The sequence below is a fragment of the Scleropages formosus genome, chromosome 7 (genome assembly GCF_900964775.1).
Source record: "Scleropages formosus chromosome 7, fSclFor1.1, whole genome shotgun sequence".
NCBI classification, from domain to species: Eukaryota; Metazoa; Chordata; class Actinopteri; order Osteoglossiformes; family Osteoglossidae; genus Scleropages; species Scleropages formosus.
Genome location: NC_041812.1, coordinates 25,505,608 through 25,577,696, shown reverse-complemented (window position 1 = coordinate 25,577,696; position 72,089 = coordinate 25,505,608). Strand labels below are relative to the sequence as shown.

General features: G+C 38.9%; 1 protein-coding gene across 1 annotated transcript; it reads right to left on the bottom strand.

The window, feature by feature from the left end:
- Positions 1-36,263: 36,263 nt before the first annotated feature.
- Positions 36,264-71,877, bottom strand: LOC108926270 (TOX high mobility group box family member 3-like). Its single transcript, XM_018738857.2, has 7 exons — positions 71,076-71,877; positions 51,909-51,974; positions 45,224-45,478; positions 39,458-39,721; positions 38,722-38,949; positions 38,514-38,594; positions 36,264-38,346 (listed from the first exon to the last, which is right to left on the bottom strand). The coding sequence occupies exons 1-7, from the start codon at positions 71,175-71,177 to the stop codon at positions 37,657-37,659; spliced, it is 1,686 nt and encodes a 561-aa protein (XP_018594373.1). The 5' UTR covers positions 71,178-71,877; the 3' UTR covers positions 36,264-37,656.
- Between the last annotated feature and the right edge of the window lie 212 nt (positions 71,878-72,089).

The window sequence follows — 72,089 nt, the reverse complement described above, 5'->3', positions numbered from 1 at the left end:
GAAACTCAAGCGATACCGGCAACCACAAAAAATATTTATGGGGCAACTATGACACTGCTGCATTAGTACTGAAGTTTTGTCGCAAACAAAGTTGACCCTGATGCTTTTCTCCTACGGTAATTTACAATTACTTAGCTATTTGGACAGCAAGATCATTTCACTGGAGGAAATTCAGGGTAAGTACTTTGCTCAAGGGTACCACAGCAAGACATAGGATTCAAACCTACAACCTTCGGATCTAAAGGCAACAGCTCTAACTACTGTGCAACCACCCATCCCAAGAAATCATGTGATTTCTATGTTTCCCCTGATTAAAACACTTGTAAGAGGCGCATCAGAGTTCTACTATATAAATAAATTCATCCGCACGTACATACTGTAAATGCATGGAGGGAAAAACTAAAATCTTTCCAATCACTGTTCAGTGTTGTAAGCCACAAGGTTGCGCAATTCACGTGGTTTACAATTTGCGTTACACTAAAATGACCACTTGGTGGCGCTCTGTATTAATTCTAAGTGACACGAACGAGAACAACTTCATACAGAAAACAGCAGTCAGTCAGTGCCCCAATAGTGCTGACAGGATTGCAGAAAGAAGAATGAAAGAAGCAGTGTGTAATCTGTATACACAATATTACGCCCACCTTCAGTGAGAAGGTTATAAAAGTACGACGCTATACACACACACACACATTTTCAGAACCGCTTGTCCCTTACGGGGTCACGGGGAACCGGAGCCTACCCGGCAACACAGGGCGTAAGGCCGGAGGGGGAGGGGACACACCCAGGACGGGGGTACGACGCTATACTAGTTGTGAAATACACACACACACACAGACACACACGCACCACACATTTTCAGAACCGCTCGTCCCATACGGGGTTGCGGGGAACCGGAGCCTACCCGGCAACACAGGGCGTAAGGCCGGAGGGGGAGGGGACACACCCAGGACGGGACACCAGTCCATCACAAGGCACCCCAAGCGGGACTCAAACCCCAGACCCACTGGAGAGCAGGACCCCGTCCAACCCACTGCACCACTGCACCCCCTAGTTGTGAAATATTTAATATGAAAATGTACTGTCCAAGTTACATTTACTTATTTAGCAGACACTTTTCTCCAAAGCGAATTCCAAAAAACTCTATGTAGTGTTACCAGCCCACACATACACCTTATTCACCGCAGTGACTTACACCGGTAGATACACTACTTACACTGGGTCACTCATCCATACATCAGTGGAACACACACATTATGGGTGAACCTGAACAGCATGTCTTTGGAGTGTGGGAGGAAACCAGAGCACCCAAAGACTCACATTGCTAGATACACTACTTACACTGGGTCACTCATCCATACATCAGTGGAACACACACACTCTCTCCGTCACTCGCACACTATGGGGAACCTGAATAGCATGTCTTTGGAGTGTGGGAGGAAACCAGAGCACCCAGAAGAAACCCACACAGACAGAGGGAGAACATGCAAACTCCACACAGACCGAGCGGGGATTGAATCCGCATCCTCTCGCACCACCCAGGAGCTCTGACATCAGCACTACTCGCCGTGCCACCACGCCATAACATCATAACAAAATTGACTGGTGTCTTTTTTCACCGGAAACACGACGCATTTGTGTTAACTCATCGGGCCGCGCTCCTCTTCACGGAGCACGCAGGACAGCGACACACGCACAAAAACAAAAAAACTGGAACGAACACGGCACGATCACCGTCTTGTTCAATCTGGAAACGGACTCTCAAGGGGGCGTCAGACAGGGTTGAAATTCCTGCTGTACTCTAGGTGGCACAAGCATCGCAGCGGTTCGGGGAGCACTTGATCAGCAAAACCAACAGCGATAGAGTCGTAACCCACAGATGTGCTCTCCAACAGCGCAGCAGAGGCTCCAGCTATCGTTAACAGAACAGAAGGTGCGGAAATGAACTGGAAACTGAGCAGCGACCAGACGTTCTCATAGCACAATATGTAACCATACTGGGAGGATCTTAGATGCCCCGACTTGGGAAGTGTCACCCAGTGGGTCACGCACTTATTCGGTATGATGTACCAGAGAAGAGCAGACGCCGTTTACGCATAAAGTAAGAAACAGGGAATGAAAATTGAGTTTGTTCTCGGCCGGCACGGCAAGAGCTCTACTCTAAACAGCGGAAATGGACCAAAAGGAGAAAGGAATCCCGGCTGCTGTAAGAAACTAAAAACAAAACATTAGTTTAGAACATACAGTAACCCCTTATTCCCAGTTACAGATGTCATTTGTTGAGCAACGAAAAGGAAAATTAATTATCGAAATCCTTTTTAACATGAAATTCATCAGGCCTTGTTTATCCTCATAAACTCACATTTATACTTTTACAGACCGTTAAGTGCGCTGTAATCTCGGATATTTCGCTAGTATTTCAAAGCCACGCGGCAACACGGTAACAGCTCCGTTCTGTTCGCGCCGCGGTAACCTACCGCACGAGTATGTGGATATGTGGATTGTAGAGAAAGATGTAGAGCTTCATTAAATTTGGCGATAAAATATTTGTCATACCTCATTACCTCTTGATGTCTATAATAAGCAGTATGACTGGATCCAATCAGTGGGCATTATGTTTAATTTGCTTGGCATTTCACAGACAGGAATGCATTCATGGCAGAGAACGGTCCACATCGGCAATCTCAAAAGCAGGGCGAAGGAAAGCCTCCCCCATTACAACGAGCCTCCTGTTACCGCACGGCACCTTTCATTCCAGCATCCGGCAAGAGCGACAATCTCAGATCGCCTCCGCAGAACATCCACGATTCCGCGCCGCGATTTTAGCGCTTCCTCGGCGAATCATTTCAGCGTCACATTATGTTCCGCGGGGTTAATTTTACTCTGGGGCAGGTTTTTAGGTGGCCGGAGCTCTCCGAGCAAGGATTGGATGTGCTGAGAGACGCAAAACGCGTAATTTCGAAATATGTGTACTAAAGAAACATTTACAATTGTGAAAAATTATCATTTCCAGGAATAGATATTGTCCCACAGGCTATTCAAGCTAAAAGAAACACACACACGCTTTCTGAACCGCTTGTCCCATAGGGGGTCGCAGGGAATCGGAGCCTACCCGGCAAATCAGGACGTGAGGCCGGAGGGGACACACCCAGGACAGGACGCCAGTCCACTGCAAGGCACCCCAAGCGGGGCTCGAATCCCAGACCCACCAGAGAGGAGGACCCGGTACAACCCACTGCGCCACCCGGCCCCATGAAAGAAAAGAAAAACAATCTTAACTTAATGAAAACCTGCTATAATAAGAGCTGATGAGCCGCAACGACAGCACGGTCGTTCGGCCTTTTCAGCCAGTCCGTATTTACATGCACGTTTACCTGCTTTCGCTTTGGTACAATTTACATTTTAAACCGAGAAGAGAACAGTAACATTAACGACAGGAATGCAGAAACTCTCTGAAGTCAGTTGCGAACCAAAGGTATGTTTGTTTCGGCATTCTTATAACTCCGGACTACAACTCCGGCTCGCTATGACCGCAGGTGACGCACGTAATGCTCCTGCAAACGGAGGAATAAACACAAACAGTGATTCAATTTAAATGCTCAGCCAGTTGAAACCTTAACAGGCTACAAAGTCTACATTGCCTGTCCGTGATAAATTGGTTGCGACCTACACGCGACCCTGGCTGATGTTCGCAAGACTACCAAACCTATCACCGCTGGTGGGGGGTGTTGGGATGGGGGGGGGCTGGTTGCTCAGCCCCGAACAAAGATACACCCTGAGCACACACTGCTGGTTCACAATGTTTGTTCCTCCACCTATTCCACCGAGTAAAAAGCAACAGAAAGAAAAACTACGTTCAGTGGCGGTCTCAAAAAAGGAGGGAAAATTCAGACTCGGAGGCTGACCCCATTAGCCGAACCAGCCAGCCCTTGACAGCATCATTAAGATGATTATTTTATGTAATACAGCCAGGGAACAGTGTTAAATATACCATGTAAGGCCCCAGGCTCTGATCTGGCCTCTTAACAGCCCAGACCCACTGGTCTCCAGTAAAGTCCCCTTGAGTGACCCTACCTCCAACCCCTGCACCCTCTGCGAGGATGTGGAAGGCTGTAGCCCAGGTGAATTTCTCTCATTGTTATCCATTAGCAGACACAGCTAAATGTGCTCCCTCCAGTAAGGATACTGCATGTAATTAGGATCCTATCCCCTCCTCCCCCCGGCATGCATTTTATGCATTCCCACCCCTCACAGGCAGGAATCAGCATTCTAATTATAATCATGTCCTTTTTCAGTTTCATCACTAGCACAAACGCAAGACAGTTTACATCCACAGTTAAATAGACTGCGGTAATAACCTAGGGAAAAATGTTCACATCTATAATTCATATTCAGTAATACGCAGAGCAGGTTTGAAGCATCTGATATCCTCATTACAGTCAAAGAACAAGAAGGGGGGGGCGGCATCTGAAGCAAAAAAAAAAAAAAAATTCAAAAATCTGCTTTGTAGCCGTTTCACGATTCAACTGAAATCCTGATAGACACCGTACATCATTAGGGTATCGGATACGACACGCTGAAAGAGGTTCGAAACCACAGAAAAGACTTTCTCTTGTTCGCGGCAGCGAATCTCAGCTCGACAATGGTAAAGGGGTCAATTCTATCAACGTGTTGCTGCTTCCGCTGTGAATATGCCAAACTGCTCGAAGCAGTAATGTCACTCTCAGCTGACATTTGCATCTCTGACTGCTTTTTACCATTTTCCAAACGCTTTGCTTCCGAGATCGTCGCTTTAGTATTTATTGGACTCGCGGAATGAGACAGAGATGTGACAAAAATGCTTTGCAAAAATACTCGTAATACTTGTCTAATAAAGCCCTAATAGATAAGATGAACAACACCGCATTTATTGTATAGTAAGACTGGCCTAAGGAATAAAATAAATGTATCTTGTTACTGATCCGCAAACGATAAAGGAAATCATGTGGTGACTGAATGTCGTTGATTCGACAGTTAATTAATATTGGAGAGGTGGGTAAATTGTAAATCTTGCTGTTAATGTATTCTGAACAAACTCCATCTATGGATTCAACTTCTGACATATCCTAAGCAAATATAAATTCTCTCTATAACAATGTAAAATTACAATCTGCTTTATATTTACAGTTTTATCTATACGTCTGTGCTGAGCCCCAGAGCAGGAATGTGAAAGTCTCAATGCTGAAAACATGCTGAAAGAAAAAAATAAAAGGCATTACTTAAATCTTTAATTGTGAATGATACAATTTAAGGGTAAGAAGTGTTCCTACGCAGGAGAGAAAATATGACAAAATTAAAAATATTACATGGAAAATTATAAACACATAGGCTGAAACTGCTTGTCCCATACGGGGTCGTGGTGAACCAGAGCCTACCCCGGTAACACAGGGCACAGGGCTGGAGGGGGAGGGGACACACCCAGGACGGGACGCCAGTCCACAGCAAGGCACCCCAAGCAGGACTCGAACCCCAGACCCACCACACCCGCTGCTCCACCGCTGCCCCAATGACATGAAAATCTTTCAGAAAATAGTTTACCCAGCAGGTCAGGAATATGCCTATTTTAGCTCTCTGGTGGTCATCACCAACTCTCCTCAAATATCAATAAATTTATGAGAATCTTAAAGAATTGACTTTGGTAATTATAAATAAACAGAAGGCATCAAATAGCAATATGGCGAGTATAATCATAGATGATGTCCAGCCACCATGAAGCGATCACGACAATAAGGCTGGGAATTCTGCTCGCCTGGCCTGCCGGCCGTCCCACTCTGCCACACCAGTGCCAGCTATACGTCCAAAAGGGTGTTCTGCCGATACACCCACTGGGAAAGTCAAGAGCCACCGAAGGAGTTCACAGAAGAGTTTGCTGTTTTAAAACATGGATTTTACATACAAAATTACGAAGATTTACCAGTAAGTGGACAACCGAAACACATACTGCAAACAACACGAGGACTAAGCAGTGACAGCAAGGCTAGAATGTAATTAAATTTCACAAATCACACAGTGACGCTCATGGGAAATCAGCGCTCCATCTGTGAAAAGAATGAAGATTTCCCTGCTCATAACTGTATCTGGGATCCGTTTTAGTTTGGCCTGACTACTCTTCAACTATTTTGACTGATGTATTGAGATTTATGCCTTACTCATACCTCACCAGTATTAATCAGGTGCCGCAAATAGTAACAATGCACTTAGAGCTAACAAAACAAAACGCAGAATGAGATATTCAGCACGTCATATTAACTCATCATTATTCATTATCCTGTCACGACTTGTAACAGAGGTGACAGGTTTACCTTCATTTGCTCGACTCAGATTTGAACAGCAAATTATATGACTCAGATTATAGTGGATCTGTTGTCACACAGCGGGTTTAACACGCTGATTTCATGATTTCATATAACGAACAAGTCATGATGAGCAGAAATTAGATGCTGAAAATATGACTAATTCGTTTTCCTAAATTTGCCGACACACACACGTTGACTAAGGAAGGCGTGAGTCTGCCTGCTCAAGCAACTACCAGCGACCTTCAGCAGGACCAGCAGAAGGTAAGTGATTTATTTTTATGAAGGCAGTTTACTGATCAAAGTCAAACACTGCAAAGCCGAAAATATGAACTTGTTTCAGGTCAAAATAACGTTAACGTTTTTTTGAAGAAGTTATCCCTTATCCCAGCCTTGCTTTTCTTCAGTAGAAATGTCACTTTTTGATTAAATGTACAGGGAAAGTAAGAATAGGCCTCTGCCAGCACAGATATAAAAAGAATCCTTCAGGAACAGAGAACGTCACTGAAGAAGATTCTTGACACTGGCAGGCCATGACAAGGAAAATCCCAGTACTGATTGCGCTCCCAACAAAGCGGCGCTACAAGTGACTTACTGCACTATTGCTAGCTATTCGTAAAATGATTTTCTTCGAGTCCATCCGCGGACATCCCTGTGAGAAGCGATGCCATTTTTTTCCACGACGAGACATTTTTCTGACAAGCTTTCCGTTTTTAATCGCCCATGGTGCCATATGTCCCTATGAATATTCATTAAATACGACAGTGGGAGAGCTGGTGTAGCGAACAGAGTCACGCTTTCCGTTGGAACGGAACAAAGCAGTGATTCACCAACTGTCTATTCCCAATGAAGAGTGACACGAAGGGCAAAGGGAGCACAGTGCTTAAGAAGGATGTATGTCTTCTGATGAAAGAAGCTCAAACCCTGATGATACGTGTCACTCTGGTCCCATTTTGGTAACACGTCATTACATATATTGTTGCCATAACAAATTCGCTGTTTAGCAGATGCTTCTCTCCCAGGCAACTAGCACGACTCCCATTCAAAGATAGAGGCTCAAATGAAGTCGATGCCTAAAACTCATGCTAAAATTTGAGTCATTGTTTTAGTTTGCACAGCCGTGCCCGGACACGCCCACGCGAGTTGAGAATGGCTCAGTGAGGAATTTCGTGAATACGCTTAATTTCTCTCGTGAAGCATTTCTTCACGTTTATGAGGAACGCATTAGGACTTGGTGCAATCCCCAACAGCTGAACAGCACGAGACATTTAGATTTATTCCTTTAGCAGATTCTTCTATCCACAGCAATGTATAATAATTATCCAGTAGAATTTAGCCAACACCCTTATGCGATATGAATTAAAACACTGGATTTACCAGACAGTCATTCATACACCAGAGAAACGTAACATACACACAGATGCATCCACACATACATACTACAGGCAAATCTAGAGTCGCTCGCTCATGTGAAACCCGCCGTGCAACAGCTGTGTAATGTGGAAGGAAACCAGGGCGCCTGGAAAAAGTTTGCACTTTAAGCTCACAGCCGCGAATGAGCTGAACAATCACGGGTAGACAGTTGTACAGTCTTGGAGAAATTAATAATGGTAAACTGCTCTCTGTTTTTTAAAATAATTTCTTACTAAAATAAAGGGAGTTACATGTTTGATCTTCGAGAATTCACCCGACTTTAGGAACGCATTAGACAGAGGATGTTTGTTCAGAATTTATAACACTGTGTCATAATGAGACATCAAAGCATTTAAAAAAAAAAAAAAAAAAAAGAACCACACTAAATCAGCAGCTTTTGTGCAAACTACCAATAAAAAGGTATCATATGCAGGTTAATTATACTTTTTGTTCGCTAGTGAAGTGCGGTCACTTCTTACATGCATTTAATTTACGCAGTGTGGTCAGATGTGGGCCAGATGCAGCTAGACGCGGCACCACAGCACCCAACAGCAGTGTTTCACACACAATAAGGCTTTATTCCTGAAAGCAAACCGAATCAAAACAGGTAAACTGAAAGAAGAAGCAAAAAAGCCAAAAAAAAAAAACAACCCATTTCAGTGAGGCCACCTGCTTCATGCCAAAACTCCTCAAAACCTTCCCTCAGTCCTCAGACAAGCTGCTAAAAATCCTTCTCTAATTACCTTTCCATTTCCAGCAGCTGGTGGTCATTACACCGGTAAGGCAGGGGTGGGCGGTGGGTAGCTGTCCATCAACACAAATCCCACCCCCTGCCTTAGCTGCACTGCTCACTGCAATCTCAATCTCAGATTTATTTATTTATTTTTGCAGAAAAGCACAAAAAAAAAAAAAAAAAAACAGATTTCTGGATGTGAATTAAATTTCTGTAGATATGTCACTAGAGAGCTAGCAAGTCTACAGTAACCCCATTGGAGATACATGCTTCGAAGAGCTGATAGAGGTTGTGGTTACAGCTATTGCCTATGGATCCAGAGGTCATAGGTTCAATCCCCACCTCTGGCTGTAGTACCCTTGAGCAAAGTGCTTACGCTAAATTGCTCCAGTAAAATTACCCAGTTGTATAAATGAGTAAATAATTGTAAGTAGATTAACATGGTAAGCTGTTTTGGAGAAAAGTGTCAGCTAAATGAATAAATGTAATAGAAAACCTCAGTAACATTGTTCTTTCTCATGTGGGTTCTCTCATTTTCGCAGTTCGTTGTTGTCTATTAGTGTTTCCTTTATATTTCATTGTTTCTTATTTATTTTCATGAGTAAATACAATTTGTTGTCACAAATATGTTTTTTTTTTTGTAATTCCGTGCTTATCGTAGCATATCTTATCAAGTCATGGAAAACCGGTTCATTAGCGATTTTTGGTTCACATGCCACGTCAGTCCTTCGCCGCTCGTGTTACAAACCCAAAAGAAATGTTTTCAAAAGTGCTCTGATGCGATGCCGTGTACGTATCATTACCGAACGTATTTCAAAAGGGAAAAACAATGCTGAAAATGAAAAAGCATTGCTATGACGAGTGAAAATCATCTTATGGTCACGTATTTCATGTTTTACATCTTCACGGAATTGTTGTTTTTTTGCTTTTAAGTGCAAATGTACCGAAATTAAGTTTTTTCCCCAGAAATCTTGTCGTGACTGTGGATCTGTACTGCAGTCAAGAATTTGGTTTGTGCACGCCGTGGTGCGCTTGCAAGCTGTAATTCTTTGTATTCACGTTGCGAGATTTCAGGACTGCCTCGGCAATTCTCAAACTTACAAAGAGAGGCAAGAAAAGGTGAAAGTGCCGGCTTTTCAAGAGAGATTAACTCAGCAGCGCGAGTTAACAGCTTCTACAGGGAGAAAATTATTTCCCAATGTGCATAAAATTTAAAAGCACCAGAAGTTTAAATAAAAAACGACTGCGAATAAAAAAGTAAATAACTTATTTTCTACAGATCCTCTACTGTGCTGGATAGGTCTATAAAATACTGAAAGAAAAGTAGGTTACAAAAATGCACTTAATTTGGCATGATAGACTGACTCCATGCTTCAGTGGCTGTAATTGAATCTGTGACCTATTTCTCTAGAAGAAAATAGATTCTTGGGATTTTTCCACTATACATTTTAATGGAATTCGGTACACAGTCACCAGATTTATCTATTTTCCACTGCTTACGAGCGTAATTTCCATTTACTGCATACTGCTAAAATGTTTGCTCTAGGCATTAAGTATAAGCGGCTTGTTTATCTGCGGGGACATAAATACTTGCAATACTAGATAAATATAAAGATAGCCGATGTTCAAAACTTTTTGACCTTAACGACAAAACCAAGAAGCTCTGAACTAACTTGGCATTTATGACAAAACACTGCCTAGAAGCGCAGCATCTTATGAAGGAAAAAAATGCTGACTCAGTGAGAGGATACCAAGCTAACATTTTTCCCATCCATCATCAGAGAATGTCTGAGGCTGACAGTGCCTGTCAAAGGTGAAAATAAAAGAAGAAAAGAGGCCATATCAGGATGTGCCTGCAGCTGGGATCATCTACGTCACCCTCATCTACACATACAACACCGGCAACATTCAGTGCAACTGTGACCGATAGTTCTTTCTATTAAACCATCATACAAAGTCCCACTTTTGTTTTCTTCTGACTTTTTTCAATTAAAAAAAAAAAAAAGATGCAACACTAAACCTTTGTATTTGGAAAGGTCTTGGGATTAACATTAACTTTTGTGTGGGATGCCGGCCAAGACACTGCATCAAAAAAGCATAAAATTACCATTAACCAGCCTAAAGTGACAGCCATGTCCTTCACTAAAACCTGCACTTTAGTAACTTTTAAAATATTTAAATCATTAAATTCTTATTTTTGTGAAAATATTTTTTACATCTCGACAAGCCGATCTAAATCAGAATGCCTAGAGAAATCGCGAGGAGTTCATATTCAGGGTACTACAACACAGGCACTATTCATTAAAATTAGTGCAGCTCCATTTCTTTACTGCTGTTTGATGACATAAATATTGAGATTTGCATTTGCTATGACATGGGAATAAGGATTTAACAAAAATCAAGATCTGCATAAAATTGATCAATTTAAACGCTTGCCAGTTCCTTTATCTGTGTCTGGCTTCAAGGCTTTTCCATGCAATTTCCCCAGCATTGCGATAGGCTTTTAATAAAGAGCAAGACATAATTAAAGAGAATGAAAAAATAAGGCAGAACGGCCTGAGAAAGAAATTGCAACGACTCATAACTAACGGTGTTTGCTTTGATTTCACCGCTGAACATATGAAAAAAGTTTTCTGGCCATAATCTGCCTCTTAAAAAAAAAAAAAAAAAAATCAGAAAAAGTTGTTCACTACACGAGGCTCGTCAGCCCAGAGAAACCTATTTATTTCTTTAATAGAAAAGAAAAATTGTCATGATGAGTGACATCAGAGCAACAAGCTGGGTGGTTCTGAAGCTGTGATCACAGCCATGTAGACTGTCAGCGCTCCCTTCGCGTGGCAATGTTATTTTTTGTACAAAATCTAAACGAAAAACAGAGTTGACTCAAAATTTGCCATCTGAGAAATATACCAGCAAATTGTAGTTAATCAGCGAACTGGAATACCGTCGTTGAAAGCCGCAGATAACCTGCTATGTTTGAAAAATGTGATCTGAACTATTGAGGGTTCATCTGAAGAACATAAAAGGAAGGAGCAATATTTGGGATAAGCAAAAAACTATTTTAACGTGCCCTTTTAAAAATCCATATGTGCTGCATGGTTGTTTTGTACGTGCTACAGTGTACCTATACGACACGTCAGAAGATTGGCAGCCTGTGTAGTTCTTAAATGCCTTTTCACATGACATTTATAAGAATAAAATAAATAAGATCAAAAAATGATGTGTATGCCCTTTCTCTTTTATCTCTGGTTTGGAACTGAAATAATGAACAATGCTGCAAAATCATGAAATACCCCTCTCGTGAACTCATGTAATATGTTTATCTCGGAAAAAAAAAAAATGTGTCAACAGTAATATGCGATCACTGTGTTTACTGACATGAAGAGCAAATGTAGACAGTGCGGGTCTAAGCGCAGAATATCACCAGGGGGTTCAGAAACACTCTGGTTTATTTGGTGAGGAAAAGATACACAGAAAGAGAGAGATGTTCCGGTGTTGTTTATCACAGGTGCTCTACAGAACATCACTGGGACCAGCTGTGCATACTGGGTGGTGCGAATCACTCTATTGTCTACAAAATGTTGCTCGATTCAGCTTCGGAGGATAATAGAACCGGTCAGCTGGTACATTCCTTTGTTATGAGTCGGAACAATTCATCGAGGCCGGGTAAGTTTCCATTCACTTTGCAACATCTCTCACCTCCTACCTTCGTACATCCGAAAATGAGAGACTGCGCACACATCTTAATGGCGTCACTGCTAAAGAAATCACTGCTGAAAATAAAATTCCGCTTTCTTCAAATTCACATGTATTTTGCATACGGAGGCCTAAAATTCTCTTTGAGATGTACGCTGCTTTGGAGAAAAGCGTCTGCTAAATGAATAAATGTAAATGTAAAGAAATGTAAAATAATGGCAACTTCAGGTCTCGACCTTTCAGCCGTTATTACACTGGCTCCCTAGCTTACAAATATAATCGACACAGTTTGTTGCGCTGTTTGCTCATAAATCTGAAATCACTGCTACTGCACTACATAGGAATAAATAAAAGCTTAACAATACAGACAACCCTCAGATGTTAGGTTCAGTGAAAATCTCAGACAAAACTATAGTTAAAAAAAAAAAACAGGTGGCAAGATTGCGCAGCGAGTAGCAGTGCCGACTCAGTGCCTGAGCTTTTTGAGCGCATGTTCAGATCCAGAATAGTCTGCATGGGACTTGCATGAGTTCTCCGTGTCTGCACAGGTTTCCTCCCAACGTGCAAAGACATGCAGTTCAGGTTGGCTGGTGATGCAAAATTACCCACGGTGTGTGAATATGGGTGAGTGTGTACACATGTGGCTACCCTATGAACCTCATCGGTACAAGTGGTTAAGGGATGGATTGGCAAGTTGGCTTTTACTTAATTATTTTTAGCAATATTTTTGTTTATTAACTTGAAACAGCATTTTATTTATTCTGCTAGCTGACACTTTTCTCCAAAGCAACTTACAATGTTAAGCTATTTACCACTATTTACCCATTTTGTAGGTGGGAACTGATCCAGTGACCTTTGGGTCCAATGGTAGTAGCTCTAATCACTGTACTAATAGATGTCTCCCATGAAGATGAAAATATAATTTGAAAAATATATATATATATTTAACATGAACATTTTACACACACACTTTCTGAAACCGCTTGTCCCATATGGGGTCACGAGGAGCCAGAGCGTAACCGAGCAACACAGGGAGTAAGGCTGGAGGGGGAGGGGACACACCCAGGATGGGATGCCAGTCCGTCACAAGGCACCCCAAGCAGGACTAGAACCCAAGACCCACCAGAGAGCAGGACCCGGTCAAAGCCACCACACCAATGGGCCACCGCAACCCCCAACACGAACATGAAAATGAAAATATGTTTTACTTACATTTTACTAAAAATAAAACGTTCAGCCTCCTTCTTAATCACCATTGTTGATCGAATCATCCCACAAACATGCAAAGTTAATCTGCTATGGCCACTTTTAACCTTCTTTATAATCTATAAAATCAATAAAAGGTTAATGGTACAGACATACCTAGATTTATTTAAGGATTAGGTTCTGTACACTTTTAGATGTAGTCATAATAATTAAAAAATAGACAGTTTTTCACATTTTTTTTTTAAAACTGTACAATTAAAACTAATTTAAATAATTGAAAATATAAGCACCTTGTCTCCACAAACTCCAGCGCAGATTGTAGATCGATTCCCCCCATAAACAAATGCACCATTCCTCATGTTGTTACTGTTCACCAACACCTGACCTGAAGTGTAAACATTATGGATGTGATTTGCATTCAGACAATCCCTCACTCCTATTCTGTCTGAGTGAGAGTTGTTACTAGCAGCAAATAGCTGGATGTAAAAATGCAGGTCACTTCATCATGCAACAGCCAGCAATCTTTGAAAATCAGCAGCAGAAAAAAAAAAAATACCACTTAAAAAAACATTCACAAAAATATTGTATCTTCAAAAACTCATGTCTGAAACATTCGTCACACCAGGAGCCAATGCAAATACTTTGCAGACATGGAAAAAAAGCTTTCACCTGAAGATACCAAACTTGATATATGAAAGGGCAAGTTATATCCCTAGTTTTCAATTTTACCATCACTCTTAGTTACACTTCACGCTGAACCGTTTCCACAGTACAGTTAAATGATCATTTTTTTTGTCGTAAATCAAAAAAAAAACAATACGTCAAGGGAATTATTCTTAAATATACACATGAGGTTGAGAAAATAAATATGTGAAAAAAAGTACTATTTAAACCATTTAAAACAGGTGAATTTTTGGAGAAACGCAGCTGCCCTGCATGGACTTTGAAACACCTGCTGCCAAGCTGTTGGCCAAGGGCTTGAGTACATTACATTTACAGAAAGAATTGTGTGTTTCACAATGTGAGTACATGTTTAGTCATATACAGATAACTACTTGAATAACAGCATTAAAAAGAAAGTGGGTGATGTTAGAAAATGATGGACTCGGAAAGCTGATTCTGATGAGAAATATAAATGACTGAGCATCAACATGTAAATGATTCACTTCAACAGTTCATGGATCTGTGTTTTTTCTTTAGTGTTACTGCCAGGGAGAATTAAAGAGCAATTCTGCACACAGAGATTGAAGCTTCAGGATGAGTGTCCCTCTTGGCCTACTTAAATCGCATATCTAATGCATTGCTGCTGTAGTTATCACTTATTAAGTTCTCTTGCAATTATAAACATACAGCTGCTCAACCAGATGGCAGAACCCCTGCTGAAGACATCTTGCTGAATTATATCCAACACAAATGTTCTTTCTACTTTATTTCCTTGCCAATCAGCTAGAATGACTTTCTCCGGCAATCCGTGGTGAATGAAGAAGGCTTCTGTTTGATAATAAAATACGATCCCCTTTTATTTATTTATGAGGGACTCAACAAAGGGAGTAGTAGAAGGACAGTGTAATTGCCCACATGACTATTACCATTTCGTTGCTGATACTTCTCCAGAGTAAGCTACAATGCTGCTTCTGTATACAAAAGCTACTTAAAATTATTAGCTCATTTATACAGCGGGGTAATTTTTACACAAGTAACTCCTCGAAGATACCACAATAGGAGTTGGGATGCAAACACGGTTCGGTAGATTACAGTCCAACAGCTCTTACCACTACATCACCTGTGCCCTTTTGTCAAAAAACAACTGCAAGCATTTTATTTGATTGGCATTTTTAGTCCCCTTCATGCCTTAAATCAAAATACATTATGGATAGCCTTTGGATGAATACTCTTCTGCATATGCAAGTAGAATTTTGAAGCCTCTGGCTCAGAGACCAGTGGAACTGTAATATTAATTTCACAGCAGTCTTTTTCCAGCATTCTCTAGCTACAGTGAGGTTTCAATTTCTTTTATTAGCATAACCATGTACATTTTCTTTCCCAACACTTTCCTTTCTTTCAAAATGAATCACTGCTCAAAAAAGTCAGCTACGCATTACTTTAGACTGGTCATCAGTTTAAGGGTATTTGTGTTTCAGCACCATTCTGACACAAATAAATGATGAATCTAAAATTGACACATGTACCAGTATACAATATGAATTTAATAGTGTTACAAACCTAGACACAGACAAACCTGGAACAAAATCTGTCATCCATATGCAATAAACATTTTTGATCCTAAAACGTTGTTTCCTAGACATTTTGTACAATCTGTAATTCCAAGAAGGGAAAACAGAAAAAAAAAAAAACTTGGGTATCCATTCTTTAACTTAGTCCTTTTAAATGTAATTATATAGTACCTAGAGCCAGGATAGGGAGGAAGTACATCTCTTAAGAATGGGCCCCTGTATGAATTTTGTCAGTTTCTTTCACACAGTGCTGGCAGTTGCACTGATACTCACTGTTACTGGGAAGCAGTTCTGCCTGTCAAGTGTGGTTTCATGGTACTTTAAGTGACTCAAAAGTGGGTTTAGCAGTTTAAATAAGCTGTGCATGGAGAGGCAAGAAACTTAACCATCAGGATTCTCACAGGCACCTCAGAACCCTGAAAAAGTCATCGCTTGCATGCTATACGTGGTTTACTTATTAACCTCCTTTAATACATTTTGCAGGTCTAACTACAGTTTCTAACGAAAAATATGCTGCTGAGCTCATATTTTTGCGCTGCAGCGATTTTAGCAGGAACACCGAAAACGTATACCGTCAAGGCAATATTTAACAGTGAAATGTAAAATAGTTAGTGTCATAATTATGAAAATTGTACATTAAAACTGTAACAGAGTGCAAAATGTTTATTCGGTTATGGATTTGAAGTGAGCACGAGAGTCTTAGGAAACCATGTCGGACTTTAGACAGCGCTCATCTTTAGAGATATATTATAAAGCCCACGGGGGGCACGGTGACGGAGTGGGTTGGACCGGGTCCTGCTCTCCAGTGGGTCTGGGGTTCGAGTCCCGCTTGGGGTGCCTTGCGACGGACTGGCTTCCCGTCCTGGGTGTGTCCCCTCCCCCTCTGGCCTTACGCCCTGGGTTGCCGGGTAGGCTCCGGTTCCCCGCGACCCCGTATGGGACAAGCGGTTCAGAAACTGTGTGTGTATAAAGCCCACCTAATGGTACGGAAATAACCAGTCTTTTTAAAAAGAAGCAATGTAGTCGGACATCTTCGCAACACCCTAAAATCAGTCCTGAATTAAAACTGTAGTATAAAACCTTATTCGTAGGACTTTTGTGTTTTTGTCGGTGCTCTGCGGGTGTGCCGTATGGCTCAAGTTCACAGCTGTAGAAAGACCTAGGTGAAGAAGGTGAGCCACCTGTTGCCAGAGTGAAAAAACAGCAGGGACCCACCAGGCGAACCCAACGCTCCTCGTCAGGTACTCCGGCTCTACATGTCGCAGTACAACGATCAAGCGTGACACTGCAAGGACTGAAAAGCATTAATAATACATAATGGCGCATAACAGCGTTCCAACAACATCCCGATCAAATGACTGTACAGTGGTCTATTCCGGGTGCTCCTCAATAATTACAGCAACCGGCTTTAACATTAAAGCAAATTAGTCAAAGTAAATGTATTAGACAGAGCCTCTTGAGGGCACTGCCCTTCTTTTCAGTCCAGTTTACAAAAACAAGAAGAGACAAGGGGAGAGATGACAAGTTGCTATTCTGAGAAATGTCTGCCGTAGTCACTGATGAGCTGACAGCACAGATTCCCCTGTCCCTATATCCCCTCGTTGAGGCGCTGGATCCCGAGCTCTGGGAATCGTAGAGTTGCCCGTTACGCTGGGGAATCATCTGAACCTTCTGTCTATGCAGCCGATGAAAAGTTCACTGTTGCAAGGACGTAGAGTAACCGAGCACATCCTAAAAACCTGGAATTGTTTTGGGCTGATTTGTATGTTTTAAACTCAATGCAAACTGACAGAACCATACCTGCGACATTACTTGTTAGTCCAGATTTATTTCTCTTCCTCAATGGTGGAAAAAGCAATGCAAACTTACAATTACAGATACAAGCGCAAACACATATTACAGGAAATGGGCTTGCTGCCAAGCGTATTATTAACCTAATCGGACTCTGTAACTAGAGACGGGAAACATCTAAATATAAATCATTTAAAAGAGAACTGGATACAGCAGGAATGATAATGAGACCATGTTCAAGATCATCACAGTAGTCCAGCATAAACACGCTGCACCCAGCTGCCACAGGTCCCCAATAGAGGGGAGGAACAGCACAAAAATCTGTTTTCTATGAGACCCAACAAATATAGACCCAATCTCTCACATACCAGTGCGCTAATTAGATATAAACCAACAAGACAATCCTAGGAAAGAATCACGTAGGTTAAATGATTACTTTCATTATAGGGTCCTTTAAGGTGACACACGTCCGAATTCACAACCTACTGGCAATTCAGAGTCAACAATCCACAGGAAACACATGTCTTTAGACCGTGGGAGGTAACTCACACTTTGTTTGCTCTGTGATAGGTAATAGTTACAAAGGAGCTCAATGAGCAGTAGTAGGCAGACTTATAGAATTATAAATAATAAATGGATACTGCCTTCCTTTAGCGACTGAAGCCGCTTGTCCTAGGTGGGGTTGTGATGGGCTGGGGCCTGGCCTGGCGGTGTGGGGGGACACACCTAGGGCAGGACACCGGTCCATCACAGGGCACCCCAAGACGGACTTGAACCAAAGACCTACCAGAGCAGGCACAGGCTAAATGCTCTGCACCACCACAGACCCCCCCCCCCCCCCACATCCTTCCTTCGGTGTGTTATGATAATTAATGTGTACTATTGCAGCAATTGCGCCCATTGTAATGGGGTTTGGTGGTAATTTACCAGAAATGAGTGTCAAAGCATCTTTTGTGCACCATAGCTCCTCTAGTCCCCACATCGTTCGGTTACAGTGCACAATAGGGTGCTTTTGGGGGACCTTCTTCCCAACAGCCATCTGCCCCCACAATGCCTGTCATGGACCACTTAGTTTCTCAATGCAGTGACGCAGGAATGGCACCGAGTATACTTATTACATTGTTCTCTATCATTGTTCACTACCAGTCTGCAAGTACGCTCCATATAGTCACTAAGTGAGCTTTACAAAGACTAAAAATTAAGTTCATTTCTCCAAATCCCAACCAAAAAGTCTTCCACCATGTGGACTTTGTCATTTCTCCTAATTTCACTAATAAGTGTAACAAGTTTTAAATTTAGTGGACATGCCCTAAAAAAGGGGAAAAACATGTAAATGGGGAAAATTACTTTTGAAAAACTGAAAGAAATGGGCTTACATTGAACAATGAACCAAAGGCAACATGAAACCTGTGATGCACACCATTGCCACTCCTTTACAATTACCTACAGCATGTGGCCCAGGCACTGCTCTTTGGTCAGTATGAAAGTACGCCACATCCCCTGCTCATCGGGAACTCCTTTACCCCATATTAAGGAAAAAAAGCATACTGAAAAGTTGGCAGGACTTTGGGAATGATACTAGGCATCATGTTCAAGCATCCAACACATTTTTCTATCCTGGGATTTGAAACCTCAAACTTTTAGTCAGCAGTCCAGTCCCTTAAGTATGATTTCAATATATTGATTTATTTTTGAAGATTAGATGAACATATTTTTCTTTTGTTTAACAGGATGCAGCTTTAAAGAGAAGAATAATGAATTAATCTTTTCATCCTGTTCAAGTGCCAGTAGCGGAGCTGGCATCTTCCTACGTCAGCTCTCAGTATGTTCAAAGAACGCTTTCCCCCCAGAGATGGACAGAAAATCACATTTGATAGAACATGCCAAGTGCATACAAATTTTGCTTAGAAATCAGTATTTTCCATTAAGTCTTCTTAATTGCTAATTTCAGCAACAGTATTTGTACATGAAATAAAGATTAAAAACGCACGTCGAAAGGTCTGAGCCCTGGTTACGGTGAAAGTGTTGGTAAGTTTTCTCTCCTCGCCAGATCTTATACAAATGTCACTTTGGAGTAGTTTCTGGGTGTGTCAATAATGAAACAAATCTGACGTAACTGACTGATGTGACATCTTTTGAGAATCATAAGATAGACAAAGAACTTTACAAACAAAACAGACAATCAGTTTCATTTGAGTAATCGGCCAGGGGAAACCTCAGGAGACGTCTTGCAAGAGTGAACATGGAAATCCGATCAGTAATGAAGACTAATGGAGAACGCTTTATTCAAATTCATATAATGGACTCTCCATTTTCATAGATTCATACAGAAGTTTTGGTATTTTGTGAACTTCAAAAATCCAATCATACAATGCCTTTTGTCACATGCGAGACTTAAAGCTTGTTGCTAAAAACGATCAAATGTTAAGAAAATATAATAAATTGATCAGAGGCCCAACAAACTGTATCTTCACTTAATGAATATGAAAATATTTGCCATTACAAAATTATGGTATAACATTTTTGTTTTTTTTTTTTTTCCAACAAACCAGAAATTTTATTTGGACTCCACGGGGGATAGGCCAAAGGCACTAACTTTACCCTCAGTTCCAACAGGCTAAGGCTTCTTATCAAGGCTTCTAGCACCCATATAACCCTATAATATTATATTAAATATTTTTTCCCAAATATAGGGCCACCATTTTACCAATAATAATTATTTACAGATGTGTTGAAACCGTAGCGAAGCTTCATTGTTTAATGTTACACAGCAAAACTAACATAGCAATATTTGTTGACATAGCTCCACATAAGCAAAAACATCAGAACATTTGCAGTATTTTGTTATATACAATGTCACATTAAATCACTGTATAATAATATAGCTTGCAGTTTCAAAGGATGAAAGACAATTTACACTGTGTGTTTTGCTGATGTATGGCTAAGCGACCCATGGTAAGTGGTGCATTTAGCAGCGTAAGTCACCCTGGGTGAATAAGGTGTGTTCATTGGAAGTCGTTTTGGAGAAAAGCATCTGCTAAATGAAGTAACGTAAGCAGAAATGTAATTTTGGTAGAAAAAAAAATGGCAATTGTGTGATTATTTTGTCTTATAATGTTGCGAAGTTAGCAAAACTACAGGAAAAACTGTGTTCACCCCTGTGTGTCCATGAGCATTGTTTTATCCTGGCAGGGAGATATGTGAAGTTGACATTGTTCTTGACTAAAAAAGCATCATCATGATCTTATATTTTTCCCCTCAACTAATACCAGATTTTTTTTATTAATACAAAAATCTATTTAACATGTGAAAGGTATTTGAAATGGTTTCCAGTATATTTTTTTTAGAAATGCAGGCTTTTTTCTTTTTAAAAATTCATCTAAAACCTTCATGTCTGATTTCTTTTTACCATTTGGAACTACTCTGCCATTTTAATAGTACTCCACCAGCTTCTCAAGTACACTGGGTACTCAGACTTATGAAAACAACATGGACCAGCAGTCTGTTCGTATCTCAGTTTGTAAATGCAACCACTGTGTTAAAATAAAAGGGATAGGCAGTACTTTAATGGCCATGAAAGTCTGCACATACAAGGATTTTTACATGGTGAATACTATTCATACACCTTCAACATAACAGAATTTGACCGCTATTATGGCTGCCAAGACATGCTAATCCTAAGCATTATTTCTGCGAAGACAAACAAGACCATCTTTTCAACAGGCAACACTCTTGAGACACATAGCCATTTTGAATGTTCTGATTAGAGGCACCGCGGCTTTATTTCACAAAAAAAATGAAAGCTGGATAATGCAGACAACCAAAAAACTGTAATAAAGCGATAATGAATAAAAATTTTGCTACTGGACTTTCTTTACGCTATTTTCATCAATTATTCATACTGTGGAGGGTTGGTGTGTTCCACAATCTATCTTAAAACAAGACAAGGTAGAGTGCAGAAGGGACACCGTCTATTGCAGGACTTTTATTATACAGCCGGTTCCTGATTTACAAACTTAATTCAGAGGTGGGACAGGGGGTCATTATCAATTCTATTATTCTATTCTACTTTTAAACGCAGCTGCTTGAATAATGTGCGTTGGCAAATATGGTGATTTTGGACTAAGTGACTACTTTGAGAATCATGTGTCTCAATCTGAATCTCTTTGTGTTTTGGTGAAATGCACATTGTGTTTAGATGTAGTTTTTGACTTAGAACCTATGTAACTTATAACTCAGCCTTTTTACGTGACTGCTATTCACTACTATCTGTCGGTAAATCAAGTAAAGCTTTGCTGCATGGTTTGATTTGCTAGCTCTATTTATGAAAAAAACTAAATACTTCTCAAAAAGTCTGAAATAGCAAAAAAGGTTGATCGAACATTTCAAAACAAGGAACCCACTGTATTACTATGTATTAACCTGAAGAAACATTGAAACTGTACTTTAAAATTTCAAAGAATTGTCATCTCCATAAGCTCCTTGCCTCTTGCTATAAGCATGTACAACTCTCATCAGCAATTGCCCATTTTGTCAGCTTTATCAGTTCAATTAATGTAGTGTAATAATTGGCACAGACCTTGATTTATATATAGCGGGTAGCTATTTCTGCAGGTTTCTGTAAAAGTGTTGATTAAAGCTAAAATGAATAAAAAATATGTTGAAAAACAACATTTTTATTAAATGAGCTATATTAAAATTAAATCTAATTTAATATATCTGAAAATAAGAAACTATCCCATGGAAGATTTCCAATGTCAACTGTTGCCCCTAAACACATGAGCCGCAAACACCGAGGAACTCATTCACTGTCAATAACTGGGTCACGGTGGTCTGCTGTGGAAGCCAGGTGAATTAATCTGTCCCACATTCCTAGCCTGTTTGCGGGCCCTTTGCTTTTTGCTCTTTACAAAAATGCAGGTGACATTCACTCTGCAATGAAAATTTGCAAATGCACATGAGAAAATTTAATTAGAAATAAATACATGTTTGTATCTTTGAAATCTTTATGTCTTTGTAAGTCAATTTTTTATAGAAGAAGGGCTCACTCTACAGGTGGTCCCCAATTTACGATGATTTGTCTTACGATTTTTTCGACTTTACAATGGTGAGCTGGCGATAGATATTCAGTACAAACCCTACTTCGAATTTTGAATTTAGATTTTTTCCCAGGCAAGCGATACACGGTGCAATACTCTCTCGCAATGCTGAGCAGTGGCAGTGATCCACACCTCCCAGATTAAATGCATTTTTGACTTACGATATTTTCGATTTATGATGGGTTTCGCGCAATGTAACCCCATTGTAAATCAGGGACCACCTGTATACAGTGGTAGTTCAAACTAAACTTAATTTTTCTAGACTCTGTGTTTGGCTTCTGTGAAGCAATTTGGTCACGGTAACCCAGATCAGATCACAATCCATCAAAACTCCACGAAGAGTGTCACATCTAACGTGAAACATAATTTGTACGTTTCCAATATCCCACCCTTTTGAGCCGAAGAACCGATAGACCTTCAGACTGTGCCCATCTCAGTTCTCCTTTTGACAGCCATTCCAGAATTTTGTTGAGCTGACATCTCTCTTAGTAGCAGATGTACTGTGAACTTGGGCTGAGCCACTGAAGCATGAGGGACCCGGAGCGCCAGCCGGTGTGGGATTGTGGAGAACCGTTACTCAAAGAAGGCTGCAGCACTGGGTCAACTTCAGACGATCCGAATTGTTCTTTCAACTGAAGCACGTTTTGATCCGTATATAAATGGTGCTCCATATTTTTAGACTATCCGTTTTGCAATAAAAGTTACGCTCAGCCTAAAGCAACAGAACATTTCAAACATTTCGGCATGGCTTTCATTCAGTCTTCATCTTGTGGAACCATTTTAGCAATACAGAGCATCAGCCTTTTACAGATCAAACAGATGACATTTTTCAGCTTATCTAAGTGAGGTACGTGCAGTTGTCATCTTTCTCCAGAACTCTCATTTTCTCCAGAAGGTTCTCTACCCATTGATTTGCCTGCATGAGCATATGTGCTGTTCTGACAGCCAAGTGAGGGGATGCTCAGTGACATATGAAAAAGTGCAACCCACCCACTCTTGTTCTGCATTGTCTGTCTATGAATATGAATTAATTAAATGCAACATGTTAGCTGAGCCAAAGTAAGATTTTACCACAAACTCTTCTCCAGGACAACAAAAAGCAGCAGGAGCAGCAAGGAGATGAAGAACAATCTCGGCCCTATGCTGCGTTAAATGGCAAATTATATAAAAATGCTAACAGGTAAGACGCTCCCATTTCTACAGTCTTTTCAAATGAGGCACGTTGAAATGATCTTTTTAGGACTCTCTGAAGATAAACGTGGTGTATTAATACATCTTTATCCCCAGAAACACAGTCGTGAAAAATCTGTTAACATTTTGTGAAAGCTCATGGGTGCAGCACAAGACAGGAGAAAGCAAAACCCTAAATGGTAGAACTCTGACATTATGTGGCCATGTGGTTTTACAGCAAAATTAATTTCTTTTGTTAAAAAACACAAGCTGTTGTACCAAAATACTATAACTCCACGAGCTAATCGATGCGTTCCGGATTTCTAACCTCCCGTACTCTCCAGTTTCCCCGAAAAAAACAGCTCATCGCAAGTCATAAGTCGATTCTTGTCCACTGGGCAAGATCCATGTACAGCACTATCCTAAGGAGACTCACTAATCTTGCAAAAGCTCTGTCTGCTGAAAGATGCAACACAGGTCCGCACTTGGTATATAAACCGTATATAGTTATCCAACCATGGAAAAATGTATTTTTAGAAATTTCATTATTTCTTCATTGCATAAATGTAGACATTAGCATCGATCTGTCAACTGCATTATGAACAGAACAGAGAACAAAATGAGTAAAATCATTTTCAGGGAGTCTGAATAATGCAGAATTCAGGGTCCAAGTGCTCTTGCATAATTCACAACATATGAACATTTTAGACTGTAACCTCTATTATAAGATATTGCTGCTGTGCAAATACTTCAGATATGTTTTCATTGAAAAATCAATATACAACGAATAAGCGAAACTAACAGGACACTGAAGGTTTACAGCTGTGCCGACGTGATTTTAAAACCAATTCACACATCCACACCAAATAAATGCTCGATAATTATGTAAACAGCATTCCTGATCAACCAGCTGAAAACATAATTTATTTTTTTCATTTCAGATTCCTGCCTGAGGCACACACTTTTATGAACTGCTGTTAAACAGAAATAAAATGTTGTGATTCAGAGCGAAAAGCTTGAAAAGAATTGTTGCTGTGGACATATCTGAAAAACAGAGAAATTCAGAATGATATTAATTTATAGAATCTATGACCTTTCTCTGCACGGTAAAAACATCTTGAGATTACAAAATGTGACTTGACAGTACATTTTAAAAACACATTCTCTTTTATTATCTGGTTCACTGGTTTATGGTGATTGCTGTATAAACACAGGCATTTTTAAAGAGTAGCAGTATAAGTCATCCAATCTGTGACTTATATGGAACACAAACCACACCAGACTCTCTTAGTCTGATATTTTAGTCAATATTCTTTTCTGGCCAAACAAATCCATGTGCAATTCCACCAAAATACAGTGAATTATTTTTAAATGATTAAGTGACTGTTTTATTCCTGCTTGCACAAAAAAGCAAGATGTTTGTGGCAATTGACCTATTTTTATTTCTAGAACAACTTTCTTGATATTATGCATAAATAAGACAGGTCATAAATATTTCAGCCAGGGCTGTTTGTTAAAACTTCATCCCATAAGAATTCCAAAATTAAAAAATGAATATAAATTTAATAAGTACAAATTTAAATATAAGCATTGGCAAAATGCACCTAATGGTGCTGAAGGCTCTTATACCCAAAGTGTGATAGAAAACCATCTGACTGACGAGAAGCAATACAATCTGAACGTGTTGCCCTTCACCATGGTATAAAGATGATAAATGACATTCTCAGCCATAATCAAAGAATAGTCAACATGAAAGCAATCCAGTTCAGTCATATCTTTTTTTTTTCAGTAAGTCCTCATAACATTACAATAAGGCAACTGAAAATACACTTTCCGACGCAAAAGCAGCGTCATGACAAGGAAACGGGTCAGTCAGTGATGATCGGGTCAAGCACGCAGGTAAATGGCCTTCAAACGTACAGATACATGCTCATTCCGAAACACCACAGCAGTGGACAAATCGAAATTAGCCCAAAAAGGAAGATGACAAAAAAATTGTTTACATATTTAGCAGACACTTTTCTCTGAAGCAGCTTACAGTGGATACTATGTAGTGTTACTAGCCCACACATCTTACTCACCAAGGTGATTTACACTGCTAGATACACTACTTACAATGGGCCACTCATCCATACATCAGTGGTACACACTCTCTCTGTCACTCATACACTATGAGGAAACCTGAACAGCAGGTCTTTGGACTGTGGGAGGAAACCAGAGCACCCAAAGACTTACACTGCTAGATACACTACTTACAATGGGCTACTCATCCATACATTGGTGAAACACACTCTCTCTCTGTGAGACTCGCACACTACGGGGGAACCTAAACAGCATGTCTTTGGACCGTGGGAAACCCACACAGACACGGGGAGAACATGCAAACTCCATACAGGCTGAGCAGGGATCAAACCTACGTTCTCTTGCACCACCCAGGTGCTGTAAGACAGCTGCACTACTCGCTGTGCCACCGTGCCACCCGTAATATAGTACAAACATGTTTAACAAGAATAGTACTAGTATTATAGTATTTTACTTGTTTTTTTAGAATTACTGCCTCATTTTATTTTATTAAACTTGTGTTATAAGGTGTAAGTTCCAGAGTTTGTTCCAGACACAGCCTCTGGTCTGTGTAAGACAAATTCTTAGCTGTAAAGAAACGGAACCCTTTGTGCACATGCTCAACACTTTTAGTTACTTGGTTCAGTTTTAACTACTTTCAGTTACCTGGTTAAATTATAAAAATGACAAACTTATTTTTAAATCTAATTTTGATTTGTCTTCAAGGTAAAGATACATTCTAAAGTTCATACTACTTTTTATAAATAGGTAAGTGCTGGTTGTAGAATGGAAATGATTCTACATGCATTAGTTATCTTTGGGATGCAGGCATAACCTCAGAAATGTTAATGTGGGTAATGTGTGGGTTATTGTGCCACCCATAACAATATATAATATTATATATTATATAAATAATTGAGAATGTCCATATAACAGTAGGAATTAATGTTGTAGGCAATACAGTGGTATAATGTAGAAGGCTGATTACAATTACAATTGTTTATTTGGCACGTCTTTGTTGAGTGACTACATGTGTCAGCAACATAAATAGATGTAAGAGTCAGTCATGAATGACATTATTTCCTACACATTAGGAGATTCCAGAATTTCCCAGCTATAGCAAGAAACTTCAGTTCACACACACACACACACACACACACACTCAAGTAACTTAATTTGATTTGAAAGCAGGTAGGTTAAGTGGCCGGATAGAGTTTCAGCATAACAGAGCAGAGGAGTTGGCTGAAGAGATGTGTTCTGAGCCCACTTTAAGAGTACAAGGGATTCTGTAGTCAAGCTGTGGTTAATAACTAAACGAAGAACAGTCCGTGTGTATATGGGAGACAATGTAAACACAATCCTGCACTGCACTTAGAACACTGCAACTGTCTCATGGACAACTGCCCCTGCCCACAAATTCTGAGTTACAGTGAATTATTTATTGGCTCTGGAAACAGCGCAATTTAAAAAATAAATCAGTGCAAAGTAAGGAGCATGTTTTCATTTTCAACCTGGCAGGGATCCCCATCTCCCCCATCTCCCCCATTCCCCCCACCCCCCTATGCGCACACACACATACACACACTAGTGAGAAGAAAAGGCAAATTCCAATGTACAAATTCATCTGAATTTTGGCAAGGGGTATACTGTAGGAGATGAAGGACAAGGAATGTCAGATTGCTTTCTTTTCTTTGGCACAAATTATCTGCACCGACAAGGAAATAAAAGGTGAAATTTTTTATGAAAAGTGACGTTTCTAGTGCTGCCAAATATTCTGCAGAAAAGAAATATTTAAGTTTTACTTGCGTTCGCCCATGGTCTTGGCTCACAGCACTTAAATGGTTCCATCAGGACAAGTCTGCTGGCAGTGGCTAACTGAAATGTTTTTGTTTATAGAAAAAGAAAACTATTTGCTTGGCTGCATGCTTACTATGATACAGTACTTTCCTCATGAGCTCCACAGCCGCCGAAGAGACCAGAGAAGGATGCGAACTCGCAGACAGTGTCACCATCCCACTCCCATTCCGGCGTGGCACTCTTTGTAATGGTTAACATACTGTGACTTAACATTGTGCGGAAAAAAGAAGAAAAATTATTTAAAAAAAAAAAAAAACTTGACCTTTTCATAAAGCACATCTATTTACTTTTTAATGTACTTCATCTTGCAAGGTACAGGAAAGGTACCCTGCTCTAATAGCAGCAGTAAAGGTCAAAACAAATGCTCACATTCAACTCTGGTTGAATTGGCCTAGTCACATCTCACCTCTTAAAAATGCAGACAAAGTTTTCTTCGATTCTGTTTTTTTACGGCTGCACCGCAATCCATCCTATGATCTTGAAGGTATTCGTTGCTTTTATTCTCCTCATTATTTTTTTTTAAATACCAGCATGCCTGGCTGTAAATTTTTATTAGAACTTCATACCCTCAAAATTTAATATTATCATAGAAAAAGAACATGAAATACAGATTTGTTTTTTAATTAACATTGAACTGCAATGATTTTGTCTGGGATGCTTCCAAAAATATTTCACTGCTTTTACTAATTTCAAAAAAAAGAACAGAAGAATGTGATGGCTTTTTTTTCCCATTATTTGTGTTCTTGAACTTTATACAAACCTTTTTGTTCACATTTTTGTCAGTAATTTTGCAGCTGAGAGAAAATAGAGATTTCTGCTCTCCATTCAGCAACCCTGCATAAAATTTCTCAGAACTCTGCGGTCTTTAATATACAATGAGATATTTCATTAGTTTCCAGTGTACAAGTCGGGTAGACTATGATGAAAGTTTTCAGGGATGAACATTTCCGTGACTAATCCAAATACCATTTTTAGAAATCTATTAACAGCAGTGGGAAAAGAAAAAAAATGGACAGTCACAAACAAAGCATTAAAATAAAAGGGAAGCACTCGTGCAGAATGAATGGGAAACAAAAACGGCTAACGTGGGACAATTGCGCTGTGCACAATGCAGCCTTTTAATTTAGATTCTGTAGGGGGGCGGGGGTCCACTGGGGTCTGAAGGCCATGTTTGTTTGGATGTTTCTCCACCAAGGAAAGATGTAAGTGTCTGTCAGAGTTGATGGTTTTTGGCTAGATGTTCTGTGCCTCTCTGTTTGTTTGTGTGTGTCTGGGTGTGTATGTTTGTGTTCGGGGTAAATATATAGCATCATTGAGAGCCTCAGGATTGGCCACAGGCCTGCTTGTGGGGGATGGGGGCATTCAGTCCCCCAGCACTGGGACTCTTGGCTCCCTTCCCCCAACATGGGCCCCTCTTCTCTCTGTAATGTACAAACAATGAGCGAACACAAACAATGGGTCCCTCTGAGCGCCGAATGAATTCTTGGGTCAAGCACTAAATCTCTTTTGACAGAAACACAGCCCACACTTGTTCTCCTCAAGAGGCCGCTCCTCCCGGCAAGGAAATAATGAACGCTGCTTCTGTGTGTGCGTCGATGTGTGTACGTGCGCACACACAATTGTTTTTTTTTTTTTTTTAAATCAATTTTTAACCATTAACATGAACAACACTTGATCAGCAAGTAAAGAGAAATGCAGGAAAACAAGGACTGTATACATTGAAGACTTTGGGGAAAAAAAAACAAGCACTGCGAGGAATCGCTTCTTGGAAGACTTGTTCTTTTAACCAACATCTAAATGCTCTACGGCGCAGACCGACTGGTAACTCTGCTCTCGGCCCCTCACCCTAGAGACAGCCCCCCGTGCATGTGTATTGCTGATATATTCATGCAATAATGTAACGCCAGAGAGGGATGACTGAAGGACAGCAAGGAGCAGTGCACAACATGGCGCACGTTGGAGGCGCGCAAGCCGTGGAGACGCTCAAACGGCAGACCCTCTGCCCGTGCCGTTCCGCAGCCGCACACTGCTGGCCTGTGAGGAGCCGCGTTGTGCCACAAAGCAATGGAACGAAAACACTTCATTTTTGTACATTTCCTTCCCCTCTCTTGTTCCAGGTGTTATTAAAAAGTCAAAGTAAACTAACACGAAGGACTGAAGTTAGATTTTTCCCCAGTAAGGTTTATGATACACTCTGCTTTAATTCCACTGGTAAAATCAAAACAATATAAAACCTCTATGCAGATAGGAATTGACTGTTTTTACATCAATCCACATGGTGGCACAGTGGTTAGAAACAGTGCAGCTCCTGGACTGTGAGTGCGGTTGGGGGTGCAGTCCCTGCACCGTCTCTCTAGAGTTTGCATTTGCTCTGTGTTCGCACAAGCTTCATCTGGATGCTCTGGTTTTCTCCCACAGTCCAAAGACATGTATCTCAGGTGACTTGGCTATTCTAAATTACCTGGAGTGTATGCGTGTTGCTACCCTACAATTGACAGGTATCCCATCTGGGCAGTACCCTCGCTAGCCTTAGCACCCCATGCTTCTGGGATAAGCTGAGGACCACAGTGACCCTGCATTTGATTAAGGGGCTATGGATAGTGACTATTTTTACAACATTTAGCTACACAGAGCATGTACTGTTCGTGCACAAATATATTTGCATTTGAAATCATACATCTTGAAAAGAGCTGTAAAATTGCATTCTAGATAGCAATACCTGTAGTGAAAGACCAACACCAGATGCCAAGGATTATACTACTACACAAGCACAATGTAGAGGGGAGCTGGTAGCACATTGGTTAGAGCTGCCACCTTTGGATCCAAAGTTTGCTGGTTTGAATCTTACCTACAGCTGTTGTAGCCTTTAGGAAGGTACTCACCCTGAACTGTTCCAGTAAAACTTACTCTATTCTACAAATGGGTAAACAGTTGTGAGGTGCTTACCATTGTAAGTTGCTTAGGAAAGAAGTCTGAGATAAATAAGTAAATGTAACTATTTCAATACATCAGTTACTTGAAATTAATGCTTCTGATGACAGGAATAGAAACACATTATTTGGTATCTATTAAAAATAAGTAAAGAAGTGCACTTCAGATGCCAAGCTGATATTGTGAATTCCATGAGTAAATGTTAATTTACTCATGGAATTCACAATACATTCAAAATATTGTATTAAATATTATTCAACTATTTTTGTAGCTACATGTGAAAAATGGTTTTTCTTGTAGCTGGGTATCACTCATACTCGACTGCATTGCTACACAAAGCACAGGCATGATGGTGAGACTAGAGGAAAGCAAAGCTGACTGTTGCTTCATCCATTTACATCACCGAGGCACAGAAACCAGAGGTGGCTATATGTTTGTAGCCTTATAACCACCCATCACTTATCACCTGGCCAAGCAAAGATTAAGGGTTTTCCCAAACAGGTGGATTAAATATCTAATATTTAAGCCTGCCTCCCAGCTTTGCTGTGAGATTGTTCTCAGAGGGACTGAAAAGCCTACAGTTACCAACTCTGAGCTTCTAGAATATCTTCCTGCACTGGACTTGCTCCTACCCTTTCCCTGGCCCCTTTGTTTGGCTTTTGTTTCGCAACAGCTGTTATCATGCTTTTTTTGGTCAGCTGTGATTGCTTGAGGCAAAACAGGAGCAGATGGTGTTTTGCTATGCATGAATGGAGCGTTAGAAGAGCCTGTGCTGAATAGGCCAAGTCTGAATGGTGTCAATGCAGCACCTGCCCCCTTTAGCAGTGAGAGCACATCATAGTAGCATGATCTGCCTCAGTTTCCTGCCGTCAGATGGGAAGAGAAGAGGGGGGAACCTTGTTGGATTTTGTCCATATTGATTGATCTTCCTAAGAGCACTGGCATAATGTAGCATACAGTCAATTTGAGTTAATTGGATATGACACAGCATGAACATGTAATCTATCATTCTGGTCTCCCGGTGCACTTTATCAGTTTTGTTGCCATGGGAACATGTGAGCCAAGTAATAGCTTACATAAATAGGCTAAGTAAGTTGGCATACAAAGCAATTTCGGAGATGATTTCTGTAAAGAACAAAAAGCCAATAAAACATGGATGAAGGAAATTTAACAGGAACAAGAGAACTAAATAAGCATTATCTTAAATACCCCCCCCCCCAAAAAAAACAGATGAATAAAAAAACCTCTGATGTAGGCTTGTTAGAATTTTCAGATTCGGTACAAATTCTAAAATATGGTATTCATAACTTTTCCCAGACTAAATCTAGTTTATATGTAATATATAATGTCAATATAGTACAAACTGATGTAAGGCTACATTTAAGTGTAGACATGGGAATTCTCCCTGGAAAAATATATAAAAACCCTTTGTTTATATCCCACTGAATACCAGGTCTTGGAAATACATTAAACATCTAGTAGTGTGGACACATTATTTTAGTGTAGGTCATGAGTTTGTTGAATATTAATACAGGACCATGGAAAGCTTTTTGAACTTTCATTTTTGTTAAGATATCATTCTTAAACTGGTCCAGAAAACATGGAAAAAAAACCAATGTGTTTGAACTCATCTAGTGCCTCTGATGAGGGGAGAAAACAAAAATTTGAATTCTTTCCAAAATATATTACTAGCTCACTGCACTTTGAACCATAGTTTTTTTTTTTTAATGAGGCAAAAATGAGGTTGATCAAATTCAGCTGTGATAACTGAGGGCACAATCACTGCATTCCCCCTTTTTGAAATCCAGCAGTAAATCAATGAGCAAGTAACAATACATGCCAAAAATACAGTGCAACACTGAAGCAAAAATAACTATTAAGATTGTATATCAAAGTACTGTTCAGCGTAAAGCTGCATGTGATTAAATTGCAAAATAAATAAATAAATAAATCATGTAACAACAGCAATATGAACAGCTGTGGACCACATTGTTACTCCACATACAAGAGCAGAGTTAGGGATGTTGTCCGTGGTTTGTTGCAAATGGCACTCTATATCAGAAAGAAAAAATTTATTTATGAGCTGCTCACCTCAGTAAGGGCTGGAGCTGTATAGTGCCATGCTTTGCCTGTTCATATCATGGGATGCTACAATCTCTGATGTCAAAACACAAAACACAGCTTATCGCCAATGCGAAAGCAATATAAAATGTTGTTTGCATAAAATTAAAATGAAATATTTAAGATTAAAAGCAAATACGTTACTCTTCGGTATCAACAACATTTGAAAAGAGAACAAAAGCATTAGTGCTCTTCAGTGTTAATCTGCTTTGATTTCTACATTTGACTTGTCTGAGAGCCACTAGATAAAGAAGACCTACCACAGGCATGTTGTTGTAGAGCAGTCCTTACAAATGACACACCGTACATTGGTTTATCATCACACCAAACACTTGCTGAAATACCAGTGACAATTGTCTTCTTTCTCCATGGGTAAACCAAACATCTGAACTAAAATAAATCACCCCTGACATTATGCACAAACGCAAGAGACATGTTCAAAAACAAAATGTCAGCCACCCCCCCCGCCCGCACTGAAAGAGCAACGAGACACTTGGCTAAATGATGCACGAAAATGAGGGTGCTCTTTGCAGTGATATTTGACAATGCTGGGACTTTGAGAACAGAGACAACATTCTATTTAAAAGCGAAGCTTAAAGACACAGCCCAGCTGCTGTGCTGAACCAACCAGAATACTGCTTGCGATACAGACGGTTGAGAAACTTAACCTGCGTGCCATGTGAACAAGTTATACAACAAAGCACCTGTTCGTGTGTCTTGTTGTGCACTGGTAAAAGGCACTAAGCAATTCATTTACCACATTCAGGAACTCACTCCAAGTCAGCAATGACTTGGCCCTTAGCCACACTCAGCACTTAAGATGGTCACGTAGCTAGAACACAGCAGATCTACACACTTAGGCTGCTAATTAAGTATATAATGTGATCAGTGGACACTAAAATTTGGGTCACTTTGAAGACCAGGGTCTTATGATCAGCCCCATTAAGCCTCTTTTGGTAGAAGAAAGTTAAAATTTGTGTTTAATAATAGAGATTAATAATATTTCTAGGTTTTGAAACTTAACTTTTGGTTATGGGAAATTAAAATACAATTCAAAAAAATTTTTAGAAGAAGAATGTATAATTCAAAATGGACAAGAAAAGGAATCAATATTCTATAAATATTCACAATTCACTTTGTGAGCTACAGAAACCATTAAGCCCTTACACATGACATCTGATGGTAGGCCGATATGTTTAATCTGGTGATAGACAATTGCTACTGCATTCCTCAGTGAATTAGCTTGACACACAACAATCTACAAGTCCACCTTCAGGGCACAGTGCTTCCCTCAACACCAGGCCTTTACAACAAACTGTGCATGTCACTAACCAACAAAGGGCTTGAAAAATCATTATTCACTGGGCAATAGCTTTTGAACCGGGGTCATGTGCCAGCGTTAATCGGCCGATCAAGATTTGTTGAGCACCACCATAGTCAACAGAAGGGAATGGCTCAGCAGAACTTACATAGACTGAGCACCTTTAGTGTTTATTGGAACATTTTTTAAACTGGCTATATTCGATCTCATTTTCTTTGTGCCTGCAGAAGTATTGGTTACGGTATTAGTATACAAATACCTGTAAGCACCATTCATAACTGCCATTATCACCAATGAGTGCATAGAACAAATGCTTCACAAAAAATAGCAGTCTTACAGCAGTCGTCGTTTTTAAATGAGCTTTAGTAAATTCTTGTAAGTGCATAACTCATCCAAAATGAGGCCATTGTATTAAACTGACAATCTTGAAAGGGAGAAAGCTTGGTGTTGGCATACCACGAAGTTGTATTCATTTCCCCACTAAATCCACCTAAACCGTGTTGCCATGACAACCTTCTGACCATTTCCAGGATTATTATCATCACTTCCATTAGATTGCTCTTGCTGTAACAACAAAGTGTAAACATACTCCTATTTTCTCAGATTGTGAGGCACTGGGGGAAAAGAAAAGGGAAAAAAAAAAGGCTTGTCTTGGCAATGACCCAACCAGTCAGGAGGAGCAGGTGCTGAAAGCCACGGGTTCATCTACATGTGCTTTGTAAGGGACACATGTTAATTAAAGATGGGCACTGTGGTTGGCTGGCCTCTGCAACAGCATCCCAGACGCTGGTTATGAGTATGCAGGTCAGGGCCAGAGGGGCCATTGTCTTGCTTATATTGTATCTGTGCATTGAACAGGAAAACACAGCACCAAATTTCAGCCATCAAAACTCCACTTCCTTTCCACAACTCCCTTTTGTCTTATTCAGTATTTTAGTGATTGTTTCAGCAGGGAGGTAATAAAGAAATAAGCAGCTTGTAACTGTTTCACTGAATGAAACTATTCACTCATTGACAGATTCATTAATAAAACTACAGCCAGCAAAAAAAAAAAAAAACACTCTAAAGCTGTTTTAGAGAAAACTCCCAGCGCCTAAATGTGACATTTGACAATGGGTATATAAGAAAGTGTCTGAGAAATGACATCAGATTGAGCAAGACCTTAGAGGAGAATTTCATTTTTTGAAAAGAACTGAAAAATGCTGAACACCATTTGAACTATGATCCTTAGCAATGTATATTGCAATTCAGTCAAAAATGTTAAAAAATGTCATTATAATTAGTTTAACACCTATAAAATGCTTGTCCTTTAAATAAACCATCCTCCGCTTTGGCCTGTAGGACAAGTATTATTAATATATTTTATCATAAATGTGTTCAGAATATTAACTGTAGCTTCCTAAAGCTCTAGTACTGTGGGTTTTAAAACCTTGCATTTGGTAGTCATGGACACCTACTTCACCATTCTCTCCCCACTCCTTCTTCCACCCCCCAGACACATTAAAATTCAGGTCACGCATGGCACTTGCTGTTTAAATTTTCATTTGATCATAAGCAGTTTAAGATTGTTGCCAGCTTTTATTTGTAGTTTCCTACAGACCTCATCTCAACAGCTTCTAACAGGACAGATGCTGTAATTAGGCATGAGGAATGGGAATTACTGCATCATTACTACAGCAGCTTTTCTGCCAAAAACCAACAAAAATATATCCTGGTAAAAATAAAAATTAAATAACTATTAAGATAAATAGAAAAGTATTCAATACCGATCAATGTCAATTTTCCCTCCATTCATTAAGAACTGTTCTTAAGAGAAGTCTGCAAATTTCTGACAGAAAAATACAGGTCCACGTAATTTTTATTGTGGATTTATGATAATTAGTGTTTGCTATTCTTCCTTCCTTGTTACAGTTTCCCTGGGAGAATGAAAACACCCTGAGGATGTCTTAAAATGTACTGATGCACATATAGCAGTTAAAAAAAGACAATCAGATTAGATTAGAATTATGCATGTTAAAACTACATTACAGAAACAATTTATGGAATAAAACAGTTTGTGTATTGCTCTTTATCACATTACTTTGGTTATGATCATTCAAAAGCAATGCTGATAACCAACAAAAAAATATTTGTCTCCATTCTAATGTGCTACATAAAAAGTTCAAAATAAATGTAATCTTTTCATCTGAATCATGAAATGAATTGATTCCTTAAAATAAGAGTTTGTGATTGTTACCTTTAATTACAAACCATGAGACACAAAGAAATGTAATACTCAGAACAAAAATTATGGTCGATATATTAGTAACGTCTCTTTTTACATGATAACTAAGCTAAACGGAATAGCCATTGATATTCTATACCCATTAAGAGCTCAAAACAGGTTGAGATTTGCCCCCTTCATAAATTTATTCTACAGACACTTTTGAAAGCAGTTAATTTTTTGTATGCAAAATACAAACAATTTAATTGCTGCTATTGTAACTGATAAAAAAGTATAAAACAGCAGAAGTGCACTACATCAATCCACAGGTCATGTTACCTAAAGCGTCACATATGACTTTTACAACATGTGGTATGAAAAATGCACATATTCTCTGTACTTTTCTTGTGGATTCCTTGAGAGCTGGCCTATAATACACTCGGTGCTGTTCCAATGGATTATCACCATTTAACCAAATGGTGTTGAGAAGTTTATTCATTTATTCTTTTTAACCTCATTCAATAAATTTCTGGTATCAAGGGGTTATTTTAAAAATAAAGACATTATGAATTGCCTTGAACATGTAATTTACATTTACCATAAAATATTTTTTTTTTACACAAAATTAAAAAGACTAAAAACAATTGATCAGTATTAAAACTGAGGTAAAGACAAAGCATCCTAATTCTGGAGCCATTTGGGTTTTTAGTGAATAAACTTGAATTTTTTGGGAAGAGAAGCAGGTTCAATCTGCCCTCCTTTCCAAGCATGTACAGTAGATTACTATTACAGTTTAAAGTCTTTAACAAGTTTACAGCAGTTTTTTAAATACTTAGTCTACTGGACACCACAGATACATGTCTGTTTCAGAGCTCCGAAAAATAAGAGCATCTCAGAAGGAGTCTGACTTTGTTACCTGGTGAATTTGTCTTCAGAAATGCATCTGACAGTATTCATGATTAAGACTTGTGCAGTACAACCTGAAGGAGCGCACAAGGAAATGAAAGGTAAACATTTTAGGATATGTCAGTCTTAAAAAGAGACGAGGGCACTTTCCACTGAGATATTAATGCTATTATTCAGCTGTTTCTTGAGTCATTCTCTCCAATCATTTCTCACTGTTTTTCTTTTTTTAAAAAGTTTTCCCCAAGATAAAGTACAGGACAGATTTGTCCATAAAGGTTATATATTCTTTTCACTGGTCCATGAAATCTCAAACTGCAATAATCCATCCTATAAATTAATCTTTGTTATAAATAACTGAATGTTTCTGTGATAACAATGGCATGCCTTTTCCCTTCTGCAGAATCTTCAGAATCCATGTTAATAACCAGTCCTTTTAACCCATGTGTCTTTATATCTGTCAACACCATGACAGTTCTTTGTAAAACATAACAGTACTTACACACTTCTTAAGTGCAACTTTAAAAAGCATCTTCTTCGAACGGTGCTTTTATTAGAGTCCTCTGCTTTGAATTGGTATTTGGCTTAGTAGATGCTGACCTGGGACAGGACTTGAGCATTGGCCTGTATCTGGGGCTGTTGCTTAGGGGTTGTCTGGGGACTCCCCACAGAATGAGGTACACTGGGGGAGTGCTGAGGTGGGGAACACTGAGAGTGGTGTTGCTGCTGTTGCTGCTGCTGTTGTTGCTGGAGCTGCTGCAGCTGTTGCTGGTGGAGCTGCTGCATGTGCATGTGTTGTAGCTGCATGTGTTGCTGTTGCTGCAGATGGTGCTGCTGCAACTGCTGCTGCAGATGATGCTGGAAGTGCTGTTGCTGCATCTGCTGGTGAACCTGCTGGTGGTGGAGCTGTTGGTGTTGCAGGTGTGGCGGCTGCATGGGTGGGCTCATCTGTGCTGCAGCCACATTAGGTTGTGCCCCTGGTGTCATGGGCCCGCAAGCACCCATCTGGCCCAGTAGCTGTGAAGACACAGTGGAGGGGACTATTTGGGGAGGTGTTGAAACAGAGGCTGCAATTTGGCTTCCAGGAAGGCGCAGGGGCAGTGGCTTGGGGGCAATAGCACGGGGCAGGGCCTGCTGCAGGGCCTGTGCAGCTACAGACATTGAGGGGTGCTGGGAAAGTGAGCTACTGAGCATCAACGAGGAGGACAGGTTGGTGGAGGCCAGTGTCTGCTGGACAGAGCGAATAGTTTGAGCTTCTGCAGACTCAGCAGCTGCCTGTGGTGTGGGGAAAGGAGGACACAAACAACCTCAGTCACGTCTTTATTACGTTTACAGTTTTTACTGAGAAGAAAATAACTGCTCTTATCTACAATAATGCAGAAGTTAAAGTGTATAGTGAATTTCACATAAGTGATAAATAGATGAAAAATAAAGACTTTCACCTTTGACACCAAACTGGCACGATATGCAGCAAGAGCTTTTAAATACTCCTTTTTGGCAGCTTCTGTTTTGCTTTTATACACCTGCCACAACATTAAAGGAAACATATATTACACACAAACAGCCATAATTGAAAAAAATTCTTTAATTTATTACTAAAAAGAAAAATGTTCCATGCAGGATACTGGAGACAAAGGAGACTTTTATTACCTGCTTCTGCTCCTCACCCAGGCTGTCCCACATAGAGGCCACGATTTTGGACACTTCCCCGAAGGTGGCATTGGGATTTTGGCCCTTGATAGCAGCCTGTGTATCCCGGAAGAACAAGGCATAGGCTGAGACCGGCTTCTGTGGTTCATTGGGGTCTTTCTTCTTCTTCTTCTTGGGCGTCTTGGGCTTCTTGCCAGCATCAGGGGCAGGCCGCTTTTCTCCAATTGTCTAACACAGAAAAAAGACCTGTGTCAGTGAAGTCACCATCTATGTACTCCAATCCAATCACTTCTGACGGTTCCACAGAAGTGAGCCTTATTTCTTTGTACAATTTCAAATGTACACTTTACAAAGACAAGATGTTTCTGAAGAAAGCTTCACAAAATGAATTGTTAAAATTGTTATAACAAGTTGAAGTCATATGGATATTCCAAACGGGGCCCATCATTACTGACATTAGGGGATGAGCCTAACTAACTGCAAAGAAGACTGAATGATGGCACTGGTATCTGGTCTAGACAGGACAGTGGTGTAGTGGATAACACAAGTGATTCCATGGGATTTGATCCCTGCTCAGTCCAAAGTCAAAATATTAACTAATACAAGAAAACAAACATTTGATTTGCATGCACTTAAAAAGCATTATTACAGAATAAATTAAGTTTAAAATAAGGACAAATTAAAATATATAGCGTAAGAAGATAATACGTCAGATCTGACAAACGTAGAAAATTACCCTGTTGATATCATCTGGCTCTTCTTCATTGATGGAGCTTGAAGGAGAAGGGGTGGCAGACTTGCTAGCAGGAGGTGAAGGTGAGGTGTGGGGAATATTTTGTCCACTCATGTTTAAACTCCTTTGTGCATTGAGTTGAGACTGGCCAATAGAGGTCAGCTGGTTTTGTGATATCATAGCAGAAGGGTTGCTCATGTTGATGATGGATCTCATGACCACGGATGGATCTGGATTATACTGACGAAGCTGGGATTCACCAATGCTCTGAATAAAGAGGTGGAAAGAAATTAATTAGCTTCATGGTATACGATACGCTGAACCACACCCAGTGCAGAGTGCAGAAAACCCATAGCACTTTACATATGTTATTTAAATTTCACAGAATTCTTTTGCTTTTTCACAAAGCAACTGGAAAAAAAAATTCTGTTACTTTTACTTGGATCTGAAAAACTACTCGAATTACTTGGAGAATATCTACAAAGATGTTTGCACCAAAGGAAAATATACATATTAACCCGAAATTAAGTCAGTGCAATTTTGAAATCCATAGTTTCAACTACATCCACAACAGCAACACAGAACAGTTCTCATACGTGTTTAAGACAGAAATTTCACTTGAACTCTTATACATGTACATACTTTTGTAATAGAGATTTAAAAACTGCTCTATGTAAATAAATGCATAAATGAAAGGACTAGGATGAGCTCTTAAGAGTAAATGGATATTTCTGTTATCTTCACTATGTGCATCTGTCCCATTGTCAGTAAAGGTTTCTCATAAAACATGTCAGTTCTCAAAACCTTTTATGCTAAGTGAGGTGAAATGTTTGCACTGATTGCACCAGGACTGAAATTATAGGCATGACCACCCTCTCACAAAAACTGATGAAGAGGGCATAGATTCAGTGAAAAATAACTAATTGTGACAAAAAGGTGATTTTGCACCCTCACTGTACTCACCAAGTATTGAATGCAACATATCCAAATCTTTTTAAAAATCAACACAATACTGGGAAGCATTGCACTCCTTATTTAATAAAACATACAACGCACAATTTTACAACACATAAATATGATTTTTCTGGTATGTTTCTCTTTTGTGAACCATAAACAAGTTAACAATGTCATTTAAGAGAGCCATCACAACAGCTGGTGAATTAGCCAGGCACTGACAAAAAGTCACACACAGAAAGAATTTTGTTTCTAACTAGTCTAACACCACAGATTAAAAAGCCCAGTTGCAATATACAGAAAGAGCCCCAAGGTCTGTTCCAAGAACATTCCAGCATAGAGAGGTGAATAAATAAAAAACTCAGCACCACAGTATAAGTTATAAATGAGTAAAAATAAATGTTAACAAGTTCAATTTTCATTCAATCAGTAACAGTGCTCTTGGAAATGTTTCATTGCAGGAGGGGAATAAAATCATCTATATGGTAATTATGAGGATGAATCCCCCAGTAACTTTCAGCAGCATGAAAGGTCAGTCCTATTAAAGACAGTTTATCAGTCCCCAACACATAATTCCTTTACTGTGCTTTTAAGCAGAAACACTACTTTATTTTCTCATTTACTGGTACCTGCATAATTCAGTACTTAAGTTGGAAAAATGGGGAAGAATCAATTTTTCTCAGCAATTTTTCATAAGATATAATGGCAAAAAAGAAAACATTTTCATAGTTTTCCCCTATGGCCTCTCTGGCATTTTTAAAGTCTCCTTTTTACCATTTTAGTTATTATTGTTTTTTTTTATTTTCCTTCTGTTCCACTCTCTGCCCACTTCTATTACCTCACCTTAGTCATTGAGGTGGCTACTCTCCATCCAAAACTCTCATTCCTTTACCTATTTCCCCATATGTGCTGTGGGTATTTAAAACATGTTCATTGTGATTTCATTTCATTTTAAGCACTGCCTACGAAAACTAAATTACAGAATCAATCACGGAGAAGGTCAGACTGAGAATTCATTACAAGAACTACATGCTTCATGAGTATCTTTCTGACTGACCCAATGTCAAGATAGCTGTCTAAAAAAAAGGGGGGGATGTGAAAGGGGGAAGAAAAAACAATTTTCTGAAGCAATGTCAATACCTCTCAGCCTGAAAGAGATAAAGGTCTTAAGTTTAAAAGGCAGTTTAAAAAGCCTGCAAACAACTTACGAAATTTTACATTTTCTGAGAAATGTACTATTCTGTGACTTCACACTAGAACATGATTTTCTAATCTGACAACCAATAAGGAATTACTTCTTTATTAACATGAAATGAAAAACATGGAAAAACACACACTACATTAAGATTCTCAAATGCAATTTTATTTTCATTAAAAATCTAATAAGAACCTGTCACAATGGTGGATATTATATAATGATTGCATCCACAAGGCAATATCACTCAAGAAGTCTGTTCAGAATGCATAAGCACTACCATCAAGACTGTGGTTCAGGGAAAAAATACTTACCTACTCAAGATATTGCTGTTGACAATATGAATTAATTGCAGATGCAATCTCAAAACACCACACACGGTAGTTGTACAATTTTTTCTACACTGCTATGTGCCTTACTCTCAGCAACCAGCACCACTTAAACAAATCAGGACTTTTTATTAAATGCTTTTTCAAAGAGATTGAACCTTATTAATTCATAAATATGATCATAATACTTGTCAGTACCCTCAGAAGAGGAGGACTGAAACTTCATAAAGCATCACAGAATAGGGCAGGCTTCTCAGAAATGTGTGTTTTGACATCAAGCAAAGCCTAAAAGGGGGCAAAAATCAAGACAAAGCAAAAGTGACAGGTTTACCCCCAATAGAATTTGGCACGACTGAAAGCAAATCACAAATCGGGGGACTATAACGGAGTGCAGGACGCATGCTGGGAAACTGAAATGAAAGTCAGAAGCTTGTTAGATCGGCAGATTAAATAAATAATGGCCACAGATTGTGGGCTTGCAGGAGATTTCAAAAGCAGAGAGCATCTGTGGCCAATTTAAAAAGACATACTTGGAGCACTGAGGACAGGAACTAGTGAAACACTTGGCAATTCAAATTACAATCTGAATATAGCAGAAGTGTGCAACAGCTAAGCTTAGCAGCACTGCGTGTAATAATAAATCCCCTAATTATACGATTTGATGGAGTGTCAGACACCTGAATGAGCAATGAAAACATATCAGACATACAATAAGTGCTGATTTTTCTTATTGCAGCATAGCACAAAAAGCAAGGATAAGGATAGTCTATTAATGCCTCTAATCAACCCCATTTATTTATCAAAAGCTCTGCAATATGCATTTGTGTTTAAGGTGTTTTTTTTATTACTGAAGGAGGTTGAAGTGTCTCAGTCACGTTACCAAAGGAAAATGAAGTAGGAATTCATCTATGGGTTGAAGTCTACACAGAGTGCAAAACCACAAGGCACATGTAGAATTTTAAAGCACTTGAAAATAAAATCTATGATCTGCTATGAAGTTGTCAGAACAGCTAGGTCTGTAAATGTTTTAAGTTCCCATATCCTCCAGATGTTGGAAGATTAACTGACCATGAAATGAAAATTCTTTAGGCAAAAAGCCTTGAAGCTTTATTTTTCCACTGTACAGATATTTATACTGCAATTGTTAGCCCTGCTAGCCACACAAAACAAAGTTACATCGCTCTTCATATTGAAATCCTAGTGCAATTCTCCATATGCAAGGAAATGAACATTAATTTTTAAGGTCCATCTACTCACAGTAAAAACTGTTACTTACTACAGTGATGATACATGGTGAATCATGGCTGTCCTGAAAAAAACTGTGTCAAACCACAAATAGAGCTGTGCATTTTAAAGCATGCAAAACTGATCAATGCAAAACCAAGACAACGCCCTTACCTCAAAATATGTTAATTCCGTTCTTAACGTCTTTAAAATTGGTAAGTTGGACAGGTGTTCATTTATGTTTTGTGAAATAGAAAATGCCTGGAAACAGGTTAACATTCCTCATCTGTATGCTATGCCTGCACTTATTCTAGGTACTGCTGATGATGCGCAGTTTTCCCTCTCACTTTGATGTGCTGCACTACTGTACATAACGGCTTTCTCTAAAGGTTATGCTTAATGGGAACAGAAACTCCTACAGCAATTCCAGGAGTATGATAGATGTGAAGAGCTTCTATTTACTTGGTTTGTTACAGTAACTTATGAACCAGAGTGAGTGCCAATCTACTAAAAACAGGCCCCATTATCTGCAGACACTATAGACAGCATGGCCTTGGGCAGTACACAAACTTCCTGGTAATTGGTGTTTATACAGCACCATGTAGTGATATCCACACAAGCTGGCTGCTGACTCGGCAAACACAGAATGCAAGTATTGTGTCTTGTAACAAAAAAGCTCCAAAGGTCTTTCTCAGCCTCTGACAATAGACTGCTAAACTGTGCACCCTATGGCTGAGCTGCAGCTATAGAAACATTCAGTAACAATAGAGTAAAAATGATGTCAGCATTATAAAGTGCTTCTAGAAAAACAATAAAAACATGTATTGCATGTGCCATAGCATGTAATGTCTATATACACCGTACTTAAAATCCATACACAGTACATTATAAGGGCATCGCTTCTCAACAAAGCAAATATCCAAGAACATGGACAAGCTTCACTGGCAAAAAGCAACAGTGATCGCAAATCAAAGCTCACCAACAGGTGTAGGTGACCACTTCACAGGATAGTTGTTAAATGGCACAAAAGTGGAGCCTCAAAAAATGTCCACAGAACTGAATCACCCCCGTGTGACCCAGTCTCAAGAAAAACATTTATGCCATGAGCATCACAAAGCTGGAATTTATGGCAGCACTGCTTTTTGGAAACTCCTTGTATGCAAGGCCAAAGCACAAAGACACTTACCCTGGTGAAAGAAGTACAAAACTTGGACCCTTGAGCAATGGGGAAAAGTAATATGGTCTGAATGAGTCATCTTTTACCCTATTTCTTACACCCAGATGGGTTCATGTTTGGAGAAAGTCAAAGGATGCCTTCAACAGACAATGTCTGTTGCCACCTGTTAAACATGGTGGGGGATCCGTAATGGTATGGGCAGCCATCTTGTGAGAGTCATTCGGTCCAATGATTGCTCTGAAAGGTCATATAATGTCCAAGGAACACGAGACCATTTTATATGACCAAGAGCACCCTACGGGTACTGCTCCCTCATGATGTTCACATATTGCAGGCTGAAAACAACCTGCTATACACTGTTAAAAAAATTCAGGAATGGTGCAATGAACACCAGGATGAAGTCAAACACATCATTAAATCTTTATATAAAGTTGGGGAGTGCAGACTACAAAGTAGGACTTATCCCTCAAAGAACTGGAAAATTTTCTTCTTGAAGAATGATGCAATACACCTCTACATGCAGTTCAGGACTTGTATGACAACATTCCAAGGACTGAAGCTGTTCTGAAGGAAAAGTGTTGCCCTACTCCATATTAGGTCCTTGAGGTCATTACAGAATTTGGAATTTCTTTTATTTTATTCTCCCCTGTATATACAATAATACACAAATATAGATACAGTATACTGTATACATAAGTATACATGAAAAGCTGTGGTGGTAGAATATGATGTGCATATTTATCTGAGCACAAATTGTGTTTGGATATGGCTATGTCCTTTGGAATATCACAATATCACTCTAATGTAAGAAAGAGAGTGATAGTGCATTTCTAAGGACAGCAGCTGTGCCACCCAGATACCGGTCTTTGTAATTGTGTCCCTGTACTCACCACTGGCAGGCCATTGTTGTGGACTGACCCCTCCTGCTCCAAAAGGCTGCGCGAAATGGTGATGTAGGGCAGCTCTAAGCTTTGAGGGGGGAACTGTGGGGCAAATTGGCCTCTCTGTGTCTGCGGGGGGTCTGCAAGTCCTGGGAAGGGCATGCTCGCCTCAGACGTTCCGAAGACTGGATCAGTCTCAGGAGGGGGAGTAATGGGTGGGATTTCAAACTCCTCGTCTCCCAGGCTGGGCGTGTGGAAGGTTTGCTGCAGGAAGGATAAGAATAAATTTCTCAGAATGCCACCAATGACAATACACTGTTGATTATGCCAAACTGTATACTTTAACTGGTGTCATTTGCTGCAGTTGTTCAGAAACAAGAATAAAAATTTAAATGCCCTCGAAATATTAGCCAGCAATCTATAAAAAAGGACTACAACCTGAAGATCTGGTAGATGTTTAGTTAAAAAGTGAAGAAAAAAAGACATGTCACAGTGAGATTGGTCTAAATGATATTTTCAGAGCTTATTACTCTTGGCCAGAAGTGTTTCCCTTTGTTCGCCTTGGTTCAACCCTTACATCTGCCCGTCAGACAGCTTAATCCCTCTGCCTCAGAATTAAAGCTGTTGGTCACAGTTAAATTGCTTATTTGGCCTCTTCATGATGGAATTTCTCACCTACTCTGATCATGTCTCCAGTCTGCACATTCACAGTAGGCTTTAAATTGCCCTCATGGGAAAGCTAAAATCATTGCTAGAGCTGCTGAAAAGTTAGGCCACAAATACCCCTCTGGACATTTAGACACTGTAGACATAAATTCTAGACATAGCTGGAAACTACACTATTTACTTTGACATGAGCAAAATATCTATTCAAGGACAGATATGGTGTTCTGTTGTTCATATTCTTAGCACTGAGAAATCTTCAATGGTTTCTTTTGTCTCACTCTAACTTATGTTTAACCAACCTGAGGTACATTCATTGCTTCACTCTCATTTGTACAAGTCCATCACAGAGAAGAAGACAAGCGATGACATGAGTATGCTAAAATGTCCTTCATTAAAGTACATTAACAACGCCTGTGCTACTTTCATGAACAAACACTTACCTATAATGCCTCACCTACATTGAATGCCATGTGCTTGATATGATATGTGCTTGTGCAGGCAGATAATAGCATTTTCCCTTTTCACTTCTGCAATCATGAAGTCCTTCCGATTCGTTCTATTCACCATTACAAACCTGTTTTCTGTTGTACCATGGCAGGTCTGTTCTTCGTGTTTTTTCCCTTTGCTGTGGTGTGTAAGAAATTATACCACATCTATTGCAGGGAATTGGGCTAGTGAGATTTGTTTTAACAAGCTTTTAACGTACTGTACATTTACTGTCACCGAAGGACAAGGTATGCAAACGTGAACTAATGCATCAGAATGAAATCACTAAACACAAAATTTTAAGAAACTTATAAACCAATAAAAAAAAACCTAGAAATTAGTAGGATGTGCTCAACTCAGTGTTTGATCAGAGGATATGGTAAACTTCAGAATAAAACGATGTAATTTTGCTGCTATTACTAATGACGAATTTATGTTGTTTTTTTAACAATAAATTAGAGACTATCCGGGCATCCTTCACAGCTTCTACTTTGGTCCTAGCCAGTGTAAGGGGTTCTGGCAATGATAATATGTTATCCACAACGTTTCAGTAGCTTCGACTTAATTACTATAGAGGAAATTACCATGCTAATTCACTCGATGAAATTTACTACCTGTCCTTTACACCCAATCCCCACTAAATTACTTAAAGCCGCAGTTTCCGTTCTCACAGAACCTATTGCCAATATCGTTAATACCTCATTTCTTAATGGTTGTGTTCTGAACGCTTTTAAAGTCGCCGTTATTAGACCCATAGTAAAAAAATCGGATCTTGATTGTAATAACCCAGGTGATTACAGATCTGTCTCTAATCTACCTTTTTTAATGCAAAATTTTAGAAAAGATCATAGATTCCCAAATTTTACAGTACCTTAACCATCATAATATATTCAATCAATTACACCAATCTTTACCACCAATGGTATAAGCTTCAAGCATACAGAATGTGTTAAGGACTTGGGTGCTTTTCTGGGCGGAAACCTATCATTTGTGTCTGATGTTACTACATTGACTAGGTCGTGCTTCCTTCAGTTGAGAAACATAGCTAAATTAAGGTGATTCCTATGTAGGCAAGATGCTGAGAAAGTGCTTCATACTTTTGTTTCAAGTAGCCTGGACTATTGTAATGCTTTATTATCAGGCTTCCCATACCAGACAATGTCCAGGCTACAGTTGGTACAGAATGCTGCTGCGAGAATTGTTACTAGTACTATATAACACGAGTACTTAAATCGCTGAATTGGCTCCCGGTTACGTTTAGAGATGATTATAAATTCTTTGTTCTTACTTATAAGGCAGTAAATGGCATTGCTCTGGCTTCCATTTGTGAGATTATTGATTTTTATATTCCAGCACTGTGTCTTCGTTCATTTGATGCGGGTTACTTTAAAGTACCTGTAATCAATAAGATCTCAATAGGAGGGCGTGCCTTTAGCTAAAGAGCATGTTCCAAATGGTCCGTCTATCTCAGTCTTTAAATCCTGGCTAAAGACTGATCTGTTCATTCTAGCAACCAGTGAAATTCTTGTTGGCTGTGCTTTTTTCCTATCTGGATTAACCTTTCTAAACTCATTAAGTCATTATTTACTAACATTGCCTCTCTCGTTGAGCATTCTTTCCCAATGATAAGACCTAAGGAGGACAGCTGGTCGTGATGTCAGCACCCCATGCTGATTGAAGATGACCGTCGGCCATGATGGACATGACATGCCTATGTGAACTGGGAAATCAAGTTAACATTCATCTACAATGTTATTATTAGTTGTAAATTGACTTAAAAAATTTTTTATGTTTAATGACCAGGAGGGGTGGGCAGCCACTAGCACTTGGTCCCCCAAAGGTTTTTTCTCCTCCCTTCACTTTCAGTTGGGAGTTTTTTTGTTCCTTTCCTCCGTAGCCAGTAGATATACTTACAGCTTCAATAACCATATGGATAATGTAGTAATTTAGTACACAGCAAACTACCAAACTATTTTTTGTCTTATCCCTTTGTTCAGCACTCTGTGTCACTGTGTGAGAAGAGTGCTCTATAAAAATAAATTGAATTGAATTGAATATGATCTCTGAATATAGTGCTAACTTAGTACAGACACAGAGAAGGTTTTCATTGATAATTACAGAACTTCCTTGCAAAAAATATTACTGGTTCAGTGATTATTCCCACTGCACATACACAGAGAAGTGTGGGATGAGGAAATGTTAAACAAGAGAAGAGCTGCATCCTTTAAACCACTGAGGCAAGCTGAGAACCAGCTTGGGTAGAGAAGATGTCAGCTGTCATTGCTGGTCTCTCATCTTCTAGCAATGAGGTGCCAGACTTGCATTGCCAGGCCCAACAAGGGCCTGTTTCTCGCCACACTCTCTATTTGTGTCACTTCGCATAAAGCTAGCCTAATTCTGTGCTGGGAGAAGCTTACGAGGCTCTGATCTCAGATTAGGATATGCAAAATCCACTTTCTTCACGTCAACTGCCCGATTATCCATTTAAATTGTTCTGAAGGCTCAGCAAAGCCAGCTGTAAAGCCAAATTCTGGCTCAAGATGTAGGAAGTGAGCGGTCCTTCCCTGAGGGTGAATCCTGGTAACAAGAGTCAAACAAACAGTAAGTGATCACTAAAAACCGAGCACCATTTATAATATAGCCTTCTAGTTCTACCAAACATCTACCACCAACAGCAGGAGATGTCAACATATCATTGGTGGGAGACAAACATGCCCCTCAAAAACCTCAGTTCCAGTAAGATGTTTTTCCACATGTGCTTAATATAAAATATTTACATCAGAAAACACACTGGTATTAAGGCTTCAGTCACATCCAAACTGATTTTTTTGTAGAAAATTCCACAGGCAATGGACAAATAACTGAAAATTAAATCAAAAATGGGCAGTAGAGTCTACAGTGTTCCAGTACTAGGTAATGGTGAACACCACAGAGCTGAGAACAGTCTCCAATTAATCTTTTCTTCAAAATCCAATTTGGCTATGAAACCATCACCAACAGCAGTTTGAAAAGGTGCACCATACAGTCATTCTTATCAAATCAATACCTGTCAAAATGGTGTCATCTTCAATAATTTCTGAAACACATATCATATAGAGAATCTGCTTTTTTCAACCTGGTATTAAACTAAATTACTTAATTGTTGTATTTAGAATTAGTTTGTGTAATTCAGTCTAAATATACAATTTCCTTTCTTGGAAAGTAATAAAGCTGTATTTCATTACACAAGCTTTAACAAGCTGACCAATATTGGCTCATGTGACATTGTAAAAGCAGATGGTAATTACATGCCAACCTTCCAAAAATAATCCAGTACTTACAGCTATCTGGTATATGGTTTTTCCCTTTTGAGAAAAAGCTTTTGGAACAGGGATCAAAGCTATTATGAAGCTGAGTGTTCTTTTCTTGCTACTTTTGATGTAGACCACACTCTTGTAATTTAGTTATTTGACGTTTCTTTTGACTATTCAAGACAGTATGTTTAAAAACTCATCAAGATTCTATTCCTTGGTTAGTGGACTAAAAATGTAATAAAATGATGATATAAATGAAAGAAAAATCTTTGAATACCTCTTCAATCTCTTAACAAAATAATTTAATAACCTATTTTGGTATTAAAATGATAAACCTTCCACAAAGCATAACAACAATAAACTACAGCAAATCAAGATAAAAACTACTAGTAGCATAGAAGGCAACCCTTCAACTACTGTGCATTCTTACCCTTGGGCTGACACATTAAATGGATTAATAAACCATTTCAAGGGAAACGAAAAACACATTTACTGTGAAATTAGACGTCTCTCTTCAGAGGAACATGATTTTTGAATTTTCCTCCATTTAGATTAAAAAACCTCATACCATACAATTATAATAATAATAATAATAATAATAATAATAATAATAATATGTGCTTTACAGTTTCACTTTTCTAACTGCAGAAATGCATACTTAAAAACGGAAGGCCATGTGCACCAGTAAGACTGAAAACATTTGTTTCTTTTGATAAAATGCAAATTTGCAGTGCAGCTATATCAACTCCTAACAGCCCACAGACTGACATACTATGTCTTCACAGCTGGGATTAAATTGTTTCTGAACAGCTGCTGTTGCTGGCTGAGCTCTGTGTGACCGCTGACTCCTGTGTCTCTAGATGTGGATGGAAGGGATTCCAACTGAATCAAATAAGGGAAAAAGCCCCTATCATAGAGCTTCATCATACAGCTACTCCAGGTCCAGCTTTGTGTGCAGATCAGTAGCCAAACTTTGACACAACAGACTTCCTCTGTCATTCCCCACTTGACTACCATCCATGCAAATAAGCTATCTGTGTGAGAACAATGGTGCTCTCTATACAGGATTCACATTGTGCACTCACTGAAGGCAGCCAAGATCTGTTCCACCTAATTTAGGCAGTCCTTTCTTAACCATGCTTCACAAAATCTAGCTTCAGTCTCCAAAGCTCCCTGTCATTTTTGATTTCTTGAGAACATAGTGGTTTAGAATAAAAGTGTAGAACAGTCTTCCTGAGCAGTGTAGAATGAAGGGTTCGGGTTTGTTACAGTATATAGACTTCAAGGACAAGGCAGGGGGGATTCTTGCAGTGGTGGAGCTCAGTAATAGAGGAGACTTCTAGTGTTATGTTGCTCAACTCCACATGTATCCATAGCCTATTCACTCAAATCCTGAAGAACACAATATGACAGTTACATGTGTTTTCGCAACTTTCATTTCACTATCTTCTTTCATCACTGCCTCACTGTACTACTGAAATAGCTCCACTGCTATGATGCTTTTATTGAAATTAAATTAATCTTTAGTGCTCTATACAGCCCCAACACAGTGGCTAAAGACAGACAGACAAACAAACAAACACACACATTTTCTGAACAGCTCGTCCCATACGGGGTCGCGGGGAACCGGAGCCTACCAAGCAACACAGGGCGTAAGGCCGGAGGGGGAGGGGACACATCTAGGATGGGACGCCAGTCCATTGCAAGGCACCCCAAGCGGAACTTGAACCCCAGACCCACCGGAGAGCAGGACGAGGTCCAACCCACTGCGCCACTGCACCCCCCATTAACGAACAAACAAACAAACAAACAAACAAACAAATAAATAAATAAATAAATAAACTAAAAAAAAAAAAAAAAAAAAAAAACGCATCTTAGGAAAACATGTCAGATGGTTTTTTTTCTTTCATAGGAAGTATCCTATATAACAGCCAGTGCTCTAGGGACACTTTTGTGCATTATGGTAGTATACAGTTTCCAGCTCTTGGTCCAACCAGCCTCAATCTTCCAGGCACGTGCTGCCAGCAGGAGGACAACCCCATGGACTGTGTAATGGAGAAATCTTTCTGTGTCTAATTAACCGCCCCCCCCCCACACCCATTTTGTACACTGCACTTCACAGAAAGGACGAAGACATTGAATTCTGGGAATCTGCCTCATTTTGCCCTTCCTGCATCCCTGTACAGCACATAAAAGGACCAAGTGAATAGAACCAAAGAGAGAGTGCATCTTGGGGAAAGAGTACTTACATCACCAGCTGCTAGGAGTGCGCTGTTTGCCTCGGCCATGTTCATGTAGTTGTTACTGTTCCCAAACTGCCAGAGAAATGAAGACCATTATTAGACTGCATGTTCTTGTTCCTTTCCTGAAAGGTCTAAATATGCCACTGGAAAAAAAAGTGTACTCTCACTGAGAACTCAAACTAACTGTAAAACAAGACAGGATACTTGGGTCACCAAAGTTCAATCAAATCGTTCTGTTCTGACGTTGGATTAACCAGACTGTGTCCTTGAGCATGTAAGAACTATAAAACTGCTGTACTGTCACACAGAAAACTGAACAGACATTTCAAATAGAGGCCACTGGTAACAAACATTGACAATTCATGAAGTTTAGCATATAAATTTAGAATATGTTTGCATCACAAAGTAATAAACAAAATGCAGTAAAAGCATTAGGCTTTGGTAACATAGGTAGGGTCTCTGTAAAAAAAAAAAAAATCCCATAACTGGAAGAATGTTTTTGTTGGTTTTGTGTCAAAAAGCAGGGGCTTTGCTACAATGAACAGAGGGTTGAAAACCTGTGTCTTCAGGCTGAGTGAAATACCTCTCCTTTCTTCAGAGACAAGCACGCTGACAGGCAGGAGCAACAGAACACAGAGTGAAGAATTACTGCCCAGAATCTGAAGCCTGGAGCATAATGTGTTTTCATGTGAAGAACTTAAGCAACTAAAGTCCACTTTTCGAAAGGAAGGCCACGTGGGAGCAGCTTTATATCTTCAAGAGAAAAATTTAAAAATAAGTTCTAATACAAAGCAATGCCAAAGACAAATTTGCATTTTACTGGCTAATACTTACACAGTTGTCTAACAAATCAATGTATTTATAATGTCAGTTTTTATAAGGATGTGACAGTCTAGTACCACTACCTTTTTCATGTCCAATCATGAACATGAAAAATGCATGTGGCATTGTGTGATTGAAATGAATCCACAGTATTGAGACTACAACAATTTAATTTTATATTCTTTTTGCCCCTTCAACCACCACTGACAGGGCTGATGGCAAATTCAGGGAAAAAAATGCAGTTAATTAACTGCAAATGGTATTTGTTAATTAGTACATGCCCAAGAGAAAGACAAGAAAGTGAAGAGCCATGTTAACAATGCAGTACACTGATGAGAGGGGAGAAGCAGGCCCAAAAGCATGTGGCGGAGCAGGTGGTTTCAGTGGTCCAAATCATTTAGAGGCCGCTCCCCTTCACTTCTCCCTCTAAATGGATCACAACCCGCTATTAAGTCAACACAGAAGCCTCGCTGCACACAGATACTTTGCTTGGGAACACCTGTCTGTTAAAAGCATTCCTCCAAAATAATTCACAAAACGAAAAACTACTGTTAAAGTACTGTACAACACATTCAACAGTATTGGCAAGATATCTGTTCCACATAGGATGAACACCAATATATTTACAGAAAAGAGGCTTCAGAAAATCCTGGCAAAACATAAAGAAAATTACTATTCACCATTTTATTTGGCCTTTACTATCAGTAACATTACAAGGCAAAGCACCTATAGGAATCATGTAAACAGAGCTCAATACAATATCAGATTTGACAGTTGCTTTAAATAAAGTGAAGCTTTCTGCTGTTTATTTTAAACTTGTTCATTAACGTATCATTCCCAGGTCACTAAACTGCAAGTTTCAGCTCATAACACAAAGAACCCAAGAAACTGAACCATAATCACCAACATCTACCCAAACCCCACAGAAAATGAAATTGTTTTCCCCAATGGAACTTTAGCACATTACTTTTCGCAATGAAGTACATTAAATTAAAAATCCTTTAGCTGTACACTTTGCAAAGAGTGTGCTTTCAGAGCTAAACTGACAGCAGTAATGACCGACTACACAAAATCAATTCTTTGGATTCTCTTAAACATGACAAAGACAAAGACTAATATTAATCTTGTCCAGTAGCTGAGTGAGCTCTCAATTAAGCAGGACAACAAGGAGTATTTATCATTTTTATTTATGAAGCCATTATTATTTTTGGTTAATTTAGTGAATACTTTTTGTTTTCTTGTTCATGAGCTGTTTCAGCCAAATGCCACATTAAATTAAGAATGATTGGAACCTCTGCTCTGCTGATGAAGGGGTACACACAGAACTGGGTCAGCTCAGACAATGGGTGCTCTGTAATTAAAGGATGAGATGCTGAAGGAAGCCTGCTTTTGACCCATTAGTGTAAACAAGGCAGAGTGTTCACAGAAAGCACTTCAGTAGCCAAAGGGATGGAAGCTAAGCAACCAGCAGCCTTAACTATCTCATAAAGGTCAGAAAAATCAGTCAGTCAGTCATTCAAATGTAGAACTAGTGTACCTACTTCTTAGATTTAAGCCTGCCATTTATAAATCAAAGCTGCAAAACCTATTCAAAATAAATGCTAAAGCAGTTCATATGAATGTTTCCAATAATCAGCAATAGTGCAGCTGCACTAGTGAAAGCAATGATCATGCAGATTATCAGCTCTGTGTATTTCAGACACTTTGTGCCAGTAAACAGAGAACAGTTTAAGCAACCAATGGGAGGCACAGGTTCTATTTACACTGTCAAGGAACTATATCAGAAAGCAAAAGACTTAAGAGCTGGATAAGCCAAAACTCTGAAGTGAACCCTGTATTTTTTGCATACTTTCAGAAGGAGAATTTATAATTAACAAATGTAACTCTGTCATAATTAATTTTGTGAACACCGTTTCAAAGACTGGAATGCAAGGACAGCTATCCTGACTTCCAAATTTACTATTTTAAGGATCAAGTGCAATGCAATGCATTTAACTGTATAACAGATAATACATTAAATATTTTCAGGGTTCTTAATATAATGAGATTTTTATTTGATCAGTTTGGAGGAGTGGTCCTATAATTAAAAATAAAATTCTTGTTAGTATCTTGTGCAACTCTATATAGCACCCCTAAACAGGCCTGTGGAGGACAACGGTATTTATTGTATTAGATCAAAGAAATGTAAATTCAGTCCCACATCTTATTAATTTTGTTATGACTGAGGGAAATCAGACATTATGGCTACAAGCCAAAATTCTTGGCACAACAATATCACCTCATCTGAGTATAAAGTGTAACTGTTACCTCAACATACAGTTAAGTGAACTGGACTAGACAAACTAAACTGTGTACCCTCACATGACCAAACACAGGTCATTGTTTCTCATACTACTTACTTCACATGGAATACAAGGGAGCAACATGCAGCTTTAAGTGAGTAACCATTCAGACGTGAGTAAGAAAAAACAAACTTTAGGAGACGAGACTCAGACTAAATTATATAGTCAGTTCTCAACTCAGTATCTATCCTTCAGTGTAGTAATCTGTGTCCAGCAAACACAGACCTAGTTTTAAGTAAGGGGAATTTCAAGGCCATCAAAAGACAGGCAACAGCCACCCCCACGCCAAAATTTTCTAGTATCTAGGATGTTCTCTTTTGGCTAGCAACCCTGTGACAATAAACTTTGAACTCAGGGAACACCCAAGAATTTTTTTCTTCTGCATCATTCTAAACAAGGAGGTCATAGACAAAGAAACCTAGATTACAATGATACATGATAAAATGCCTAAACTGACTTAGATTTAGGAAATAAAAACAACACAACAAACCATTAATGCATGTCACAAAAAGAGCAGCTTACACAAACAGGTTAGGGCATGCACTAAGAATATTCTGATATGAAAAAATACTAATGTAGAAATACACGTAGTAAAACATTTCAGTAAACAGCAAACAGGTGTGGTATGGTTCTTGCAATGAGTCAACTGAAACATGTGCTTTGTGCGGCACTGATATACTGAGAGTTGACAGATAACTCCACAGCTGTGCTTATACTCACTGATCATAACATTGCTATTGTTTTCTGAAATACAGTTCCCATGCTGCCATGCTTCACTTGAAGCACTTCAAATAAAACCCCAGCCACCTGCCATTCGGTAAAGCCTTACTGAAGACAACCATATTTCCATCTTATTTCTTATTACAGCTGCCACAGGGACAACCTAGACCTCTTCAGTCAGCACAGGGAACAAGAGATAAAAAAACAAGACAGAACAAGTACTGCAAGCTTTTGCCCCCTTTGCCAGCTGCTGCTTTCATAAGGAGAATCTCTGTGCTATCTTTTCATTTCCATGGCATCACCAACAAAACATACAGTGAATTAAACAGTAATTCACACTGAAAACTCAGGCCAGCTGCCCTCGCAATATCATTTATACTCAGTTGGCACTCACACTGTAGTCCTGAACTGTGTGCATACTTATGCAAGATTGCAGACCTACACCACTGGACAACACTTTTACCAAAAATTCAAAACTGTGCCTTACTGAGCAGAATCAAACACCAAGCTAAAAATACTTGTGGTCTGACTCCGTGCAAACTAAATTTGCATGGAATAAAAATTGAAAAAAAAAAAAGTCATGCACAGTTATGCCTAGCACTTAAAGCTGTTAAATATGTCTGAAAACAAGAATTGTGCTAAACATTAACAGTGCCAATGTGTAAGTGTAGCAAAGAAAAATGTAAGTCTTTACAAGCTAGTCAAACCTAACCTGATTCTTCATCACAAAACAGCAGCCAGATGGCAATTGGATTCAGTCTGTATTCTGTTTATTTCCTGTTAGCAGCACTGCACTGTTGTAATGTATTGTATCATCCTAGCTGTTGCCTTCACTGAGCTGACTGAGAGGGATATTAAAATGGCAATTCGTCCTAGGATATAAAAATGGCAATTAAAAACCATGTTCCTGTGCTGCTTGTAATGAATGTCTTCTTTATAAACACAAGGTCACAAATTGTTTTACATGTATACATAAATTACAGAATTCCAATAAAATTTTAAAACATGGAAATCAAGCTGTTTTTAAAATTTCTTTAACATTAAACTTTTATTTTAAAAACACAGAAATGCTTCAGGTTTTTGTCTCTTTTAAACATTGTTCATCTCATGAGTCAGCTGTGTGTAATACAATTTACAGTTTTTCTCTAAATATTGTTTTCCAGCCTTTATAAAATATGTTCCATTATTAAAAAACACTTCTTGGGGCTGGCATCATATCTACCTACCCACATTAACATACACATTACCCACATTAACATTTCCGAGGTTATGCTTGCATCCCAAAGATAACTAATGCATGTAGAATCATTTCCATTCTACAACCAGCACTTACCTATTTATAAAAAGTAGTATGAACTTTAAAATGTATCTTTACCTTTAAGACAAATCAAAATTAGATTTAAAAATAAGTTTGTCATTTTTATAATTTAACCAGGTAACTGAAAGTAGTTAAAACTGAACCAAGTAACTAAAAGTGTTGAGCATGTGCACAAAGGGTTCCGTTTCTTTACAGCTAAGAATTTGTCTTATACAGACCAGAGGCTGTGTCTGGAACAAACTGTGGCCGTCAGGAACTTACACCTTATAACACAAGTTTAATAAAATAAAATGAGGCAGTAATTCTAAAAAAACAAGTAAAATACCATAATACTAGTACTATTCTTGTTAAACATGTTTGTACTATATTACGGGTGGCACGGTGGCACAGCAAGTAGTGCAGCTGTCTTACAGCACCTGGGTAGTGCAAGAGAACGTAGGTTTGATCCCTGCTCAGCCTGTATGGAGTTTGCATGTTCTCCCCGTGTCTGTGTGGGTTTCCTCCGGTTTCCTCCCATGGCCCAAAGACCTGCTGTTTAGGTTCCCCCGTAGTGTGCGAGTGTCACAGAGAGAGAGTGTGTTTCACCGATGTATGGATGAGTGGCCCATTGTAAGTAGTGTATCTAGCAGTGTTAGTCACCTTGGTGAATAAGGTGTGTGGGCTGATAATACTACATAGAGTTCAAGGGAAGTTGCTTTAGAGAAAAGCATATGCTAATTAAATAAATGTATTATTATATTATCCTATTGTTTTTACTTTATAAACATTTTAAAAATTATACCAACTCCGTTCAACTTATATCTATAAAGCACTCCTAAAGAGTGATGCAAAGAACTGAACAACCAAACACCAGTGGTAAAGAAGTAACGAAATAAATGTTTGCAATATGGTAATCCCTCAGATACAACCATTCGAGTTATGAGAACTCGACTTGAAGTTTACTACAAGTTTCATTTCATATACCTACTTCTTCGCATTTACAAGGACCAAATTTAAATTTTGCATGCTTCCCAAAAGCTGAGCAGCTGAGCATTACAATGATTGCATTTGGCAAAGTGACATACAATGATGATGTAGTATTTATCTGACCACTTTATCCATGGTGACTTCCAATGTTAGACACTACACTGAATTCCTAATAATCATTCACCCATTTACACCATACAGCAATGGTAAGTTTATGGTTTAACAAAGGGTTAGACATGGTTCTTGGCTTTATGCTCAGTGTCAGCAACAAAGCATTGTAACACACACACACCTCTTTGGAATATGGAAGGTAACCAGGGCACCTAGAGGAAACCCACACTAAGTGCAAATTACCTTCAGAAGGTGAGAAAAAAATGTACATATCATACTATAAACAATGTGTTTTTTTAGTATAGTCATTATGAGGGTAGGTTTTCAACAGGCAATCCTGCAATTATTTAACTCATTTTCAGTAAATGCAGTTTGTTTATTAGTTCAGAGAATAATTTATTGTCTACAGTTAATCAGCCAGCATTTGCTCCCCTTTTCTAGAGGATGTGCAAAAATAAAAATCATTCTCAGCTGAAGTTGTGGGGGAGGGGCTGATCACCCATCTTTTCAACTGTGTCTTGTGCAGATATTATGGAATGCAGTTTAGGAGAATGGTGCCATATAAAACACAGTGTCTGGTAATTTTGAACTACCAGCTGAATTAATATTTAAATGAAAAAGAAATTCTAGCATTTCAATACTTGGATTCCTGTGGGAAACATCATAAACTATAAATATACACTTAATTTTGAGCCACCAAATGAATTGTGAACTTACATTAAAATGTAATTCTTTTAAATAAATCATTATGAGTAAACAAAAACCAATACCTTCAATTCTTCAAGGCATTAAAATTACAGTAGGAAACTACAGTTTCACATGAGCATTGATTTAAATCACAAAGATTATATTTTGTTACATAGTAAGAAAAAACTATTTTGGAGGGTAGATTAACAACCATCCAGAGAAACAACTTCAACTGAAGAGCACAAGGACACTCATTGTAAAGTCATCTTTAATCTGACAGATGGAAAAGGGCTAACTTGGGTTAAACACAGCTTATTTCAGGTTCAGGATCAGAGTACCCTTTCACCTCTTTTAGACACTTTTAATTATTTTCTCTGCATTTACGGGTAAAACAGAACTGAGTCATATGTGTCAAAGCCCCATTTATAGCATCACTATTTGTTCCATATATATTTTGATAAAAATTCACTATGAAAATCAGCCAGTGTTCATTCACTGAACCTATCAACTAAAAGGAAAAGTCTGTATAAATCTCAGAAACACAAACTGCCCAGCAATAACTCATGTGTCAGTCCATTATAAACTTCAGGGCAAACTGTATTAAACAAATGGTTCTGCCCACAGCTGGAAAAGAGGGGCAATATGGAGGAGCAGAGGTTATTGTCTAATTTAAATCTTGGCACCATTCCCAGAGCAGTACAAGACTCCAATTTGTGGCTGTGTTGCTTGGCATTGCTGACAAAGGTCCTTCTGCAGATGCAATTGGGCTCGTCTCCAGAAATGTGTCTGGAAACTGCCGATCAACAAGTCGGCAAAGATTAACAATATGACTGGAGCAAATTAGTTCACATTATGGAAACATATGGTCAAGGATGTTCTCTTTTTCACTTTATGCAGGCATCAGCTACAACATTCCAAAACACCTTGTAAAACATTACCTATTTGACTTTACAGAATGACTTAACTTAAAAAAAAAAAGGTTAAAATCTAAAAAAATTGGGAAAGACCTATCAATCAATTGACACAACTCTGCCTTTTAAGCATTCAACAGAAAATAACCTTCAATAAATACTTCTTTACACATTAAGACAAAATTTATATAATCTCTGTTAAAACTCTGTTTAACTGACTTTTAGCAGATTATAACAGGTAGGTCAATCCACAATTTATATATTTATACCATTATCCAAAAAGGGAAATACTAACACACCTGTAAAGAGCTTCTTTTTGATTTAAAAATAACACAGCTGTTTTCTCTACCTTCTCAGAAACTTAAACTTTCTTGGTATACAAGACATTCATTATTAAGAGGAAAGGGAAGAGAACAGGCAGAGGGTGGGGGAAAGTCCACTAGAAATCACTTATTTACAACCTGCAACTGGAATAAAAGCAAGTATCACAACACAGTCTTGGTCAGATTACAGATTTCTCACAGGAAATAATCAAATTAAGGTTTTTCATCTAAGCATTTAAACATGACACATAACATGATATACTCCACTTCATTAAAGACACCACTTAACATTTAGTCTGCTGACAGCAAGACTTGGTTTATATTAATCAGACAAGCACCAAAGCAGCCGGAGAACTTTTCTTAAAGGTTAAATTATTATCACTGTTATTATTATACTTCATGGCTTCAATCTTTTTTCCTGTACTGAAGCTGAATTAATTATTTTATTGTGAATTTCCAGAATTGCACAGTATTTTGCCCAGTTTTATCATCAGTCATTAGAGCATTTCACCTAAGGAATAATTTTCTGAATTATATGCAATGGGGTTTTTATTAAATAATCTTGTAGCTCATTAAAAAATATAAGTACACTGATATACATGTTGTAGGAATGCTACAATCACAAAACTTTCACATCGTTTTTTTTTCATCCAACCACTGTATTATGAAGACTGGTTTGTGAATTCTGGAGCACTGATAAATTAAGCTGTAGCAAGCTAGAGTGCAGTCTTCAGCCTGCTCTTCATTCCCAGGACTTGTGGTCTCTCCTAATTCATCTTCATTATGTTTTGGTTTGACCTCCTTTTTCACATCTCTGTCAGAGCACAGCCTGCAGGGAGCTGTTAACAGTTCTTCACAAAGTATCATGAAAAGTGTCTATGCCATAGCGATTAGCTTATACCATCGTGCTAAGGAAAGTCGACAATTATGTTAAAATTCTTAGAAAACAATACAAACATTCTTCTGCCGTCTTCAAAGATTTATTCAAATGTTTTTTTGTTCACTTATGCTAAATATATGGTACATTAAAAACTGATTAGTATTTAGCCTTCATATTTGAACACTATCTTCATTTCAGAAGGATTAACTAACAAGGATAACTGTTAAATAAAAATATTAACAAACTTGCTTTAATAAAATTTGTACTACATATGGCAGAAGCACAGACCTTCGAAGAAGAACTGATAATCATTTTAGAAGAATATGGAGTGTACGTCATACTCATGGATCATTCGTTATATGAATGCTCTAGGGCATGAATTCACATTGTTATTCAGAAGTAGCTCATTTACACTTAAAACAAGGTCCTTCTGGATTTTAATTAAGCTCTAAGGTACCTCCCAAAGGGATGTGCCTAAGTAAAGAGAACCACTTTGATTTATGTTCGTCTCTATTTCTACTTGAGGAATGCCTTTTGTCAGGCATCTTTCTTGAACAGTATGCAGATAATACAATTACACCATTTGCTAATTACTTTCAATATTTTACACTGAAGAAAAAAGCCCTAAACGGCAGCCTAAATGAATACGCTGTCAAGTTATTTCAGTATTACTCTCATCTCCACTTACATGCAATTAAAACAAACTACTTTGCTATGAACCAGGAAACACTAACGGCGCATTAGATCTCATAAAAGAAAAACGACTGTAATTTCACAAAAACTTCTTTAAAAGGAATAAGTAGTCAAACCTGTCAGTTCTTCCGGATTCTGGTAATGGGAGCATACATGGGAATTTTTTGTGAATGTCATTCTGCACGGAATGACCCCTAAATGATTAAAATGGACCATGATTCTACTGTACTGTTCAGTATTTACTTCCATTTCTGTATAAGCAGCTCAGTGACAGTAAAAAAAATGAATTTCAAAGACACTGCAAATTAAGGAACAAAATGTAGCAGACTTCTAATGTAGTACTGTCAATATAATGGTCATTTAGCTACAGAGCTCCTGGAACATGGAGGGAAATATTCCTGGGATTTCACCAACAAACACTACCGAGAATTTAAAGAACTTTAATAGGCTCTTAAAATAGATTCACCATGCACTGCTGAGGCATGTCAAGCAGCGCACATTATAAAATGTTAGCATTCAGTCGCACAATTCTCAAACAATTCACTCCTTCAGAAATTCTTTTAACAGTCAAAAGTTTATATGTCACCTATAGGTAAAGGTTTACATATTGATTAGTTCTGTAGTTCTACAATGTGCATCATGCGCAGTAAATTCACCACTGCACAAAGAGGCCAGATCAACAAGGCCCAAACAGTGTACAAATAAACCACAAAGTGAAATGTCCACAAATAATTCAGTGGGGCGAAGTTGTGCAAAAGATATCTGGCTTCAGAAAGATAGCACATAAAAGAAAACATTACATACTAAAAAATATGAAGCTGGGTTGTACCATTAGACTACTACTTCACATTCAAGTATTCAAAAAAAGAGAGAGAAAAAATCTTCAGACTAATTTTTTATTCTGTTTCAGCACAGTCTCTACTGTTGGATGGTGGCCCAGTTTTCAGATGGTCTGTTACTGCTTCAGTTGGTTTTGTAGATGCCAGGGCATGACATGCAGTCTAATTTATAGTGGGACTAATGTATGCATCTTATGAAAAGATTCTAGAATCACTGTACAAACATGTGGAATAAAATAAACCTCTTTAAAATGACATTGAGCAATTGTTTATAATTGAATAGCAATCAGCAGTGCTTTCATTAACAATTGCACAAGATGTGTTTAATTTAGGAAAAGAGCCAAACTTTGAAATCCTGCTGAATCCTGAAATCAGTAACTGTAATTGGGTCTTTACTGCAGCATCCTAAATGAAACATCTAACTGAGTCTTCAGATTGGTGTGGGGCTTTTCTTTAAAGGGTTCCATCTGTAATGAAACAATCAGTGTACAGTTTCTGGAACTACTTTTCTCAGTGTCACCGGACACACGAAATAAATATTACAGCTAACCGAGCAATGAGAAAAACCATATGCCTGGCGACAGGCAGGGCTTAACTGGCATTACCTCAGAGTTTTTATGTCTTGAGCAGTGTCTGAGAAATATTCATCTATAAAACATATAATTTGATTTCACTTGTGCTGATATTTTAAACTAAGTACAGTATTTTCTTTGAGTATATTACCAATTTAACATCTAGAATGATTTATGTTTGGATCAGGCAAGAAATTAATGTTATAAAATGTACATTTGACATAAACTCCTGCGTTGTTTGCTTGAAAGGATTAACAAAAAAGGAACAGTTAATAATAAATTCATTGTTTATAGAGTTTCACTACACCCCAGTCTTTAAACTGAAAAACATAGAATTAAACCTTTACATAAAACAAGTAAAAAATTGACCAAGGAAATAAAAATACAGAAACTGTTTATTACTCAAAGAATAGCAACAGAACTGGAAGTAATAGTTATTACGTGTAAATGTATAGATGAGAAAAAAAAAAAAAAACTGACTAGCAACAGTTGGACTGTATACTTCAACATATATGTGTAGTTCCACTTCTTTCTGAAGAGTTACTTTCAAAAGGCATTACATTTGTCACATTCACATATGACTAAAATGTAGCTATCGACATATACATCACAGAGGAGAAAAAATACATTTAATACAACATGCTATGAGCAGCATCCCAGTGAAAGATCAGCTTAAACTGCCAGTAAACAATTATTTTCAGACTGAATACTCACATTATAGTGAAGTTCAACTGGAAGACAAATTACATCCTTCCACTTAAGAAGAAAATATTTTTAGAGTATATGCATGTTCTTCAAACAGTTAATTAGAACATTATGGAGCAAGGTCAGCTTATTGAAGAGAATGCACAGCAAAGCACCTCTGTCAGGAACACATTTAAAAATACTGCTCTCAGGTTTCATTGCAAAAAGTGTGCAGAAATGGCCAATGTCCTCCAGGATTCAGCACTGCTCCACTGCAGTATCCTTTTAGTGCTAAGCTAAGCAGGTGTCATAATACACCACTGTTGATGTAGGCATTATATGTTTACAATCAGTGTATCACATGCAGTACTTTCTATTGATGGAACACAGATTTTATATGTGATTTTCACAAAGTCTAAGATGGAAATGTAGAGTACGCATGGGTTTAATATTGAGCCAGGGTCTAGGTATTTCTATATAAATAAATAAAATGCAAACATTAAACAAGCAGTTCATTTCATGCAATAGTGCTTTTTTGATTTATGCTTTTTAGAAACTGGAATTTTCAAACAAACTACATAAAATTTCTTACCATGCAAAAGTTGAAACTATTTAAATTCATAAACAATGTATTTTTCCTTTTTTCCTGGCTGTATTGAAATCTCAGTTAAGAAGCTTGCCTTTGTACAGAAAGCAAAACTATCCCTAAAATTAGAGCATGCCTTGTGGTTTTCAGAATGTTATTTTTCTTCTTCATTCAGGTAACACTTTCATTGAAGGTTGACTTAAAATACACCTGTTGAATCAGGCATTTGGCATCAGATGTATATTTAACAAAAACATTTAATTGTATTCGAATTTATGGTTTAAAACATTAAACATGTTTTATGTTTTGCAGTTGGACCGCAGTCCTGCTCTCCGGTGGGTCTGGGGTTCGAGTCCCGCTTGGGGTGCCTTGTGACGGACTGGCGTCCCGTCCTGGGTGTGTCCCCTCCCCCTCCGGCCTTACGCCCTGTGTTACCGGGTTGGCTCCGGTTCCCCGTGACCTTGTATGGGACAAGCGGTTCTGAAAGTGTGTGTGTGTTTTGCAGTTATATGGTAACTATTTAAACAATCAGTGCCCTTTAATTTATCTCGGATCATCCACTCAATTAGCTGTACTTTGCAAAAATGCTCAAAATTGTGTCAAAAGGCAGAATGTATTTATGTACTGTTAACTGCATTTAACTGAAGATGTGGACATACAGGATATAATCCTGAATGTAACACACAAATTATCTTAAAATGAATCACAGTTTAAAAACAAATGTATTGCCCCTTACTTTCATGATTTGAAATGCTGGGATGGGACAGCTAGTAGCATAAGAGTTAGAGCTGCTGCCTTTGGACCCAAAGGTTGGAGATTTGAATCCCACCTCCAGCTGTAGTACCCTTGAGCAAAAGTACTTATCTTAAAATTGCTCCAGTACAATTAGCTGCAATGGAAAAAAACACTGTGGATAGCTTTGAAGAAAAGCAAAAGATAAATAATTTAACATTATATTTGGACATTTTGGGATAGAAAAGAATAACTGCATGTTGCAACAAGTCTGTATACACCTCGCCATCAGTCAGAGAAGCTGCTCTCTTTTCTTGAGACTGAATATGTTTCTAAAACAATTCTATTGCCATAGTGCCATTCCCTCAACTACTTCATGCCTAATAGTCTCAACCAAGAACGGAACTATACAGTTCAACTCAATTTGCACAGTGGGGACAGGATACATGTATTCTGTTTAACAGTGGAAAATTTAAGCAATGGATCGTTTATGGGCACTGCTGTGAGTGTGGTTGCACTGTTTACAACATGTTCAGTACTTTTGTGGGGAAGGACCTAAGATGGTTTGAGATATTTGGGATCTGACAGCTGTTACCAAGCAGGCATGGACCAGTAATGGGTTAAGTGCCAGAAACTTAGATGAAGTAAGGCAGACTTATCTAACAGCTGCCAATGAGGGTCTGAATAAGGACCAGGAAACATGTTGAGGAGAAGGCAACCTGAGTAGCATAACCACTGTTGAATTATGAGACACAGGACATGGTATTTAAGTGTAGATCAAGTGTAGATCATGTCAAAAAAGTTGCATATCTCTGATAAATTGTACAAAAGAGACAGGTGGTCTCTACCTTCAAGAAGTGCTATTGGAGGATAAATTTCAAACATGGTTACACTATCACCTGACATTTTGACTAATTGCTATGGTATCCGCAGACACTGATTTTTAAAGTTAAAAAATGTGGTTATTCGAAAGGACAGTTTTTTGACTACGGTGCAAAAATGTTTTGCACTGCTACCAGTAAAATGTAACAGTTGTGCTATAGTTTGAGCATCGCAATGTCATCTTATTTTAGGGCAAAGGTACCATTACAACTGCAGCTCTTCAGATGTATCATTTTACATTGGCTCTCTTGCTCTGTTTGTTCACAGCTTCCATAGCAACTACATGCATATCCTGCTATCTGCCTTCCTGGTATCTGCACTTTCACTATAACACCTCTTGAAAATGAATACCCTTCTTTGCTATCTGCCCCGATCCCACGCATTATAACACCTTTTTTGTCAAAGCATCTCTGAAAAAAATTTGACTCTAAGAACACATTTTCTTATATTTTCTTACTCAAATCAAACTGACAAAAAATGCTACAAAAGAAACTGTAGTGGCAGCAATGAAAGTAGTTGCTCTCCTATAATGCAGCACTGCTGCTGCGGATGTAAATAGTTGTTGGGCTGCCACTGTGGGGAGATACGGGGGATTAATGACTCCCATGTTGTTCTGTAGTTACAAAGGTTTTGGCCGGGCATGTGCGCGCTCTGTGAGTGCTGCTGTGTCACAATGCAGAGGCACCACAAAGCTTGTGTTCTGACACTTCTGTCTCCCAAGCAGTCTTTCTATAACCCTACCAACAGCATGGTTCAGGCAAGTTGTTACAATATTTCTGGGTAACTTAAATATTATGGTTCATATCATACTGTTATTTACTGTCTGTTATTAGTATATGATGACTTAATTATTTTAAATATTTTCATTTTTAGAGAAACTTGTCAAAGTTAGTTGGGGTTTTCGGGATCGGCTGAGAACTGACTATAATCTTCCCAATAAGAAATAATGGTAAATGGGCTCCCACTATCTGCCTTTTTGCTATTCACCCCATTTCCAGGAATGGATTAAGGGTCCACAGCAGGGTATGCCCATATTATTAAAAAAAACAGTGAAACATCATGGAAGCCCTTAGCTACAGAAGTTCAGAGGTCAACTCGAAAAATCTGAAACTGCCACAATATTGTTGGACAGCATAATGTTTTGGCTTTCAAAATTACATAAGGTGTATTTTAATGGAAATACAAGTAATGATACAGGAATGTACAGAACTATTCAAACATGAATACCGTTTGGTTGGCTACTTAAAATGTGTTCATGGATTTCTTTCATTTCTAGTCTTAATGACACATAGCCTGATGCTACCAAAACAGACAAGGAGGGGGAGAAAAAAACACTACATAAAAAATAAATTATGTATGCTTCTTCCGAGAATAGGTCATTTAACTAACTGAAAAAATTATACTTAAGTGAACACTTCCATCAAGATCCTTCTGAAGTTTGAGTAAACTGTGAGGAACAAAAGAAACTGAATGAAAGGAGTATATATAATATATTGCAAGTAATGATACATGCAAGTTCATTCACTAACGTACTGAAGACTTCCACACTGGGGCTATCTAGTGGGAAGGCAGAAAAATATTTTAAATCTTGAAATAAGCAAAATGCAATTTTGTAGGCCAAAACCCAAATGACACTATCACAGTCACACGTAACATAAAAAGTAATCAAAGGATTCATAATGTAAACTTTAAGATGTCCTAGTTTTTGTTCTGAATTAAAGCAGCTGCATAGTGATCAAAGCAGTCACACAAACATTAAGGCATTTAATAACTTTAGTTATTCTCCATTAACTCCCATTAACTAATACCACATGCAGTCTCCAGGAACCACACAGCTCACAATAAAAATCAAAAGCACAACCATAATCTCCCTTTGACTTCCCTCTCTAATATATAACTGCACACATGATTTCCAAGCACCAACCAATCATTAGCTCAATGGACCCGGTGGGAAAGTCCTTAAACACAGTTTTCTTTGTGTTCAAACTTATATCAAACAGCTATATTAAAAGGGCATCCTGCTGTGACAAATCTGTCACACACCTGAATGCAATCCACACAACTAAATATTAAATACTGAAATAACAGATGGACTTCTTTTTCCTCTCAACTACAAGGCATACCATAGTACCAGGCTGAAGAGTGTTTTCAATCACACTTTATGGCACCTTTCATCAAGGTCCTTTACTGAAGTTCATTCAATTGCAGCATTTCATTTCCTTTGTAATATTCTGGCCTGTGTTAATACACTCAGCTCTGAAGTTATGACATTTTCTTTTCTCGACTGCCATTTTCTGTCCAGCTATTTAAAAATTACTACTATGGTTTATTGGCTTAACTGCAGAGGAAGCAAATCAGGCTTCAGACCATTGTCCAGATTATTTGGTATTTCACCAATTTTGTGATATTTGGAAGTGCTTTGAAACACTTTAGTCTCTTGTGTCATTAAAATGTAATCATTTCACCAGCAGCCTTCTGAATCTCAACAATTACTTACAAATCAAAATGAAAATTTATTAATTTCGAGAGGCTCATTCTGCACTCTCCACGTAAACTAAAAATGAGAAAACACAAACTACATAAAATGAAAGTAGTAAAGTGCATTATCTGACAACTCTATGATTCAAGACAAGCCCAGCCAACATAGTTCATTTTGCAGGATTAGAGAATGGAAAAGAGAGCTGTTTAAAAGATAAGGTGCAGCACTATGTATCAATATTAGAAAACTATTTTGGTCAAGTATATCAGTTCCACTGAAATGTCTGTACTGCAGCAGAATTTTCTGTCAGGAACACAAGATGTTAGAAATGTTATGTAACAAAATGTACATCTGAAGACACTTCCTTCTCTCTGACAATTGGAACAAGTTTCCCACTTCACACAGCATGATTCCTTACAGACTGAATGTAAAGCTCAGAGATTTCAAATGACACTATTATGGGTAACACAGAATTACATTTCAGCTAATGAAGTCTCACTGCCCATAGCAACTTTAGTAAAGCAAACCATCAGTGCTGCATATAAATATCTGTACAGAGGAATAATGACTTTTAGGCTTTTTTCATATTTAGGCTTGCTGGCATCACTGCCAAGTATTTGACTCCTACAGTTACATTTCTTTATTTAGCTGATGCTTTTCTCCAAAGCAATTTAAAATGTTGAAGTAATTGCAACTATTTATGCTTTTATACAGCTGGGCATTTTTACTAAAGCAATTTAGGGTAAGCATCTTGCTCAAGGGTACTACAGCAGTAGGTGAGATCTGAACAAGCAACCTTTGGATCAAAACGTAGCAGCTGTACACAACTACACAAGCAGCCGCCTACCCACAGCTACAAGATATTTGTCAGACACAACAATATGTTAATGACCTTAACTTTCTGTTTTTCTTGTGTTTTCTGTTGATTGGGTAACAGATTTTTGGAACACAGGATTGCAGATTACCTGAAATTTTGCTTTTGCTGTATAACAGAAGTTAAAAAAATGAAGGTGAATTTGAGCCCTTGTCAGCCTGGTATTTAGTCATGGTATAACTTCACACAAAATATGAAAACATGAAAATGTCACTCAACATACTATATTGTTAAAACATACTGTATTGTTAAAAAAAGAGTAGCTTTAGATTATTTACATTACTCTGTTCACAAATCAACACCTGAAGTATTAAAAACCACAACAGACAAAACCCTGCACAAAAGCAGATCTGTCCATAGTACTCATCAATCTGAGGAACTTATGTTTCATTAAAGTGGAAAAAAAAAAGTTTTGATAGCAGGTTTCAAGTGGTTATGGCAGCTGTGCATATAAAAAATCAAAGTAAACACTGGAATAAAAAGACATGGCTATGAGGAATGCAGAGCAGCTACAAGTGCCACTTGTCCAATCAAAGGCACAATTCCTTTTCTCTTTAATTTCACAGCCTTATTGCTCAAACATACTGTATATATACCGAATCTACAGGGAATTAGAAAGTGCCACTATGCATATATTCGCCCTCAGTTACTATCATTAACTGCTTGTCCAAGTCAGAGTTATGGTGGTTTGGAGCATATCCCAGAACCACAGAGTACTAAGCTAAGGAGGGTACACCCCAAATGGGATGCCACTCTATCACAGGCTGCATGTACTCCTTAAATTATAAAGCATTATAGCAAAAACTCTTCAAAGTAACATAAGAAATGTACACACTGGTATTTAAACTGCTCAGATCAAAAAAGTAAATTAGCAATTTAAAAAGTTTAAATAAATTATCGATTCTAAATTATCACAAAACCCACATAGAGAGGGAGTGTAAAAAGAAATGCTGTTGGATAACAAAAATCAGGCTCTCATATAAGTATAAAAGCAGAGATGCACTCCGCAGTGGGGCAAAGCTCTATGTGACATTGTAAATCTGCTCTTTTAGTGGCTCCAGTAAGTTCCCACTGGAGAGACTGCATCAGTGTCAAATCTCTTCCATCTGAATTATTCTGCTACCCATGAGTGTTTTAATACTTTCAAAATTTGTATTCGGATTTTTTTTGCAGACTGCCTTTATATATATAATAGTGAGCAGGAATTTTTAAAAACTGTCTATTTCTGTCCCTTTGGGCCCAAAAGACGAACAGCTGTGGAAACAGCAGCAGGATGGGTCCCTCATAATTAATAAAAGGCTGAGAGAGAATGGAAACAATGAATGAAGCTGAAAGCCTGAAACCTGTGTGAGTCACAGTAATAATAGACAGACAGCAATTAATTAACAGTATGAGTATCTTTCGAACTGTTCTCCTGTAGCATCATTAAATCTGCGTGTAAGGAGAGCACTAGTCTAGTGCCACCAAAAATTTAAACTTCTCTCAATTAATTAGCTCGTCGTTGGAAATCACCTCCTCCTTCTGGTGAAGTATATGATCAGACAGTAGTGTCACGAACCTCCACTCAGTCCAGTTAGATGCTGAAGAGCCTGAGGCAGCAAGACCTTGGACTAACAAGCAGCGCCAGGCAAATATAAACAAGAAGAAGGAGTGAACTTTGTGAGGAACGAGGTGGGTGCAGAGAGAGAACACGGGCAGCCGCGAGCTCGAAAGTCAGGTGGAGGATTGAGGATGGAGGGGTGATCACCTCACCTTGCTGTAGCCGTAGTAGCCGAGGCAGTGCGGGAAATCCAGGCTGGGCGGCTCTCCGGGGACCGGGTTCCCACCGGCTGTCGGGTAGAACCGTACATCCATGACGGGCAAAGTACCGCAGTGCCACCGGGCTTATTGAGTACGACCTCGCTCGAGTTGCGTGAGAAAGAACAGAACCCCCAAAACTAGTACGCTGACGAGACGAGCAGAAGGGAACGGCAGTGAGTGAAGTTTGTTGTACAAATATCAAATTAATCCTCCAGTCGCGACGCCCTCTGACAAGTGACCGCTGACCGTGGCCCAGGAGCGCGGCTCGAGCGCCCCTCACATTCGCGCCAAAGCCGCACTGTTCGCTCGCTCGCTCGCTCGCGCTCGTGCGCGCGTACGGTAAAAGAGGCGCCTCGCGCTCAACGAAAAAGACGCCCCGCGAAAGCTCTGCCACACAGCCTCCACAATCAGCGACTCAGGGGAATAGAAAAAAAATAAGTTAAACTCATACAGGACGGAGGAAGGATGGCCAGCATGCTTTTACTCCCTTCTCTTGACTGACGACTTTTGCCTCTTCTTTCTGTTCTTTCTTTGTTATTGTTCGCCGTTGTTGAAACACCGTCCGTTGCCTCGCGGGGACGTCACGCAGCGAGAAATGGCAGGACCCCCCGTTTCCTCGCGGTGACCCTGCGTCCGCAACGGCTCCGAAAAGGTCTCGCACAACCCCCCGTCTGCTCGCAGTCTCGCACGGCTTCTGTACTTATTGAACAAGTGAAACATCCCGACGAGCGCACGCCCCGCCCCCCGCGCGCGCCTCGTCACCCCCCTCGGCCCGCGGTTCACTCTGCACGAGCTCCAACTCCAACGTACTTCTTCGTACTGGAGCAAAGGCACTGCTACGTACTTTACACGTGATCCAATTATAATACTGTACCTTTAGTAATATAAAACTTGTGGCATAAATTAGGACATGGGAAACATTTGACATACACACGCGCTTTTTTAAAATGTTATCTCTTTTGTTTA

Bases quoted from the DNA above. Each gene is read 5' to 3' on its own strand.
- LOC108926270 (XM_018738857.2), bottom strand. From the start codon at position 71,177: ATGGATGTACGGTTCTACCCGACAGCCGGTGGGAACCCGGTCCCCGGA. The intron at 51,975-71,075 runs GTGAGGTGATCA...TTTCTCTGGCAG, and splicing joins GCTACTACGGCTACAGCAAG to TTTGGGAACAGTAACAACTA. The intron at 45,479-51,908 runs GTAAGTACTCTT...TCCTTCCTGCAG, and splicing joins CACTCCTAGCAGCTGGTGAT to CAAACCTTCCACACGCCCAG.